Genomic DNA, 72,089 nt, shown 5'->3' with positions numbered 1-72,089 from the left:
CCCTAACCCTAACACTATCCTAGGGCTGATGCTAACCCTAACCCTAACACTATCCTAGGGCTCATGCTAACCCTAACCCTAAACCTAACACTATCCTAGGGCTGATGCTAACCCTAACGCTAAGCCTAACACTACCCTTGAACTGATGCTAACCCTAACCCTAACCCTAAAACTATCCTAGGCCTGATGATAACCCTAACCCTAACCCTAACACTATCCTAGGGTTTATGTTAACCCTAACCCTAACACTATCCTAGGGCTGATGCTAACCCTAACCCTAACCCTAACACTATCCTACGGCGGATGCTAACCCTAACCCTAACCCTAACACTATCCTAGGGCTGATGCTAACCCTAACACTAACACTATCCTAGGGCTGATTCTAACCCTAACCCTAACCCTAACACTATCCCAGGGCTGATGCTAACCCTAACCCTAACTCTAACACTATCTTATGGCTGAGGCTAACCCTAACCCAAACACTATCTTACGGCTGATGCTAACCCTAACCCTAACCCTAACACTATCCTAAGGCTGATGCTAACCCTAACCCTAACACTATCCTAGGGCGGATGCTAACCCTAACCCTAACCCTAACACTATCCTAGGGCTGATGCTAACCCTAACACTAACACTATCCTAGGGCTGATTCTAACCCTAACCCTAACCCTAACACTATCCTAGGGCTGATGCTAACCCTAACCCTAACTCTAACACTATCTTAGGGCTGAGGCTAACCCTAACCCAAACACTATCCTACGGCTGATGCTAACCCTAACCGTAACCCTAACACTATCCTAAGGCTGATGCTAACCCTAACACTAACACTATCCTGGGCCTGGTGCTAACCCTATCCCTAACCCTAACACTATCCTAGGGCTGATGCTAACGCTAACCCTAATACTATCCTAGGGCTGATGCTAACCCTAACCCTAACCCTAACACTATCCTAGGGCTGATGCTAACCCTAACCCTAACCCTAACACTATCCTAGGGCTGATGCTAACCCTAACCCTAACACTATCCTAGGCCTGATGCTAACCCTAACCCTAACACTTACACTATCCTAGGGCTGATGCTAACCCTAACCCTAACCCTAACACTATCCTAGGTCTGATGATAACCATAAACCTAAAACTATCCTAGGGCTGATGCTAACCCTAACCCTAACCCTAACACTATCCTAGGGCTGATGTTAACCCTAACCCTAACACTATCCTAGGGCTGATGCTAACCTTAACCCTAACCCTAACACTCTCCTAGGGCTGATGCTAACCCTAACCCTAACACTATCCTAGGCCTGATGCTAACCCTAACCCTAACACTATCCTAGGGCTGATGCTAACCCTAACCCTAACCCTAACACTATCCTAGAGCTGATGATAACCCTAACCCTAGCACTATCCTAGGCCTGATGATAACCCTAACCCTAACCCTAACACTATCCTAGGGCTGATGCTAACCCTAACCCTAACACTAACACTATCCTAGGGCTGATGCTAACCCTAACCCTAACACTATCCTAGGGCTGATGCTAACCCTAACTCTAACCCTAACACTATCCTAGGGCTGATGCTAACCCTAACCCTAACACTATCCTAGGGCAGATGCTAACCCTAACCCTAACACTATCCTAGGGCTGATGCTAACCATAACCCTAACCCTAACCCTAACACTATCCTAGGCGTGATGCTAACCCTAACCCTAACCCTAACACTATCCTAGGCCTGATGCTAACCCTAACCCTAACACTTACACTATCCTAGGGCTGATGCTAACCCTAACCCTAACCCTAACACTATCCTAGGTCTGATGCTAACCCTAAATCTAACACTATCCTAGGGCTGATGCTAACCCTAACCCTAACCCTAACACTATCCTAGGGCTGATGTTAACCCTAACCCTAACACTCTCCTAGGGCTGATGCTAACCCTAACCATAACACTCTCCTAGGGCTGATGCTAACCCTAACCCTAACACTATCCTAGGGCTGATGCTAACCCTAACCCTAACCCGAACACTATCCTAAGTCTGATGCTAACCCTAGCCCTCACAATATCCTAGGCCTGATGATAACCCTAACCCTAACCTTAACAGTATCCTAGGGCTGATGCTAACCCTAACCCTATCCCTAACACTATCCTAGAGCTGATGCTAACCCTAACCCTAACACCATCCTAGGCCTGATGATAACCCTAACCCTAACCCTAACACTATCCTAGGGCTGATGCTAACCCTAACCCTAACACTATCCTAGGGCTGATGCTAACCCTAACGCTAACCCTAACACTATCCTTGAACTGATGCTAACCCTAACCCTAACCCTAACACTATCCTAGGGTTTATGTTAACGCTAACCCTAACACTATCCTAGGGCTGATGCTAACCCTAACCCTAATCCTAACAGTATCCTAGGGCGGATGCTAACCCTAACCCTAACCCTAACACTATGCTAGGGCTGAAGCTAACCCTAACACTAACACTATCCTAGGGCTGATGCTAACCCTAACCCTAACCCTAACACTATCCTAGGGTTGATGCTAACCCTAACCCTAACACTATCCTAGGGCTGATGCTAACCCTAACCCTAACCCTAACACTCTCCTAGGGCTGATGCTAACCCTAACCCTAACACTGTCCTAGGCCTGATGCTAACCCTAACCCTGACAGTATCCTAGGGCTGACGCTAACCCTAACCCTAACCCTAACTCTATCCTAGGCCTGATGCTAACCCTATCCCTAAACTTAACACTCTCCTAGGGCTGAGGCTAAACCTAACCCTAACACTATCCTAGGGCTGATGCTAACCCTAACCCTAACACTATCCTAGGGCTCATGCTAACCCTAACCCTAAACCTAACACTATCCTAGGGCTGATGCTAACCCTAACGCTAAGCCTAACACTACCCTTGAACTGATGCTAACCCTAACCCTAACCCTAAAACTATCCTAGGCCTGATGATAACCCTAACCCTAACCCTAACACTATCCTAGGGTTTATGTTAACCCTAACCCTAACACTATCCTAGGGCTGATGCTAACCCTAACCCTAACCCTAACACTATCCTACGGCGGATGCTAACCCTAACCCTAACCCTAACACTATCCTAGGGCTGATGCTAACCCTAACACTAACACTATCCTAGGGCTGATTCTAACCCTAACCCTAACCCTAACACTATCCCAGGGCTGATGCTAACCCTAACCCTAACTCTAACACTATCTTAGGGCTGAGGCTAACCCTAACCCAAACACTATCCTACGGCTGATGCTAACCCTAACCCTAACCCTAACACTATCCTAAGGCTGATGCTAACCCTAACCCTAACACTATCCTAGGGCGGATGCTAACCCTAACCCTAACCCTAACACTATCCTAGGGCTGATGCTAACCCTAACACTAACACTATCCTAGGGCTGATTCTAACCCTAACCCTAACCCTAACACTATCCTAGGGCTTATGCTAACCCTAACCCTAACTCTAACACTATCTTAGGGCTGAGGCTAACCCTAACCCAAACACTATCCTACGGCTGATGCTAACCCTAACCCTAACCCTAACACTATCCTAAGGCTGATGCTAACCCTAACACTAACACTATCCTGGGCCTGGTGCTAACCCTATCCCTAACCCTAACACTATCCTAGGGCTGATGCTAACGCTAACCCTAATACTATCCTAGGGCTGATGCTAACCCTAACCCTAACCCTAACACTATCCTAGGGCTGATGCTAACCCTAACCCTAACCCTAACACTATCCTAGGGCTGATGCTAACCCTAACCCTAACTCTATCCTAGGCCTGATGCTAACCCTAACCCTAACACTTACACTATCCTAGGGCTGATGCTAACCCTAACCCTAACCCTAACACTATCCTAGGTCTGATGATAACCATAAACCTAAAACTATCCTAGGGCTGATGCTAACCCTAACCCTAACCCTAACACTATCCTAGGGCTGATGTTAACCCTAACCCTAACACTATCCTAGGGCTGATGCTAACCTTAACCCTAACGCTAACACTCTCCTAGGGCTGATGCTAACCCTAACCCTAACACTATCCTAGGCCTGATGCTAACCCTAACCCTAACACTATCCTAGGGCTGATGCTAACCCTAACCCTAACCCTAACACTATCCTAGGGCAGATGCTAACCCTAACCCTAACCCTAACACTATCCTAGGCCTGATGCTAAACCTATCCCTAACCATAACACTCTCCTAGGGCTGATGCTAACCCTAACCCTAACACTATCCTAGGGCTGATGCTAACCCTAACCCTAACCTGAACACTATCCTAAGTCTGATGCTAACCCTAGCCCTCACACTATCCTAGGCCTGATGATAACCCTAACCCTAACCTTAACAGTATCCTAGGGCTGATGCTAACCCTAACCCTATCCCTAACACTATCCTAGAGCTGATGTTAACCCTAACCCTAACACTATCCTAGGCCTGATGATAACCCTAACCCTAACCCTAACACTATCCTAGGGCTGATGCTAACCCTAACCCTAACACTATCCTAGGGCTGATGCTAACCCTAACGCTAACCCTAACACTATCCTTGAACTGATGCTAACCCTAACCCTAACCCTAACACTATCCTAGGGTTTATGTTAACGCTAACCCTAACACTATCCTAGGGCTGATGCTAACCCTAACCCTAATCCTAACAGTATCCTAGGGCGGATGCTAACCCTAACCCTAACCCTAACACTATCCTAGGGCTGAAGCTAACCCTAACACTAACACTATCCTAGGGCTGATGCTAACCCTAACCCTAACCCTAACACTATCCTAGGGTTGATGCTAACCCTAACCCTAACACTATCCTAGGGCTGATGCTAACCCTAACCCTAACCCTAACACTCTCCTAGGGCTGATGCTAACCCTAACCCTAACACTGTCCTAGGCCTGATGCTAACCCTAACCCTAACAGTATCCTAGGGCTGACGCTAACCCTAACCCTAACCCTAACTCTATCCTAGGCCTGATGCTAACCCTATCCCTAAACTTAACACTCCCCTAGGGCTGAGGCTAACCCTAACCCTAACACTATCCTAGGGCTGATGCTAATCCTAACCCTAACCCTAACAGTATCCTAAGTCTGATGCTAACCCTAGCCCTCACACTATCCTAGGCCTGATGATAACCCTAACCCTAACCTTAACACTATCCTAGGGCTGATGCTAACCCTAACCCTAACCCTAACACTATCCTAGAGCTGATGCTAACCCTAACCCTAACACTATCCTAGGCCTGATGATAACCCTAACCCTAACCCTAACACTATCCTAGGGCTGATGCTAACCCTAACCCTAACACTATCCTAGGGCTCATGCTAACCCTAACCCTAAACCTAACACTATCCTAGGGCTGATGCTAACCCTAACGCTAAGCCTAACACTACCCTTGAACTGATGCTAACCCTAACCCTAACCCTAAAACTATCCTAGGCCTGATGATAACCCTAACCCTAACCCTAACACTATCCTAGGGTTTATGTTAACCCTAACCCTAACACTATCCTAGGGCTGATGCTAACCCTAACCCTAACCCTAACACTATCCTACGGCGGATGCTAACCCTAACCCTAACCCTAACACTATCCTAGGGCTGATGCTAACCCTAACACTAACACTATCCTAGGGCTGATTCTAACCCTAACCCTAACCCTAACACTATCCCACGGCTGATGCTAACCCTAACCCTAACTCTAACACTATCTTAGGGCTGAGGCTAACCCTAACCCAAACACTATCCTACGGCTGATGCTAACCCTAACCCTAACCCTAACACTATCCTAAGGCTGATGCTAACCCTAACCCTAACACTATCCTAGGGCGGATGCTAACCCTAACCCTAACCCTAACACTATCCTAGGGCTGATGCTAACCCTAACACTAACACTATCCTAGGGCTGATTCTAACCCTAACCCTAACCCTAACACTATCCTAGGGCTGATGCTAACCCTAACCCTAACTCTAACACTATCTTAGGGCGGAGGCTAACCCTAACCCAAACACTATCCTACGGCTGATGCTAACCCTAACCCTAACCCTAACACTATCCTAAGGCTGATGCTAACCCTAACACTAACACTATCCTGGGCCTGGTGCTAACCCTATCCCTAACCCTAACACTATCCTAGGGCTGATGCTAACGCTAACCCTAATACTATCCTAGGGCTGATGCTAACCCTAACCCTAACCCTAACACTATCCTAGGGCTGATGCTAACCCTAACCCTAACCCTAACACTATCCTAGGGCTGATGCTAACCCTAACCCTAACACTATCCTAGGCCTGATGCTAACCCTAACCCTAACACTTACACTATCCTAGGGCTGATGCTAACCCTAACCCTAACCCTAACACTATCCTAGGTCTGATGATAACCATAAACCTAAAACTATCCTAGGGCTGATGCTAACCCTAACCCTAACCCTAACACTATCCTAGGGCTGATGTTAACCCTAACCCTAACACTATCCTAGGGCTGATGCTAACCTTAACCCTAACCCTAACACTCTCCTAGGGCTGATGCTAACCCTAACCCTAACACTATCCTAGGCCTGATGCTAACCCTAACCCTAACACTATCCTAGGGCTGATGCTAACCCTAACCCTAACCCTAACACTATCCTAGAGCTGATGATAACCCTAACCCTAGCACTATCCTAGGCCTGATGATAACCCTAACCCTAACCCTAACACTATCCTAGGGCTGATGCTAACCCTAACCCTAACACTAACACTATCCTAGGGCTGATGCTAACCCTAACCCTAACACTATCCTAGGGCTGATGCTAACCCTAACTCTAACCCTAACACTATCCTAGGGCTGATGCTAACCCTAACCCTAACACTATCCTAGGGCAGATGCTAACCCTAACCCTAACACTATCCTAGGGCTGATGCTAACCATAACCCTAACCCTAACCCTAACACTATCCTAGGCGTGATGCTAACCCTAACCCTAACCCTAACACTATCCTAGGCCTGATGCTAACCCTAACCCTAACACTTACACTATCCTAGGGCTGATGCTAACCCTAACCCTAACCCTAACACTATCCTAGGTCTGATGCTAACCCTAAATCTAACACTATCCTAGGGCTGATGCTAACCCTAACCCTAACCCTAACACTATCCTAGGGCTGATGTTAACCCTAACCCTAACACTCTCCTAGGGCTGATGCTAACCCTAACCCTAACACTATCCTAGGCCTGATGCTAACCCTAACCCTAACACTATCCTAGGGCTGATGCTAACCCTAACCCTAACCCTAACACTATCCTAGGCCTGATGCTAAACCTATCCCTAACCATAACACTCTCCTAGGGCTGATGCTAACCCTAACCCTAACACTATCCTAGGGCTGATGCTAACCCTAACCCTAACCCGAACACTATCCTAAGTCTGATGCTAACCCTAGCCCTCACAATATCCTAGGCCTGATGATAACCCTAACCCTAACCTTAACAGTATCCTAGGGCTGATGCTAACCCTAACCCTATCCCTAACACTATCCTAGAGCTGATGCTAACCCTAACCCTAACACCATCCTAGGCCTGATGATAACCCTAACCCTAACCCTAACACTATCCTAGGGCTGATGCTAACCCTAACCCTAACACTATCCTAGGGCTGATGCTAACCCTAACGCTAACCCTAACACTATCCTTGAACTGATGCTAACCCTAACCCTAACCCTAACACTATCCTAGGGTTTATGTTAACGCTAACCCTAACACTATCCTAGGGCTGATGCTAACCCTAACCCTAATCCTAACAGTATCCTAGGGCGGATGCTAACCCTAACCCTAACCCTAACACTATGCTAGGGCTGAAGCTAACCCTAACACTAACACTATCCTAGGGCTGATGCTAACCCTAACCCTAACCCTAACACTATCCTAGGGTTGATGCTAACCCTAACCCTAACACTATCCTAGGGCTGATGCTAACCCTAACCCTAACCCTAACACTCTCCTAGGGCTGATGCTAACCCTAACCCTAACACTGTCCTAGGCCTGATGCTAACCCTAACCCTGACAGTATCCTAGGGCTGACGCTAACCCTAACCCTAACCCTAACTCTATCCTAGGCCTGATGCTAACCCTATCCCTAAACTTAACACTCTCCTAGGGCTGAGGCTAAACCTAACCCTAACACTATCCTAGGGCTGATGCTAACCCTAACCCTAACACTATCCTAGGGCTCATGCTAACCCTAACCCTAAACCTAACACTATCCTAGGGCTGATGCTAACCCTAACGCTAAGCCTAACACTACCCTTGAACTGATGCTAACCCTAACCCTAACCCTAAAACTATCCTAGGCCTGATGATAACCCTAACCCTAACCCTAACACTATCCTAGGGTTTATGTTAACCCTAACCCTAACACTATCCTAGGGCTGATGCTAACCCTAACCCTAACCCTAACACTATCCTACGGCGGATGCTAACCCTAACCCTAACCCTAACACTATCCTAGGGCTGATGCTAACCCTAACACTAACACTATCCTAGGGCTGATTCTAACCCTAACCCTAACCCTAACACTATCCCAGGGCTGATGCTAACCCTAACCCTAACTCTAACACTATCTTAGGGCTGAGGCTAACCCTAACCCAAACACTATCCTACGGCTGATGCTAACCCTAACCCTAACCCTAACACTATCCTAAGGCTGATGCTAACCCTAACCCTAACACTATCCTAGGGCGGATGCTAACCCTAACCCTAACCCTAACACTATCCTAGGGCTGATGCTAACCCTAACACTAACACTATCCTAGGGCTGATTCTAACCCTAACCCTAACCCTAACACTATCCTAGGGCTTATGCTAACCCTAACCCTAACTCTAACACTATCTTAGGGCTGAGGCTAACCCTAACCCAAACACTATCCTACGGCTGATGCTAACCCTAACCCTAACCCTAACACTATCCTAAGGCTGATGCTAACCCTAACACTAACACTATCCTGGGCCTGGTGCTAACCCTATCCCTAACCCTAACACTATCCTAGGGCTGATGCTAACGCTAACCCTAATACTATCCTAGGGCTGATGCTAACCCTAACCCTAACCCTAACACTATCCTAGGGCTGATGCTAACCCTAACCCTAACCCTAACACTATCCTAGGGCTGATGCTAACCCTAACCCTAACTCTATCCTAGGCCTGATGCTAACCCTAACCCTAACACTTACACTATCCTAGGGCTGATGCTAACCCTAACCCTAACCCTAACACTATCCTAGGTCTGATGATAACCATAAACCTAAAACTATCCTAGGGCTGATGCTAACCCTAACCCTAACCCTAACACTATCCTAGGGCTGATGTTAACCCTAACCCTAACACTATCCTAGGGCTGATGCTAACCCTAACCCTAACACTATCCTAGGGCTGATGCTAACCCTAACGCTAACCCTAACACTATCCTTGAACTGATGCTAACCCTAACCCTAACCCTAACACTATCCTAGGGTTTATGTTAACGCTAACCCTAACACTATCCTAGGGCTGATGCTAACCCTAACCCTAATCCTAACAGTATCCTAGGGCGGATGCTAACCCTAACCCTAACCCTAACACTATCCTAGGGCTGAAGCTAACCCTAACACTAACACTATCCTAGGGCTGATGCTAACCCTAACCCTAACCCTAACACTATCCTAGGGTTGATGCTAACCCTAACCCTAACACTATCCTAGGGCTGATGCTAACCCTAACCCTAACCCTAACACTCTCCTAGGGCTGATGCTAACCCTAACCCTAACACTGTCCTAGGCCTGATGCTAACCCTAACCCTAACAGTATCCTAGGGCTGACGCTAACCCTAACCCTAACCCTAACTCTATCCTAGGCCTGATGCTAACCCTATCCCTAAACTTAACACTCCCCTAGGGCTGAGGCTAACCCTAACCCTAACACTATCCTAGGGCTGATGCTAATCCTAACCCTAACCCTAACAGTATCCTAAGTCTGATGCTAACCCTAGCCCTCACACTATCCTAGGCCTGATGATAACCCTAACCCTAACCTTAACACTATCCTAGGGCTGATGCTAACCCTAACCCTAACCCTAACACTATCCTAGAGCTGATGCTAACCCTAACCCTAACACTATCCTAGGCCTGATGATAACCCTAACCCTAACCCTAACACTATCCTAGGGCTGATGCTAACCCTAACCCTAACACTATCCTAGGGCTCATGCTAACCCTAACCCTAAACCTAACACTATCCTAGGGCTGATGCTAACCCTAACGCTAAGCCTAACACTACCCTTGAACTGATGCTAACCCTAACCCTAACCCTAAAACTATCCTAGGCCTGATGATAACCCTAACCCTAACCCTAACACTATCCTAGGGTTTATGTTAACCCTAACCCTAACACTATCCTAGGGCTGATGCTAACCCTAACCCTAACCCTAACACTATCCTACGGCGGATGCTAACCCTAACCCTAACCCTAACACTATCCTAGGGCTGATGCTAACCCTAACACTAACACTATCCTAGGGCTGATTCTAACCCTAACCCTAACCCTAACACTATCCCACGGCTGATGCTAACCCTAACCCTAACTCTAACACTATCTTAGGGCTGAGGCTAACCCTAACCCAAACACTATCCTACGGCTGATGCTAACCCTAACCCTAACCCTAACACTATCCTAAGGCTGATGCTAACCCTAACCCTAACACTATCCTAGGGCGGATGCTAACCCTAACCCTAACCCTAACACTATCCTAGGGCTGATGCTAACCCTAACACTAACACTATCCTAGGGCTGATTCTAACCCTAACCCTAACCCTAACACTATCCTAGGGCTGATGCTAACCCTAACCCTAACTCTAACACTATCTTAGGGCGGAGGCTAACCCTAACCCAAACACTATCCTACGGCTGATGCTAACCCTAACCCTAACCCTAACACTATCCTAAGGCTGATGCTAACCCTAACACTAACACTATCCTGGGCCTGGTGCTAACCCTATCCCTAACCCTAACACTATCCTAGGGCTGATGCTAACGCTAACCCTAATACTATCCTAGGGCTGATGCTAACCCTAACCCTAACCCTAACACTATCCTAGGGCTGATGCTAACCCTAACCCTAACCCTAACACTATCCTAGGGCTGATGCTAACCCTAACCCTAACACTATCCTAGGCCTGATGCTAACCCTAACCCTAACACTTACACTATCCTAGGGCTGATGCTAACCCTAACCCTAACCCTAACACTATCCTAGGTCTGATGATAACCATAAACCTAAAACTATCCTAGGGCTGATGCTAACCCTAACCCTAACCCTAACACTATCCTAGGGCTGATGTTAACCCTAACCCTAACACTATCCTAGGGCTGATGCTAACCTTAACCCTAACCCTAACACTCTCCTAGGGCTGATGCTAACCCTAACCCTAACACTATCCTAGGCCTGATGCTAACCCTAACCCTAACACTATCCTAGGGCTGATGCTAACCCTAACCCTAACCCTAACACTATCCTAGAGCTGATGATAACCCTAACCCTAGCACTATCCTAGGCCTGATGATAACCCTAACCCTAACCCTAACACTATCCTAGGGCTGATGCTAACCCTAACCCTAACACTAACACTATCCTAGGGCTGATGCTAACCCTAACCCTAACACTATCCTAGGGCTGATGCTAACCCTAACTCTAACCCTAACACTATCCTAGGGCTGATGCTAACCCTAACCCTAACACTATCCTAGGGCAGATGCTAACCCTAACCCTAACACTATCCTAGGGCTGATGCTAACCATAACCCTAACCCTAACCCTAACACTATCCTAGGCGTGATGCTAACCCTAACCCTAACCCTAACACTATCCTAGGCCTGATGCTAACCCTAACCCTAACACTTACACTATCCTAGGGCTGATGCTAACCCTAACCCTAACCCTAACACTATCCTAGGTCTGATGCTAACCCTAAATCTAACACTATCCTAGGGCTGATGCTAACCCTAACCCTAACCCTAACACTATCCTAGGGCTGATGTTAACCCTAACCCTAACACTCTCCTAGGGCTGATGCTAACCCTAACCCTAACACTATCCTAGGCCTGATGCTAACCCTAACCCTAACACTATCCTAGGGCTGATGCTAACCCTAACCCTAACCCTAACACTATCCTAGGCCTGATGCTAAACCTATCCCTAACCATAACACTCTCCTAGGGCTGATGCTAACCCTAACCCTAACACTATCCTAGGGCTGATGCTAACCCTAACCCTAACCCGAACACTATCCTAAGTCTGATGCTAACCCTAGCCCTCACAATATCCTAGGCCTGATGATAACCCTAACCCTAACCTTAACAGTATCCTAGGGCTGATGCTAACCCTAACCCTATCCCTAACACTATCCTAGAGCTGATGCTAACCCTAACCCTAACACCATCCTAGGCCTGATGATAACCCTAACCCTAACCCTAACACTATCCTAGGGCTGATGCTAACCCTAACCCTAACACTATCCTAGGGCTGATGCTAACCCTAACGCTAACCCTAACACTATCCTTGAACTGATGCTAACCCTAACCCTAACCCTAACACTATCCTAGGGTTTATGTTAACGCTAACCCTAACACTATCCTAGGGCTGATGCTAACCCTAACCCTAATCCTAACAGTATCCTAGGGCGGATGCTAACCCTAACCCTAACCCTAACACTATGCTAGGGCTGAAGCTAACCCTAACACTAACACTATCCTAGGGCTGATGCTAACCCTAACCCTAACCCTAACACTATCCTAGGGTTGATGCTAACCCTAACCCTAACACTATCCTAGGGCTGATGCTAACCCTAACCCTAACCCTAACACTCTCCTAGGGCTGATGCTAACCCTAACCCTAACACTGTCCTAGGCCTGATGCTAACCCTAACCCTGACAGTATCCTAGGGCTGACGCTAACCCTAACCCTAACCCTAACTCTATCCTAGGCCTGATGCTAACCCTATCCCTAAACTTAACACTCTCCTAGGGCTGAGGCTAAACCTAACCCTAACACTATCCTAGGGCTGATGCTAACCCTAACCCTAACACTATCCTAGGGCTCATGCTAACCCTAACCCTAAACCTAACACTATCCTAGGGCTGATGCTAACCCTAACGCTAAGCCTAACACTACCCTTGAACTGATGCTAACCCTAACCCTAACCCTAAAACTATCCTAGGCCTGATGATAACCCTAACCCTAACCCTAACACTATCCTAGGGTTTATGTTAACCCTAACCCTAACACTATCCTAGGGCTGATGCTAACCCTAACCCTAACCCTAACACTATCCTACGGCGGATGCTAACCCTAACCCTAACCCTAACACTATCCTAGGGCTGATGCTAACCCTAACACTAACACTATCCTAGGGCTGATTCTAACCCTAACCCTAACCCTAACACTATCCCAGGGCTGATGCTAACCCTAACCCTAACTCTAACACTATCTTAGGGCTGAGGCTAACCCTAACCCAAACACTATCCTACGGCTGATGCTAACCCTAACCCTAACCCTAACACTATCCTAAGGCTGATGCTAACCCTAACCCTAACACTATCCTAGGGCGGATGCTAACCCTAACCCTAACCCTAACACTATCCTAGGGCTGATGCTAACCCTAACACTAACACTATCCTAGGGCTGATTCTAACCCTAACCCTAACCCTAACACTATCCTAGGGCTTATGCTAACCCTAACCCTAACTCTAACACTATCTTAGGGCTGAGGCTAACCCTAACCCAAACACTATCCTACGGCTGATGCTAACCCTAACCCTAACCCTAACACTATCCTAAGGCTGATGCTAACCCTAACACTAACACTATCCTGGGCCTGGTGCTAACCCTATCCCTAACCCTAACACTATCCTAGGGCTGATGCTAACGCTAACCCTAATACTATCCTAGGGCTGATGCTAACCCTAACCCTAACCCTAACACTATCCTAGGGCTGATGCTAACCCTAACCCTAACCCTAACACTATCCTAGGGCTGATGCTAACCCTAACCCTAACTCTATCCTAGGCCTGATGCTAACCCTAACCCTAACACTTACACTATCCTAGGGCTGATGCTAACCCTAACCCTAACCCTAACACTATCCTAGGTCTGATGATAACCATAAACCTAAAACTATCCTAGGGCTGATGCTAACCCTAACCCTAACCCTAACACTATCCTAGGGCTGATGTTAACCCTAACCCTAACACTATCCTAGGGCTGATGCTAACCTTAACCCTAACGCTAACACTCTCCTAGGGCTGATGCTAACCCTAACCCTAACACTATCCTAGGCCTGATGCTAACCCTAACCCTAACACTATCCTAGGGCTGATGCTAACCCTAACCCTAACCCTAACACTATCCTAGGGCTGATGCTAACCCTAACCCTAACCCTAACACTATCCTAGGCCTGATGCTAAACCTATCCCTAACCATAACACTCTCCTAGGGCTGATGCTAACCCTAACCCTAACACTATCCTAGGGCTGATGCTAACCCTAACCCTAACCTGAACACTATCCTAAGTCTGATGCTAACCCTAGCCCTCACACTATCCTAGGCCTGATGATAACCCTAACCCTAACCTTAACAGTATCCTAGGGCTGATGCTAACCCTAACCCTATCCCTAACACTATCCTAGAGCTGATGTTAACCCTAACCCTAACACTATCCTAGGCCTGATGATAACCCTAACCCTAACCCTAACACTATCCTAGGGCTGATGCTAACCCTAACCCTAACACTATCCTAGGGCTGATGCTAACCCTAACGCTAACCCTAACACTATCCTTGAACTGATGCTAACCCTAACCCTAACCCTAACACTATCCTAGGGTTTATGTTAACGCTAACCCTAACACTATCCTAGGGCTGATGCTAACCCTAACCCTAATCCTAACAGTATCCTAGGGCGGATGCTAACCCTAACCCTAACCCTAACACTATCCTAGGGCTGAAGCTAACCCTAACACTAACACTATCCTAGGGCTGATGCTAACCCTAACCCTAACCCTAACACTATCCTAGGGTTGATGCTAACCCTAACCCTAACACTATCCTAGGGCTGATGCTAACCCTAACCCTAACCCTAACACTCTCCTAGGGCTGATGCTAACCCTAACCCTAACACTGTCCTAGGCCTGATGCTAACCCTAACCCTAACAGTATCCTAGGGCTGACGCTAACCCTAACCCTAACCCTAACTCTATCCTAGGCCTGATGCTAACCCTATCCCTAAACTTAACACTCTCCTAGGGCTGAGGCTAACCCTAACCCTAACACTATCCTAGGGCTGATGCTAATCCTAACCCTAACCCTAACAGTATCCTAAGTCTGATGCTAACCCTAGCCCTCACACTATCCTAGGCCTGATGATAACCCTAACCCTAACCTTAACACTATCCTAGGGCTGATGCTAACCCTAACCCTAACCCTAACACTATCCTAGAGCTGATGCTAACCCTAACCCTAACACTATCCTAGGCCTGATGATAACCCTAACCCTAACCCTAACACTATCCTAGGGCTGATGCTAACCCTAACCCTAACACTATCCTAGGGCTCATGCTAACCCTAACCCTAAACCTAACACTATCCTAGGGCTGATGCTAACCCTAACGCTAAGCCTAACACTACCCTTGAACTGATGCTAACCCTAACCCTAACCCTAAAACTATCCTAGGCCTGATGATAACCCTAACCCTAACCCTAACACTATCCTAGGGTTTATGTTAACCCTAACCCTAACACTATCCTAGGGCTGATGCTAACCCTAACCCTAACCCTAACACTATCCTACGGCGGATGCTAACCCTAACCCTAACCCTAACACTATCCTAGGGCTGATGCTAACCCTAACACTAACACTATCCTAGGGCTGATTCTAACCCTAACCCTAACCCTAACACTATCCCACGGCTGATGCTAACCCTAACCCTAACTCTAACACTATCTTAGGGCTGAGGCTAACCCTAACCCAAACACTATCCTACGGCTGATGCTAACCCTAACCCTAACCCTAACACTATCCTAAGGCTGATGCTAACCCTAACCCTAACACTATCCTAGGGCGGATGCTAACCCTAACCCTAACCCTAACACTATCCTAGGGCTGATGCTAACCCTAACACTAACACTATCCTAGGGCTGATTCTAACCCTAACCCTAACCCTAACACTATCCTAGGGCTGATGCTAACCCTAACTCTAACTCTAACACTATCTTAGGGCGGAGGCTAACCCTAACCCAAACACTATCCTACGGCTGATGCTAACCCTAACCCTAACCCTAACACTATCCTAAGGCTGATGCTAACCCTAACACTAACACTATCCTGGGCCTGGTGCTAACCCTATCCCTAACCCTAACACTATCCTAGGGCTGATGCTAACGCTAACCCTAATACTATCCTAGGGCTGATGCTAACCCTAACCCTAACCCTAACACTATCCTAGGGCTGATGCTAACCCTAACCCTAACCCTAACACTATCCTAGGGCTGATGCTAACCCTAACCCTAACACTATCCTAGGCCTGATGCTAACCCTAACCCTAACACTTACACTATCCTAGGGCTGATGCTAACCCTAACCCTAACCCTAACACTATCCTAGGTCTGATGATAACCATAAACCTAAAACTATCCTAGGGCTGATGCTAACCCTAACCCTAACCCTAACACTATCCTAGGGCTGATGTTAACCCTAACCCTAACACTATCCTAGGGCTGATGCTAACCTTAACCCTAACCCTAACACTCTCCTAGGGCTGATGCTAACCCTAACCCTAACACTATCCTAGGCCTGATGCTAACCCTAACCCTAACACTATCCTAGGGCTGATGCTAACCCTAACCCTAACCCTAACACTATCCTAGAGCTGATGATAACCCTAACCCTAGCACTATCCTAGGCCTGATGATAACCCTAACCCTAACCCTAACACTATCCTAGGGCTGATGCTAACCCTAACCCTAACACTATCCTAGGGCTGATGCTAACCCTAACGCTAACCCTAACACTATCCTTGAACTGATGCTAACCCTAACCCTAACCCTAACACTATCCTAGGACTGATGATAACCCTAACCCTAACCCTAACACTATCCTAGGGTTTATGTTAACCCTAACCCTAACACTATCCTAGGGCTGATGCTAACCCTAACTTTAACCCTAACACTATCCTAGGGCGGATGCTAACCCTAACCCTAACCCTAACACTATCCTAGGGCTGATGCTAACCCAAACACTAACACTATCGTAGGGCTGATGCTAACCCTAACCCTAACACTAACACTATCCTAGGGCTGATGCTAACCCTAACCCTAACTCTAACACTATCTTAGGGCTGAGGCTAACCCTAACCCAAACACTATCCTACGGCTGATGCTAACCCTAACCCTAACCCTAACACTATCCTAAGGCTGATGCTAACCCTAACACTAACACTATCCTAGGCCTGGTGCTAACCCAAACCCTAACCCTAACACTAACCTAGGGCTGATGCTAACCCTAACCCTAACTCTAACACTATCTTAGGGCTGAGGCTAACCCTAACCCAAACACTATCCTACGGCTGATGCTAACCCTAACCCTAACACTTACACTCTCCTAGGGCTGATGCTGAACCTAACCCTAACCCTAACACTATCCTAGGTGTGATGCTAACCCTAACCCTAACACTATCCTAGGGCTGATGCTAACCCTAACCCTAACCCTAACACTATCCTAGGGCTGATGTTAACCCTAACCCTAACACTATCCTAGGGCTGATGCTAACCCTAACCCTAACCCTACCATTCTCCTAGGGCTGATGCTAACCGTAACCCTAACACTATCCTAGGCCTGATGCTAACCCTAACCCTAACACTATCATAGGGCTGATGCTAACCCTAACCCTAACCCTAACACTATCCTAGGCCTGATGCTAACCCTATCCCTAACCCTAACACTCTCCTAGGGCTGAGGCTAACCCTAACCCTAACACTATCCTAGGGCTGATGCTAACCCTAACCCTAACCCTAACACTATCCTAGGGTTGATGCTAACCCTAACCCTAACACTATCCTAGGGCTGATGCTAACCCTAACCCTAAGCCTAACACTATCCTAGGGCTGATGCTAACCCTAACCCTAACACTATCCTAGGGCTCATGCTAACCCTAACCCTAACCCTAACACTATCCTAGGGCTGATGCTAACCCTAACAATAACACTATCCTAGGGCTGATGCTAACCCTAACCCTAACCCTAACACTATCCTAAGTCTGATGCTAACCCTAGCCCTCACACTATCCTAGGCCTGATGATAACCCTAACCCTAACCTTAACACTATCCTAGGGCTGATGCTAACCCTAACCCTATCCCTAACACTATCCTAGAGCTGATGCTAACCCTAACCCTAACACTATCCTAGGCCTGATGATAACCCTAACCCTAACCCTAACACTATCCTTGGGCTGATGCTAACCCTAACCCTAACACTATCCTAGGGCTGATGCTAACCCTAACGCTAACCCTAACACTATCCATGAACTGATGCTAACCCTAACCCTAACCGTAACACTAACACTATCCTAGGCCTGATGATAACCCAAACCCTAACCCTAACACTATCCTAGGGTTTATGTTAACCCTAACCCTAACACTATCCTAGGGCTGATGCTAACCCTAACCCTAACCCTAACACTATCCTAGGGCGGATGCTAACCCTAACCCTAACCCTAACACTATCCTAGGGCTGATGCTAACCCTAACACTAACACTATCCTAGGGCTGATGCTAACCCTAACCCTAACCCTAACACTATCCTAGGGCTGATGCTAACCCTAAACCTAACCCTAACACTATCCTAGGTCTGATGCTAACCCTAAACCTAACACTGTCGTAGGGCTAATGCTAACCCTAACCCTAACCCTAACACTATCCTAGGGCTGATGTTAACCCTAACCCTAACACTATCCTAGGGCTCATGCTAACCCTAATCCTAACCCTAACACTATCCTAGGGCTGATGCTAACCCTAACCCTAACACTATCCTAGGGCTGATGCTAAACCTAACCCTAACCCTAACACTATCCTAAGTCTGATGCTAACCCTAGCCCTCACACTATCCTTGGCCTGATGATAACCCTAACCCTAACCTTAACACTATCCTAGGCCTGATGCTAACCCTAACCCTAACCCTAACACTATCCTAGAGCTGATGATAACCCTAACCCTAACACTCTCCTAGGCCTGATGATAACCCTAAACCTAACCCTAACACTATCCTAGGGTTTATGTTAACCCTAAACCTAACACTATCCTAGGGCTGATGCTAACCCTAACCCTAACCCTAACACTATCCTAGGGCGGATGCTAACCCTAACCCTAACCCTAACACTATCCTAGGGCTGATGCTAACCCTAACCCTAACACTATCCTAGGGCTGATGGTAACCCTAACCCTAACCCTAACACTATCCTAGGGCTGATGCTATCCCTAACCCTAACTCTAACACTATCTTAGGGCTGAGGCTAACCCTAACCCAAACACTATCCTACGGCTGATGCTAACCCTAACCCTAACCCTAACACTATCCTAAGGCTGATGCTAACCCTAACACTAACACTATCCTGGGCCTGGTGTTAACCCTAACCCTAAACCTAACACTATCCTAGGGCTGATGCTAACCCTAACCCTAATAATATCCTAGGGCTGATGCTAACCCTAACCCTAACCCTAACACTATCCTAGGGCTGATGCAAACCCTAACCCTAACCCTAACACTATCCTAGGGCTAATGCTAACCCTAACCCTAACACTATCCTAGGCCTGATGCTAACCCTAACCCTAACACTTACACTATCCTAGGGCTGATGCTAACCCTAACCATAACCCTAACACTATCCTAGGTCTGATGCTAACCCTAACCCTAACACTATCCTAGGGTTGATGCTAACCCTAACCCTAACACTATCCTAGGGCTGATGTTAACCCTAACCCTAACACTCTCCTAGGGCTGATGCTAACCCTAACCCTAACACTATCCTAGGCCTGATGCTAACGCTAACCCTAACACTATCCTAGGGCTGATGCTAACCCTAACCCTAACCCTAACACTATCCTAGGCCTGATGCTAAACCTATCCCTAACCATAACACTCTCCTAGGGCTGATGCTAACCCTAACCCTAACACTATCCTAGGGCTGATGCTAACCCTAACCCTAACCCTAACACTATCCTAAGTCTGATGCTAACCCTAGCCATCACACTATCCTAGGCCTGATGATAACCATAACCCTAACCTTAACAGTATCCTAGGGCTGATGCTAACCCTAACCCTATCCCTAACACTATCCTAGAGCTGATGCTAACCCTAACCCTAACACTATCCTAGGCATGATGATAACCCTAACCCTAACCCTAACACTATCCTAGGGCTGATGCTAACCCTAACCCTAACACTATCCTAGGGCTGATGCTAACCCTAACGCTAACCCTAACACTATCCTTGAACTGATGCTAACCCTAACCCTAACCCTAATCCTAACAGTATCCTAGGGCGGATGCTAACCCTAACCCTAACCCTAACACTATCCTAGGGTTTATGTTAACGCTAACCCTAACACTATCCTAGGGCTGATGCTAACCCTAACCCTAATCCTAACAGTATGCTAGGGCGGATGCTAACCCTATCCCTAACCCTAACACTATCCTAGGGCTGAAGCTAACCCTAACACTAACACTATCCTAGGGCTGATGCTAACCCTAACCCTAACCCTAACACTATCCTAGGGTTGATGCTAACCCTAACCCTAACACTATCCTAGGGCTGATGCTAACCCTAACCCTAACCCTAACACTCTCCTAGGGCTGATGCTAACCCTAACCCTAACACTGTCCTAGGCCTGATGCTAACCCTAACCCTAACAGTATCCTAGGGCTGACGCTAACCCTAACCCTAACCCTAACTCTATCCTAGGCCTGATGCTAACCCTATCCCTAAACTTAACACTCTCCTAGGGCTGAGGCTAACCCTAACCCTAACACTATCCTAGGGCTGATGCTAATCCTAACCCTAACCCTAACAGTATCCTAAGTCTGATGCTAACCCTAGCCCTCACACTATCCTAGGCCTGATGATAACCCTAACCCTAACCTTAACACTATCCTAGGGCTGATTCTAACCCTAACCCTAACCCTAACACTATCCTAGAGCTGATGATAACCCTAACCCTAACACTATCCTAGGCCTGATGATAACCCTAACCATAACCCTAACACTATCCTAGGGCTGATGCGAACCCTAACCCTAACACTATCCTAGGGCTCATGCTAACCCTAACCCTAAACCTAACACTATCATAGGGCTGATGCTAACCCTAACGCTAAGCCTAACACTACCCTTGAACTGATGCTAACCCTAACCCTAACCCTAAAACTATCCTAGGCCTGATGATAACCCTAACCCTAACCCTAACACTATCCTAGGGTTTATGTTAACCCTAACCCTAACACTATCCTAGGGCTGATGCTAACCCTAACCCTAACCCTAACACTATCCTACGGCGTATGCTAACCCTAACCCTAACCCTAACACTATCCTAGGGCTGATGCTAACCCTAACACTAACACTATCCTAGGGCTGATTCTAACCCTAACCCTAACCCTAACACTATCCTAGGGCTGATGCTAACCCTAACCCTAACTCTAACACTATCTTAGGGCTGAGGCTAACCCTAACCCAAACACTATCCTACGGCTGATGCTAACCCTAACCCTAACCCTAACACTATCCTAAGGGTGATGCTAACCCTAACACTAACACTATCCTGGGCCTGGTGCTAACCCTATCCCTAACCCTAACACTATCCTAGGGCTGATGCTTACCCTAACCCTAATACTATCCTAGGGCTGATGCTAACCCTAACCCTAACCCTAACACTATCCTAGGGCTGATGCTAACCCTAACACTAACCCTAAAACTATCCTAGGGCTGATGCTAACCCTAACCCTAACACTATCCTAGGGCTGATGCTAACCCTAACCCTAACCCTAACACTATCCTAGGTCTGATGCTAACCCTAAACCTAACACTGTCCTAGGGCTAATGCTAACCCTAACCCTAACCCTAACACTATCCTAGGGCTGATGTTAACCCTAACCCTATCACTATCCTAGGGCTGATGCTAACCCTAACCCTAACCCTAACACTCTCCTAGGGCTGATGCTAACCCTAACCCTAACACTATCCTAGGCCTGATGCTACCCCTAACCCTAACATTACCCTAGGGCTGATGCTAACCCTAACCCTAACACTAACAATATCCTAGGCCTGAAGCTAACCCTATCCCTAACCCTAACACTCTCCTAGGGCTGAGGCTAACCCTCACCCTAACACTATCCTAGGGCTGATGCTAACCCTAACCCTAACCCTAACACTATCCTACGGTTGATGCTAACCCTAACCCTAACACTATCCTAGGGTTGATGCTAACCCTAACCCTAACCCTAACACTATCCTAGGCCTGATGCTAACCCTAACCCTAACACTTACACTATCCTAGGGCTGATGCTAACCCTAACCCTAACCCTAACACTATCCTAGGTCTGATGCTAACCCTAAACCTAACACTACCCTAGGGCTGATGCTAACCCTAACCCTAACCCTAACACTATCCTAGGGCTGATGTTAACCCTAACCCTAACACTCTCCTAGGGCTGATGCTAACCCTAACCCTAACACTATCCTAGGCCTGATGCTAACCCTAACCCTAACACTATCCTAGGGCGGATGCTAACCCTAACCCTAACCCTAACACTATCCTAGGCCTGATGCTAAACCTATCCCTAACCATAACACTCTCCTAGGGCTGATGCTAACCCTAACGCTAACACTATCCTAGGGCTGATGATAACCCTAACCCTAACCCTAACACTATCCTAAGTCTGATGCTAACCCTAGCCCTCACACTATCCTAGGCCTGATGATAACCCTAACCCTAACCTTAACACTATCCTAGGGCTGATGCTAACCCTAAACATATCCCTAACACTATCCTAGAGCTGATGCTAACCCTAACCCTAACACTATCCTAGGCCTGATGATAACCCTAACCCTAACCCTAACACTATCCTAAGGCTGATGCTAACCCTAACACTAACACTATCCTAGGCCTGGTGCTAACCCTAACCCTAACCCTAACACTATCCTAGGGTTTATGTTAACGCTAACCCTAACACTATCCTAGGGCTGATGCTAACCCTAACCCTAATCCTAACAGTATGCTAGGGCGGATGCTAACACTAACCCTAACCCTAACACTATCCTAGGGCTGAAGCTAACCCTAACACTAACACTATCCTAGGGCTGATGCTAACCCTAACCCTAACCCTAACACTATCCTAGGGTTGATGCTAACCCTAACCCTAACACTATCCTAGGGCTGATGCTAACCCTAACCCTAACCCTAACACTCTCCTAGGGCTGATGCTAACCCTAACCCTAACACTGTCCTAGGCCTGATGCTAACCCTAACCCTAACAGTATCCTAGGGCTGACGCTAACCCTAACCCTAACCCTAACTCTATCCTAGGCCTGATGCTAACCCTATCCCTAAACTTAACACTCTCCTAGGGCTGAGGCTAACCCTAACCCTAACACTATCTTAGGGCTGATGCTAATCCTAACCCTAACCCTAACAGTATCCTAAGTCTGATGCTAACCCTAGCCCTCACACTATCCTAGGCCTGATGATAACCCTAACCCTAACCTTAACACTATCCTAGGGCTGATGCTAACCCTAAGCCTAACATTACACTATCCTAGAGCTGATGCTAACCCTAACCCTAACACTATCCTAGGCCTGATGATAACCCTAACCATAACCCTAACACTATCCTAGGGCTGATGCTAACCCTAACCCTAACACTATCCTAGGGCTCATGCTAACCCTAACCCTAAACCTAACACTATCCTAGGGCTGATGCTAACCCTAACGCTAAGCCTAACACTACCCTTGAACTGATGCTAACCCTAACCCTAACCCTAAAACTATCCTAGGCCTGATGATAACCCTAACCCTAACCCTAACACTATCCTAGGGTTTATGTTAACCCTAACGCTAACACTATCCTAGGGCTGATGCTAACCCTAACCCTAACCCTAACACTATCCTACGGCGGATGCTAACCCTAACCCTAACCCTAACACTATCCTAGGGCTGATGCTAACCCTAACACTAACACTATCCTAGGGCTGATTCTAACCCTAACCCTAACCCTAACACTATCCTAGGGCTGATCCTAACCCTAACCCTAACTCTAACACTATCTTAGGGCTGAGGCTAACCCTAACCCAAACACTATCCTACGGCTGATGCTAACCCTAACCCTAACCCTAACACTATCCTAAGGCTGATGCTAACCCTAACACTAACACTATCCTGGGCCTGGTGCTAACCCTATCCTTAACCCTAACACTATCCTAGGGCTGATGCTTACCCTAACCCTAATACTATCCTAGGGCTGATGCTAACCCTAACCCTAACCCTAACACTATCCTAGGGCTGATGCTAACCCTAACACTAACCCTAAAACTATCCTAGGGCTGATGCTAACCCTAACCCTAACACTATCCTAGGCCTGATGCTAACCCTAACCCTAACACTTACACTATCCTAGGGCTGATGCTAACCCTAACCCTAACCCTAACACTATCCTAGGTCTGATGCTAACCCTAAACCTAACACTGTCCTAGGGCTAATGCTAACCCTAACCCTAACCCTAACACTATCCTAGGGCTGATGTTAACCCTAACCCTATCACTATCCTAGGGCTGATGCTAACCCTAACCCTAACCCTAACACTCTCCTAGGGCTGATGCTAACCCTAACCCTAACACTATCCTAGGCCTGATGCTACCCCTAACCCTAACACTACCCTAGGGCTGATGCTAACCCTAACCCTAACACTAACAATATCCTAGGCCTGATGCTAACCCTATCCCTAACCCTAACACTCTCCTAGGGCTGAGGCTAACCCTCACCCTAACACTATCCTAGGGCTGATGCTAACCCTAACCCTAACCCTAACACTATCCTACGGTTGATGCTAACCCTAACCCTAACACTATCCTAGGGTTGATGCTAACACTAACCCTAACCCTAACACTGTCCTAGGCCTGATGCTAACCCTAACCCTAACACTTACACTATCCTAGGGCTGATGCTAACCCTAACCCTAACCCTAACACTATCCTAGGTCTGATGCTAACCCTAAACCTAACACTACCCTAGGGCTGATGCTAACCCTAACCCTAACCCTAACACTATCCTAGGGCTGATGTTAACCCTAACCCTAACACTCTCCTAGGGCTGATGCTAACCCTAACCCTAACACTATCCTAGGCCTGATGCTAACCCTAACCCTAACACTATCCTAGGGCGGATGCTAACCCTAACCCTAACCCTAACACTATCCTAGGCCTGATGCTAAACCTATCGCTAACCATAACACTCTCCTAGGGCTGATGCTAACCCTAACCCTAACACTATCCTAGGGCTGATGCTAACCCTAACCCTAACCCTAACACTATCCTAAGTCTGATGCTAACCCTAGCCCTCACACTATCCTAGGCCTGATGATAACCCTAACCCTAACCTTAACACTATCCTAGGGCTGATGCTAACCCTAAACATATCCCTAACACTATCCTAGAGCTGATGCTAACCCTAACCCTAACACTATCCTAGGCCTGATGATAACCCTAACCCTAACCCTAACACTATCCTAAGGCTGATGCTAACACTAACCCTAACCCTAACAGTATCCTAGGCCTGGTGCTAACCCTAACCCTAACCCTAACACTATCCTAGGGCTGATGCTAACCCTAACCCTAATACTATCCTAGGGCTGATGCTAACCCTATCCCTAACCCTAACACTATCCTAGGGCTGATGCTAACCCTAACCCTAACACTATCCTAGGCCTGATGCTAACCCTAACCCTAACACTTACACTATCCTAGGGCTGATGCTAAACCTAACCCTAACCTTAACACTATCCTAGGTCTGATGCTAACCCTAACCATAACACTATCCTAGGGCTGATGCTAACCCTAACCCTAACTCTAACACTATCTTAGGGCTGAGGCTAACCCTAACCCAAACACTATCCTACTTCTGATGCTAACCCTAACCGTAACCCTAACACTATCCTAAGGCTGATGATAACCCTAACACTAACACTATCCTAGGCCTGGTGCTAACCCTAACCCTAACCCTAACACTATCCTAGGGCTGATGCTAACCCTAACCCTAATCCTAACAGTATGCTAGGGCGGATGCTAACCCTAACCCTAACCCTAACACTATCCTAGGGCTGAAGCTAACCCTAACACTAACACTATCCTAGGGCTGATGCTAACCCTAACCCTAACCCTAACACTATCCTAGGGGTGATGCTAACCCTAACCCTAACACTATCCTAGGGCTGATGCTAACCCTAACCCTAACCCTAACACTCTCCTAGGGCTGATGCTAACCCTAACCCTAACACTGTCCTAGGCCTGATGCTAACCCTAACCCTAACAGTATCCTAGGGCTGACGCTAACCCTAACCCTAACCCTAACTCTATCTTAGGCCTGATGCTAACCCTTTCCCTAAACTTAACACTCTCCTAGGGCTGAGGCTAACCCTAACCCTAACACTATCCTAGGGCTGATGCTAATCCTAACCCTAACCCTAACAGTATCCTAAGTCAGATGCTAACCCTAGCCCTCACACTATCCTAGGCCTGATGATAACCCTAACCCTAACCTTAACACTATCCTAGGGCTGATGCTAACCCTAACCCTAACCCTAACACTATCCTAGAGCTGATGCTAACCCTAACCCTAACACTATCCTAGGCCTGATGATAACCCTAACCATAACCCTAACACTATCCTAGGGCTGATGCTAACCCTAACCCTAACACTATCCTAGGGCTCATGCTAACCCTAACCCTAAACCTAACACTATCCTAGGGCTGATGCTAACCCTAACGCTAAGCCTAACACTACCCTTGAACTGATGCTAACCCTAACCCTAACCCTAAAACTATCCTAGGCCTGATGATAACCCTAACCCTAACCCTAACACTATCCTAGGGTTTATGTTAACCCTAACCCTAACACTATCCTAGGGCTGATGCTAACCCTAACCCTAACCCTAACACTATCCTACGGCGGATGCTAACCCTAACCCTAACCCTAACACTATCCTAGGGCTGATGCTAACCCGAACCCTAACTCTAACACTATCTTAGGGCTGAGGCTAACCCTAACCCAAACACTATCCTACGGCTGATGCTAACCCTAACCCTAACCCTAACACTATCCTAAGGCTGATGCTAACCCTAACACTAACACTATCCTGGGCCTGGTGCTAACCCTATCCCTAACCCTAACACTATCCTAGGGCTGATGCTTACCCTAACCCTAATACTATCCTAGGGCTGATGCTAACCCTAACCCTAACCCTAACACTATCCTAGGGCTGATGCTAACCCTAACACTAACCCTAAAACTATCCTAGGGCTGATGCTAACCCTAACCCTAACACTATCCTAGGCCTGATGCTAACCCTAACCCTAACACTTACACTATCCTAGGGCTGATGCTAACCCTAACCCTAACCCTAACACTATCCTAGGTCTGATGCTAACCCTAAACCTAACACTGTCCTAGGGCTAATGCTAACCCTAACCCTAACCCTAACACTATCCTAGGGCTGATGTTAACCCTAACCCTATCACTATCCTAGGGCTGATGCTAACCCTAACCCTAACCCTAACACTCTCCTAGGGCTGATGCTAACCCTAACCCTAACACTATCCTAGGCCTGATGCTACCCTAACCCTAACACTACCCTAGGGCTGATGCTAACCCTAACCCTAACACTAACAATATCCTAGGCCTGATGCTAACCCTATCCCTAACCCTAACACTCTCCTATGGCTGAAGCTAACCCTCACCCTAACACTATCCTAGGGCTGATGCTAACCCTAACCCTAACCCTAACACTATCCTACGGTTGATGCTAACCCTAACCCTAACACTATCCTAGGGTTGATGCTAACCCTAACCCTAACCCTAACACTATCCTAGGCCTGATGCTAACCCTAACCCTAACACTTACACTATCCTAGGGCTGATGCTAACCCTAACCCTAACCCTAACACTATCCTAGGTCTGATGCTAACCCTAAACCTAACACTACCCTAGGGCTGATGCTAACCCTAACCCTAACCCTAACACTATCCTAGGGCTGATGTTAAACCTAACCCTAACACTCTCCTAGGGCTGATGCTAACCCTAACCCTAACACTATCCTAGGCCTGATGCTAACCCTAACCCTAACACTATCCTAGGGCTGATGCTAACCCTAACCGTAACCCTAACACTATCCTAGGCCTGATGCTAAACCTATCCCTAACCATAACACTCTCCTAGGGCTGATGCTAACCCTAACCCTAACACTATCCTAGGGCTGATGCTAACCCTAACCCTAACCCTAACACTATCCTAAGTCTGATGCTAACCCTAGCCCTCACACTATCCTAGGCCTGATGATAACCCTAACCCTAACCTTAACACTATCCTAGGGCTGATGCTAACCCTAAACATATCCCTAACACTATCCTAGAGCTGATGCTAACCCTAACCCTAACACTATCCTAGGCCTGATGATAACCCTAACCCTAACCCTAACACTATCCTAGGGCTAATGCTAACCCTAACCCTAACACTATCCTAGGGCTGATGCTAACCCTAACGCTAACCCTAACACTATCCTTGAACTGATGCTAACCCTAACCCTAACCCTAACACTAACACTATCCTAGGCCTGATGATAACCCTAACCCTAACCCTAACACTATCCTAAGGCTGATGCTAACCCTAACACTAACACTATCCTAGGCCTGGTGCTAACCCTAACCCTAACCCTAACACTATCCTAGGGCTGATGCTAACCCTAACCCTAATACAATCCTAGGGCTGATGCTAACCCTAACCCTAACCCTAACACTATCCTAGGGCTGATGCTAACCCTAACCCTAACTCTAACACTATCTTAGGGCTGAGGCTAACCCTAACCCAAACACTATCCTACGGCTGATGCTAACACTAACCCTAACCCTAACAGTATCCTAGGCCTGGTGCTAACCCTAACCCTAACCCTAACACTATCCTAGGGCTGATGCTAACCCTAACCCTAATACTATCCTAGGGCTGATGCTAACCCTATCCCTAACCCTAACACTATCCTAGGGCTGATGCTAACCCTAACCCTAACACTATCCTAGGCCTGATGCTAACCCTAACCCTAACACTTACACTATCCTAGGGCTGATGCTAAACCTAACCCTAACCTTAACACTATCCTAGGTCTGATGCTAACCCTAACCCTAACACTATCCTAGGGCTGATGCTAACCCTAACCCTAACTCTAACACTATCTTAGGGATGAGGCTAACCCTAACCCAAACACTATCCTACTTCTGATGCTAACCCTAACCGTAACCCTAACACTATCCTAAGGCTGATGATAACCCTAACACTAACACTATCCTAGGCCTGGTGCTAACCCTAACCCTAACCCTAACACTATCCTGGGGCTGATGCTAACCCTAACCCTAATACTATCCTAGGGCTGATGCTAACCCTATTCCTAACCCTAACACTATCCTAGGGCTGATGCTAACCCTAACCCTAACACTATCCTAGGCCTGATGCTAACCCTAACCCTAACACTTACACTATCCTAGGGCTGATGCTAAACCTAACCCTAACCTTAACACTATCCTAGGTCTGATGCTAACCCTAAACCTAACACTATCCTAGGGCTGATGCTAACCCTAACCCTAACCCTAACACTATCCTAGGGCTGATGCTAACCCTAACGCTAACCCTAACACTATCCTTGAACTGATGCTAACCCTAACCCTAACCCTAACACTAACACTATCCTAGGCCTGATGATAACCCTAACCCTAACCCTAACACTATCCTAGGGTTTATGTTAACGCTAACCCTAACACTATCCTAGGGCTGATGCTAACCCTAACCCTAATCCTAACAGTATCCTAGGGCGGATGCTAACCCTAACCCTAACCCTAACACTATCCTAGGGCTGAAGCTAACCCTAACACTAACACTATCCTAGGGCTGATGCTAACCCTAACCCTAACCCTAACACTATCCTAGGGTTGATGCTAACCCTAACCCTAACACTATCCTAGGGCTGATGCTAACCCTAACCCTAACCCTAACACTCTCCTAGGGCTGATGCTAACCCTAACCCTAACACTGTCCTAGGCCTGATGCTAACCCTAACCCTAACAGTATCCTAGGGCTGACGCTAACCCTAACCCTAACCCTAACTCTATCCTAGGCCTGATGCTAACCCTATCCCTAAACTTAACACTCTCCTAGGGCTGAGGCTAACCCTAACCCTAACACTATCCTAGGGCTGATGCTAATCCTAACCCTAACCCTAACAGTATCCTAAGTCTGATGCTAACCCTAGCCCTCACACTATCCTAGGCCTGATGATAACCCTAACCCTAACCTTAACACTATCCTAGGGCTGATGCTAACCCTAACCCTAACCCTAACACTATCCTAGAGCTGATGCTAACCCTAACCCTAACACTATCCTAGGCCTGATGATAACCCTAACCCTAACCCTAACACTATCCTAGGGCTGATGCTAACCCTAACCCTAACACTATCCTAGGGCTCATGCTAACCCTAACCCTAAACCTAACACTATCCTAGGGCTGATGCTAACCCTAACGCTAAGCCTAACACTACCCTTGAACTGATGCTAACCCTAACCCTAACCCTAAAACTATCCTAGGCCTGATGATAACCCTAACCCTAACCCTAACACTATCCTAGGGTTTATGTTAACTCTAACCCTAACACTATCCTAGGGCTGATGCTAACCCTAACCCTAACCCTAACACTATCCTACGGCGGATGCTAACCCTAACCCTAACCCTAACACTATCCTAGGGCTGATGCTAACCCTAACACTAACACTATCCTAGGGCTGATTCTAACCCTAACCCTAACCCTAACACTATCCTAGGGCTGATGCTAACCCTAACCCTAACTCTAACACTATCTTAGGGCTGAGGCTAACCCTAACCCAAACACTATCCTACGGCTGATGCTAAACCTAACCCTAACCCTAACACTATCCTAAGGCTGATGCTAACCCTAACACTAACACTATCCTGGGCCTGGTGCTAACCCTATCCCTAACCCTAACACTATCCTAGGGCTGATGCTTACCCTAACCCTAACACTCTCCTAGGGCTGAGGCTAACCCTAACCCTAACACTATCCTAGGGCTGATGCTAACCCTAACCCTAACCCTAACACTATCCTAGGGTTGATGCTAACCCTAACCCTAACACTATCCTAGGGCTCATGCTAACCCTAACCCTAACCCTAACACTCTCCTAGGGCTGATGCTAACCGTAAGCCTAACACTATCTTAGGCCTGATGCTAACCCTAACCCTAACACTATCATAGGGCTGATGCTAACCCTATCCCTAACCCTAACACTATCCTAGGCCTGATGCTAACCCTATCCCTAACCCTAACACTCTCCTAGGGCTGAGGCTAACCCTAACCCTAACACTATCCTAGGACTGATGCTAACCCTAACCCTAACCCTAACACTATCCTAGGGTTGATGCTAACCCTAACCCTAACACTATCCTTGGGCTGATGCTAACCCTAACCCTAACCCTAACACTATCATAGGGCTGATGCTAACCCTAACCCTAACACTATCCTAGGGCTCATGCTAACCCTAACCCTAACCCTAACACTATCCTAGGGCTGATGCTAACCCTAAACCTAACACTATCCTAGGGCTGATGCTAACCCTAACCCTAACCCTAACACTATCCTAAGTCTGATGCTAACCCTAGCCCTCACACTATCCTAGGCCTGATGATAACCCTAACCCTAACCTTAACACTATCCTAGGGCTGATGCTAACCCTAACCCTAACCATAACACTATCCTAGAGCTGATGCTAACCCTAACCCTAACACTATCCTAGGCCTGATGATAACCCTAACCCTAACCCTAACACTATCCTAGGGCTGATGCTAACCCTAACCCTAACACTATCCTAGGGCTGATGCTAACCCTAACGCTAAGCCTAACACTATCCTTGAACTGATGCTAACCCTAACCCTAACCCTAACACTATCCTAGGCGTGATGATAACCCTAACCCTAACCCTAACACTATCCTAGGTTTTATGTTAACCCTAACCCTAACACTATCCTAGGGCTGATGCTAACCCTAACCCTAACCCTAACACTATCCTAGGGCGGATGCTAACCCTAACCCTAACCCTAACACTATCGTAGGGCTGATGCTAACCCTAACACTAACACTATCCTAGGGCTGATGGTAACCCTAACCCTAACCCTAACACTATCCTAGGGCTGATGCTATCCCTAACCCTAACTCTAACACTATCTTAGGGCAGAGGCTAACCCTAACCCAAACACTATCCTACGGCTGATGCTAACCCTAACCCTAACCCTAACACTATCCTAAGGCTGATGCTAACCCTAACACTAACACTATCCTGGGCCTGGTGCTAACCCTAATCCTAAGACTAACACTATCCTAGGGCTGATGCTAACCCTAACCCTAATACTATCCTAGGGCTGATGCTAACCCTAACCCTAACCCTAACACTATTCTAGGGCTGATGCTAACCCTAACCCTAACCCTAACACTATCCAAGGGCTGATGCTAACCCTAACCCTAACACTATCCTAGGCCTGATGCTAACCCTAACCCTAACACTTACACTATCCTAGGGCTGATGCTAACCCTAACCCTAACCCTAACACTATCCTAGGTCTGATGCTAACCCAAAACCTAACAGTATCCTAGGGCTGATGCTAACCCTAACCCTAACCCTAACACTATCCTAGAGCTGATGTTAACCCTAACCCTAACACTATCCTAGGGCTGATGCTAACCCTAACCCTAACCCTAACACTCTCCTAGGGCTGATGCTAACCCTAACCCTAACACTATCCTAGGCCTGATGCTAACCCTAACCCTAACACTATCCTAGGGCTGATGCTAACCGTAACCCTAACCCTAACATTATCCTAGGCCTGATGCTAACCCTATCTCTAACCCTAACACTCTCCTAGGGATGAGGCTAACCCTAACACTAACACTATCCTAGGGCTGATGCTAACCCTAACCCTAACCCTAACACTATCCTAGGGTTGATGCTAACCCTAACCCTAACCCTAACACTATCCTAGGGCTGATGCTAACCCTAACCCTAACACTATCCTAGGTCTGATGCTAACCCTAACCCTAACCCTAACACTATCCTAGGGCTGATGCTAACCCTAACCCTAACACTATCCTAGGGCTGATGCTAACCCTAACCCTAACCCTAACACTCTCCTAGGGCTGATGCTAACCGTAAGCCTAACACTATCTTAGGCCTGATGCTAACCCTAACCCTAACACTATCATAGGGCTGATGCTAACCCTATCCCTAACCCTAACACTCTCCTAGGCCTGATGCTAACCCTATCCCTAACCCTAACACTCTCCTAGGGCTGAGGCTAACCCTAACCCTAACACTATCCTAGGACTGATGCTAACCCTAACCCTAACCCTAACACTATCCTAGGGTTGATGCTAACCCTAACCCTAACACTATCCTTGGGCTGATGCTAACCCTAACCCTAACCCTAACACTATCATAGGGCTGATGCTAACCCTAACCCTAACACTATCCTAGGGCTCATGCTAACCCTAACCCTAACCCTAACACTATCCTAGGGCTGATGCTAACCCTAAACCTAACACTATCCTAGGGCTGATGCTAACCCTAACCCTAACCCTAACACTATCCTAAGTCTGATGCTAACCCTAGCCCTCACACTATCCTAGGCCTGATGATAACCCTAACCCTAACCTTAACACTATCCTAGGGCTGATGCTAACCCTAACCCTAACCATAACACTATCCTAGAGCTGATGCTAACCCTAACCCTAACACTATCCTAGGCCTGATGATAACCCTAACCCTAACCCTAACACTATCCTAGGGCTGATGCTAACCCTAACCCTAACACTATCCTAGGGCTGATGCTAACCCTAACGCTAAGCCTAACACTATCCTTGAACTGATGCTAACCCTAACCCTAACCCTAACACTATCCTAGGCGTGATGATAACCCTAACCCTAACCCTAACACTATCCTAGGTTTTATGTTAACCCTAACCCTAACACTATCCTAGGGCTGATGCTAACCCTAACCCTAACCCTAACACTATCCTAGGGCGGATGCTAACCCTAACCCTAACCCTAACACTATCGTAGGGCTGATGCTAACCCTAACACTAACACTATCCTAGGGCTGATGGTAACCCTAACCCTAACCCTAACACTATCCTAGGGCTGATGCTATCCCTAACCCTAACTCTAACACTATCTTAGGGCAGAGGCTAACCCTAACCCAAACACTATCCTACGGCTGATGTTAACCCTAACCCTAACCCTAACACTATCCTAAGGCTGATGCTAACCCTAACACTAACACTATCCTGGGCCTGGTGCTAACCCTAATCCTAAGCCTAACACTATCCTAGGGCTGATGCTAACCCTAACCCTAATACTATCCTAGGGCTGATGCTAACCCTAACCCTAACCCTAACACTATTCTAGGGCTGATGCTAACCCTAACCCTAACCCTAACACTATCCAAGGGCTGATGCTAACCCTAACCCTAACACTATCCTAGGCCTGATGCTAACCCTAACCCTAACACTTACACTATCCTAGGGCTGATGCTAACCCTAACCCTAACCCTAACACTATCCTAGGTCTGATGCTAACCCTAAACCTAACAGTATCCTAGGGCTGATGCTAACCCTAACCCTAACCCTAACACTATCCTAGAGCTGATGTTAACCCTAACCCTAACACTATCCTAGGGCTGATGCTAACCCTAACCCTAACCCTAACACTCTCCTAGGGCTGATGCTAACCCTAACCCTAACACTATCCTAGGCCTGATGCTAACCCTAACCCTAACACTATCCTAGGGCTGATGCTAACCGTAACCCTAACCCTAACATTATCCTAGGCCTGATGCTAACCCTATCTCTAACCCTAACACTCTCCTAGGGCTGAGGCTAACCCTAACACTAACACTATCCTAGGGCTGATGCTAACCCTAACCCTAACCCTAACACTATCCTAGGGTTGATGCTAACCCTAACCCTAACCCTAACACTATCCTAGGGCTGATGCTAACCCTAACCCTAACACTATCCTAGGTCTGATGCTAACCCTAACCCTAACCGTAACACTATCCTAGGGCTGATGCTAACCCTAACCCTAACACTATCCTAGGGCTGATGCTAACCCTAACCCTAACCCTAACACTATCCTAGGGCTGATGCTACCCCTAACCCTAACACTATCCTAGGGCTGATGCTAACCATAACCCTAACACTATCCTAGGGCTGATGCTAACCCTAACCTTAACCCTAACACTATCCTAGGGCTGATGCTAACCCTAACCCTAACACTATCCTAGGCCTGATGCTAACCCTAACCCTAACCCTAACACTATCCTAGGCCTGATGCTAACCCTAACCCTAACACTTACACTATCCTAGGGCTGATGATAACCCTAACCCTAACCCTAACACTATCCTAGGTCTGATGCTAACCCTAAACCTAACACTATCCTAGGGCTGAAGCTAACCCTAACACTAACACTATCCTAGGGCTGATGCTAACCCTAACCCTAAACCTAACACTATCCTAGGGCTGATGCTAACCCTAACCCTAACTCTAACACTATCTTAGGGCTGAGGCTAACCCTAACCCAAACACTATCCTACGGCTGATGCTAACCATAACCCTAACCCTAACACTATCCTAAGGCTGATGCTAACCTTAACACTAACACTATCCTAGGCCTGGTGCTAACCCTAACCCTAACCCTAACACTATCCTAGGGCTGATGCTAACCCTAACCCTAATACTATCCTAGGGCTGATGCTAACCCTAACCCTAACCCTTACACTATCCTAGGGCTGATGCTAACCCTATCCCTAACCCTAACACTATCCTAGGGCTGATGCTAACCCTAACCCTAACACTATCCTAGGCCTGATGCTAACCCTAACCCTAACACTTACACTATCCTAGGGCTGATGCTAACCCTAACCCTAACCCTAACACTATCCTAGGTCTGATGATAACCGTAACCCTAACACTATCCTAGGCCTGATGCTAACCCTAACCCTAACACTATCATAGGGCTGATGCTAACCCTAACACTAACCCTAACACTATCCTAGGCCTGATGCTAACCCTATCCCTAACCCTAACACTCTCCTAGGGCTGAGGCTAACCCTAACCCTAACACTATCCTAGGGCTGATGCTAACCCTAACCCTAACCCTAACACTATCCTAGGGTTGATGCTAACCCTAAACCTAACACTATCCTAGGGCTGATGCTAACCCTAACCCTAACCCTAACAGTATCCTAGGTCTGATGCTAACCCTAACACTAACACTATCCTAGGGCTGATGCTAACCCTAACCCTAACCCTAACACTATCCTAGGGCTGATGCTAACCCTAACCCTAACACTATCCTAGGGCTGATGCCAACCCTAACCCTAACCCTAACACTATCCTAAGTCTGATGCTAACCCTAGCCCTCACACTATCCTAGGCCTGATGATAACCCTAACCCTAACCTTAACACTATCCTAGGGCTGATGCTAACCCTAACCCTAACCTTAACACTATCCTAGAGCTGATGCTAACCCTAACCCTAGCACTATCCTAGGCCTGATGATAACCCTAACCCTAACCCTAACACTATCCTACGGCTGATGCTAACCCTAACCCTAACCCTCACACTATCCTAGGGCTGATGCTAACCCTAACGCTAAGCCTAACACTATCCTTGAACTGATGCTAACCCTATCCCTAACCCTAACACTATCCTAGGCCTGATGATAACCCTAACCCTAACCCTAACACTATCCTAGGGTTTATGTTAACCCTAACCCTAACACTATCCTAGGGCTGATGCTAACCCTAACCCTAACCCTAAGACTATCCTAGGGCGGATGCTAACCCTAACCCTAACACTAACACTGTCCTAGGGCTGATGCTAACCCTAACACTAACACTATCCTAGGGCTGATGCTAACCCTAACCCTAACTCTAACACTATCTTAGGGCTGAGGCTAACCCTAACCCAAACACTATCCTACGGCTGATGCTAACCCTAACCCTAACCCTAACACTATCCTAGTCCTGATGCTAACCCTAACCCTAACACTTACACTATCCTAGGGCTGATGCTAACCCTATCCTTAACCCTAACACTATCCTAGGTCTGATGCTAACCCTGAACCTAACACTATCCTAGGGCTGATGCTAAGCCTAACCCTAACCCTAACACTATCCTAGGGCTGATGTTAACCCTAACCCTAACACTATCCTAGGGCTGATGCTAACTCTAACCCTAACCCTAACACTCTCCTAGGGCTGATGCTAACCGTAACCCTAACACTGTCCTAGGCCTGATGCTAACCCTAACCCTAACACTATCCTAGGGCTGATGCTAACCCTAACCCTAACCCTAACACTATCCTAGGCCTGATGCTAACCCTATCCCTAACCTTAACACTCTCCTAGGGCTGAGGCTAACCCTAACCCTAACACTATCCTAGGGCTGATGCTAACCCTAACCCTAACCCTAACAGTATCCTAAGTCTGATGCTAACCCTAGCCCTCACACTATCCTAGGCCTGATGATAACCCTAACCCTAACCTTAACACTATCCTAGGGCTGATGCTAACCCTAACCCTAACCCTAACACTAACCTAGAGCTGATGCTAACCCTAACCCTAACACTATCCTAGGCCTGATGATAACCCTAACCCCAACCCTGACACTATCCTAGGGCTGATGCTAACCCTAACCCTAACACTATCCTAGGGCTGATGCTAACCCTAACCCTAACCCTAACACTATCCTAGGCCTGATGCTAACCCTAACGCTAAGCCTAACACTACCCTTGAACTGATGCTAACCCGAACCCTAACCCTAACACTATCCTAGGGCTGATGTTAACCCTAACCCTAACACTATCCGAGGGCTGATGCTAACCCTAACCCTAACCCTAACACTATACTAGAGCTGATGATAACCCTAACCCTAGCACTATCCTATGCCTGATGATAACCCTAACCCTAACCCTAACACTATCCTGGGGTTTATGTTAACCCTAACCCTAACACTATCCTAGGGCTGGTGCTAACACTAACCCTAACCCTAACACTATCCTAAGGCGGATGCTAACCCTAACCCTAACCCTAACACTATCCTAGGCCTGATGCTAACCCTATCCCTAACCTTAACACTCTCCTAGGGCTGAGGCTAACCGTAACACTAACACTATCCTAGGGCTGATGCTAACCCTAACACTAACACTATCCTAGGGCTGATGCTAACCCTAACCCTAACCCTAACACTATCCTAGGGCTGATGCTTACCCTAACCCTAACTCTAACACTATCTTAGGGCTGAGGCTAACCCTAACCTAAACACTATCCTACGGCTGATGCTAACCCTAACCCTAACCCTAACACTATCCTAAGGCTGATGATAACCCTAACACTAACACTATCCTAGGCCTGGTGCTAACCCTAACCCTAACCCTAACACTATCCTAGGGCTGATGCTAACCCTAACCCTAATACTATCCTAGGGCTGATGCTAACCCTAACCCTAACCCTAACACTATCCTAGGACTGATGCTAACCCTATCCCTAACCCTAACACTATCCTAGGGGTGATGCTAACCCTAACCCTAACACTATCCTAGGCCTGATGCTAACCCTAACCCTAACACTTACACTATCCTAGGGCTGATGCTAAACCTAACCCTAACCCTAACACTATCCTAGGTCTGATGCTAACCCTAAACCTAACACTATCCTAGGGCTGATGCTAACCCTAACCCTAACCCTAACACTATCCTAGGGCTGATGTTAACCCTAACCCTAACACTATCCTAGGGCTGATGATAACCCTAACCCTAACCCTAACACTCTCCTAGGGCTGATGCTAACCGTAACCCTAACACTATCTTAGGCCTGAGGCTAACCCTAACCCTAACACTATCATAGGGCTGATGCTAACCCTATCCCTAACCCTAACACTATCCTAGGCCTGATGCTAACCCTATCCCTAACCCTAACACTCTCCTAGGGCTGAGGCTAACCCTAACCCTAACACTATCCTAGGACTGATGCTAACCCTAACCCTAACCCTAACACTATCCTAGGGTTGATGCTAACCCTAACCCTAACACTATCCTTGGGCTGATGCTAACCCTAACCCTAACCCTAACACTATCATAGGGCTGATGCTAACCCTAACCCTAACACTATCCTAGGGCTCATGCTAACCCTAACCCTAACCCTAACACTATCCTAGGGCTGATGCTAACCCTAACCCTAACACTATCCTAGGGCTGATGCTAACCCTAACCCTAACCCTAACACTATCCTAAGTCTGATGCTAACCCTAGCCCTCACACTATCCTAGGCCTGATGATAACAGTAACCCTAACCTTAACACTATCCTAGGGCTGATGCTAACCCTAACCCTAACCATAACACTATCCTAGAGCTGATGCTAACCCTAACCCTAACACTATCCTAGGCCTGATGATAACCCTAACCCTAACCCTAACACTATCCTATTGCTGATGCTAACCCTAACCCTAACACTATCCTAGGGCTGATGCTAACCCTAACGCTAAGCCTAACACTATCCTTGAACTGATGCTAACCCTAACCCTAACCCTAACACTATCCTAGGCGTGATGATAACCCTAACCCTAACCCTAACACTATCCTAGGTTTTATGTTAACCCTAACCCTAACACTATCCTAGGGCTGATGCTAACCCTAACCCTAACGCTAACACTATCCTAGGGCGGATGCTAACCCTAACCCTAACCCTAACACTATCGTAGGGCTGATGCTAACCCTAACACTAACACTATCCTAGGGCTGATGGTAACCCTAACCCTAACCCTAACACTATCCTAGGGCTGATGCTATCCCTAACCCTAACTCTAACACTATCTTAGGGCAGAGGCTAACCCTAACCCAAACACTATCCTACGGCTGATGCTAACCCTAACCCTAACCCTAACACTATCCTAAGGCTGATGCTAACCCTAACACTAACACTATCCTGGGCCTGGTGCTAACCCTAATCCTAAGCCTAACGCTATCCTAGGGCTGATGCTAACCCTAACCCTAATACTATCCTAGGGCTGATGCTAACCCTAACCCTAACCCTAACACTATTCTAGGGCTGATGCTAACCCTAACCCTAACCCTAACACTATCCAAGGGCTGATGCTAACCCTAACCCTAACACTATCCTAGGCCTGATGCTAACCCTAACCCTAACACTTACACTATCCTAGGGCTGATGCTAACCCTAACCCTAACCCTAACACTATCCTAGGTCTGATGCTAACCCTAAACCTAACAGTATCCTAGGGCTGATGCTAACCCTAACCCTAACCCTAACACTATCCTAGAGCTGATGTTAACCCTAACCCTAACACTATCCTAGGGCTGATGCTAACCCTAACCCTAACCCTAACACTCTCCTAGGGCTGATGCTAACCCTAACCCTAACACTATCCTAGGCCTGATGCTAACCCTAACCCTAACACTATCCTAGGGCTGATGCTAACCGTAACCCTAACCCTAACATTATCCTAGGCCTGATGCTAACCCTATCTCTAACCCTAACACTCACCTAGGGCTGAGGCTAACCCTAACACTAACACTATCCTAGGGCTGATGCTAACCCTAACCCTAACCCTAACACTATCCTAGGGTTGATGCGAACCCTAACCCTAACCCTAACACTATCCTAGGGCTGATGCTAACCCTAACCCTAACACTATCCTAGGTCTGATGCTAACCCTAACCCTAACCCTAACACTATCCTAGGGCTGATGCTAACCCTAACCCTAACACTATCCTAGGGCTGATGCTAACCCTAACCCTAACCCTAACACTATCCTAGGGCTGATGCTACCCCTAACCCTAACACTATCCTAGGGCTGATGCTAACCATAACCCTAACACTATCCTAGGGCTGATGCTAACCCTAACCTTAACCCTAACACTATCCTAGGGCTGATGCTAACCCTAACCCTAACACTATCCTAGGCCTGATGCTAACCCTAACCCTAACCCTAACACTATCCTAGGCCTGATGCTAACCCTAACCCTAACACTTACACTATCCTAGGGCTGATGATAACCCTAACCCTAACCCTAACACTATCCTAGGTCTGATGCTAACCCTAAACCTAACACTATCCTAGGGCTGAAGCTAACCCTAACACTAACACTATCCTAGGGCTGATGCTAACCCTAACACTAAACCTAACACTATCCTAGGGCTGATGCTAACCCTAACCCTAACTCTAACACTATCTTAGGGCTGAGGGTAACCCTAACCCAAACAGTATCCTACGGCTGATGCTAACCATAACCCTAACCCTAACACTATCCTAAGGCTGATGCTAACCTTAAGACTAACACTATCCTAGGCCTGGTGCTAACCCTAACCCTAACCCTAACACTATCCTAGGGCTGATGCTAACCCTAACCCTAATACTATCCTAGGGCTGATGCTAACCCTAACCCTAACCCTTACACTATCCTAGGGCTGATGCTAACCCTATCCCTAACCCTAACACTATCCTAGGGCTGATGCTAACCCTAACCCTAACACTATCCTAGGCCTGATGCTAACCCTAACCCTAACACTTACACTATCCTAGGGCTGATGCTAACCCTAACCCTAACCCTAACACTATCCTAGGTCTGATGATAACCCTAACCCTAACACTATCCTAGGGCTGATGTTAACCCTAACCCTAACACTATCCTAGGGCTGATGCTAACCCTAACACTAACCCTAACACTCTCCTAGGGCTGATGCTAACCGTAACCCTAACACTATCCTAGGCCTGATGCTAACCCTAACACTAACACTATCATAGGGCGGATGCTAACCCTAACCCTAACCCTAACACTATCCTAGGCCTGATGCTAACCCTATCCCTAACCCTAACACTCTCCTAGGGCTGATGCTAACCCTAACCCTAACCCTAACACTATCCTAGGGTTGATGCTAACCCTAAACCTAACACTATCCTAGGGCTGTTGCTAACCCTAACCCTAACCCTAACAGTATCCTAGGTCTGATGCTAACCCTAACACTAACACTATCCTAGGGCTGATGCTAACCCTAACCCTAACCCTAACACTATCCTAGGGCTGATGCTAACCCTAACCCTAACACTATCCTAGGGCTGATGCTAACCCTAACCCTAACCCTAACACTATCCTAAGTCTGATGCTAACCCTAGGCCTCACACTATCCTAGGCCTGATGATAACCCTAAACCTAACCTTAACACTATCCTAGGGCTGATGCTAACCCTAACCCTAACCTTAACACTATCCTAGAGCTGATGCTAACCCTAACCCTAGCACTATCCTAGGCCTGATGATAACCCTAACCCTAACCCTAACACTATCCTACGGCTGATGCTAACCCTAACCCTAACCCTAACACTATCCTAGGGCTGATGCTAACCCTAACGCTAAGCCTAACACTATCCTTGAACTGATGCTAACCCTATCCCTAACCCTAACACTATCCTAGGCCTGATGATAACCCTAACCCTAACCCTAACACTATCCTAGGGTTTATGTTAACCCTAACCCTAACACTATCCTAGGGCTGATGCTAACCCTAACCCTAACCCTAACACTATCCTAGGGCGGATGCTAACCCTAACCCTAACACTAACACTATCCTAGGGCTGATGCAAACCCTAACACTAACACTATCCTAGGGCTGATGCTAACCCTAACCCTAACCCTAACACTATCCTAGGGCTGATGCTAACCCTAACCCTAACTCTAACACTATCTTAGGGCTGAGGCTAACCCTAAACCAAACACTATCCTACGGCTGATGCTAACCCTAACCCTAACCCTAACACTATCCTAGTCCTGATGTTAACCCTAACCCTAACACTTACACTATCCTAGGGCTGATGCTAACCCTGTCCTTAACCCTAACACTATCCTAGGGCTGATGCTAAGCCTAACCCTAACCCTAACACTATTCTAGGGCTTATGTTAACCCTAACCCTAACACTATCCTAGGGCTGATGCTAACTCTAACCCTAACCCTAACACTCTCCTAGGGCTGATGCTAACCGTAACCCTAACACTGTCCTAGGCCTGATGCTAACCCTAACCCTAACACTATCCTAGGGCTGATGCTAACCCTAACCCTAACCCTAACACTATCCTAGGCCTGATGCTAACCCTATCCCTAACCTTAACCCTCTCCTAGGGCTGAGGCTAACCCTAACCCTAACACTATCCTAGGGCTGATGCTAACCCTAACCCTAACCCTAACAGTATCCTAAGTCTGATGCTAACCCTAGCCCTCACACTATCCTAGGCCTGATGATAACCCTAACCCTAACCTTAACACTATCCTAGGGCTGATGCTAACCCTAACCCTAACCCTAACACTATCCTAGAGCTGATGCTAACCCTAACCCTAACACTATCCTAGGCCTGATGATAACCCTAACCCCAACCCTGACACTATCCTAGGGCTGATGCTAACCCTAACCCTAACACTATCCTAGGGCTGATGCTAACCCTAACCCTAACCCTAACACTATCCTAGGGCTGATGCTAACCCTAACGCTAAGCCTAACACTACCCTTGAACTGATGCTAACCCGAACCCTAACCCTAACACTATCCTAGGGCTGATGTTAACCCTAACCCTAACACTATCCGAGGGCTGATGCTAACCCTAACCCTAACCCTAACACTATACTAGAGCTGATGATAACCCTAACCCTAGCACTATCCTATGCCTGATGACAACCCTAACCCTAACCCTAACACTATCCTGGGGTTTATGTTAACCCTAACCCTAACACTATCCTAGGGCTGGTGCTAACACTAACCCTAACCCTAACACTATCCTAGGGCGGATGCTAACCCTAACCCTAACCCTAACACTATCCTAGGGTTGATGCTAACCCTAACCCTAACACTATCCTAGGGCTGATGCTAACCCTAACCCTAACCCTAACACTATCCTAGGGCTGATGCTAACCCTAACCCTAACACTATCCTAGGGCTCTTGCTAACCCTAACCCTAACCCTAACACTATCCTAGGGCTGATGCTAACCCTAACCCTAACACTATCATAGGGCTGATGCTAACCCTAACCCTAACCCTAACACTATCCTAAGTCTGATGCTAACCCTAGCCCTCACACTTTCCTAGGCCTGATGATAACCCTAACCCTAACCTTAACACAATCCTAGGGCTGATGCTAACCCTAACACTAACACTATCCTAGGCCTGATGATAACCCTAAACCTAACCCTAACACTATCCTAGGGCCGATGCTAACCCTAACCCTAACACTATCCTAGGGCTGATGCTAACCCTAACGCTAAGCCTAATACTAACCTTGAACTGATGCTAACCCTAACCCTAACCCTAACACTATCCTAGGCCTGATGATAACCCTAACCCTAACCCTAACACTATCCTAGGGTTTAAGTTAACCCTAACTCTAACACTATCCTAGGGCTGATGCTAACCCTAACACTAACACTATCCTAGGGCTGATGGTAACCCTAACCCTAACCCTAACACTATCCTAGGGCTGATGCTATCCCTAACCCTAACTCTAACACTATCTTAGGGCTGAGGCTAACCCTAACCCAAACACTATCCTACGGCTGATGCTAACCCTAACCCTAACCCTAACACTATCCTAAGGCTGATGCTAACCCTAACACTAACACTATCCTGGGCCTGGTGCTAAACCTAACACTAACCCTAACACTATCCTAGGGCTGATGCTAACCCTAACCCTAACCCTAACATTATCCTAGGCCTGATGCTAACCCTATCTCTAACCCTAACACTCTCCTAGGGCTGAGGCTAACCCTAACACAAACACTATCCTAGGGCTGCTGCTAACCCTAACCCTAACCCTAACACTATCCTAGGGTTGATGATATCCCTAACCCTAACACTATCCTAGGGCTGATGCTAACCCTAACCCTAACCCTAACACTATCCTAGGGCTGATGCTAATCCTAACCCTAACACTATCCTAGGTCTGATGCTAACCCTAACCCTAACCCTAACACTATCCTAGGGCTGATGCTAACCCTAACCCTAACACTATCCTAGGGCTGATGCTAACCCTAACCCTAACCCTAACACTATCCTAGGGCTGATGCTAACCCTAACCCTAACACTATCCTAGGGCTGATGCTAACACTAACCCTAACACTATCCTAGGGCTGATGCTAACCCTAACCCTAACACTATCCTAGGCCTGATGCTAACCCTAACCCTAACCCTAACACTATCCTAGGCCTGATGCTAACCCTAACCCTAACACTTACACTATCCTAGGGCTGATGCTAACCCTAACCCTAACCCTAACACTATCCTAGGTCTGATGCTAACCCTAAACCTAACACTATCCTAGGGCTGATGCTAACCCTAACCCTAACCCTAACACTATCCTAGGGCTGATGTTAACCCTAACCCTAACACTATCCTAGGGCTGATGCTAACCCTAACCCTAACCCTAACACTCTCCTAGGACTGATGCTAACCCTAACCCTAACAGTATCCTAGGCCTGATGCTAACCCTAACCCTATCACTATCCTAGGGCTGATGCTAACCCTAACCCTAACCCTAACACTATCCTAGGCCTGATGCTAAACCTATCCCTAACCATAACACTCTCCTACGGCTGATGCTAACCCTAACCCTAACACTATCCTAGGGCTGATGCTAACCCTAACCCTAACCCTAACACTATCCTAAGTCTGATGCTAACCCTAGCCCTCACACTATCCTAGGCCTGATGATAACCCTAACCCTAACCTTAACACTATCCTAGGGCTGATGCTAACCCTAACCCTATACCTAGCACTATCCTAGAGCTGATGCTAACCCTAACGCTAACACTATCCTAGGCCTGATTCTAACCCTAACACTATCCCTAACACTATCCCAGGGCTGATGCTAACCCTAACCCTAATACTATCCTAGGGCTCATGCTAACCCTAACCCTAACCCTAACACTATCCTAGGGCTGATGCTAACCCTATCCCTAACCCTAACACTATCCTAGGGCTGATGCTAACCCTAACCCTAACACTATCCTAGGCCTGATGCTAACCCTAACCCTAACACTTACACTATCCTAGGGCTGATGCTAAACCTAACCCTAACCCAAACACTATCCTAGGTCTGATGCTAACCCTAAACCTAACAGTATCCTAGGGCTGATGCTAACCCTAACCCTAACCCTAACACTATCCTAGGGCTGATGCTAACCCTAACCCTAACCCTAACACTCTCCTAGGGCTGATGCTAACCGTAACCCTAACACTGTCCTAGGCCTGATGCTAACCCTAACCCTAATACTATCCTTGGGCTGATGCTAACCCTAACCCTAACCCTAACACTATCCTAGGCCTGATGCTAACCCTATACCTAACCCTAACACTCTCCTAGGGCTGAGGCTAACCCTAACCCTAACACTATCCTAGGGCTGATGCTAACCCTAACCCTAACCCTAACACTATCCTAGGGTTGATGCTAACCCTAACCCTAACACTATCCTAGGGCTGATGCTAACCCTAACCCTAACCCTAACACTATGCTAGGGCTGATGCTAACCCTAACCCTAACACTATCCTAGGGCTCTTGCTAACCCTAACCGTAACCCTAACACTATCCTAGGGCTGATGCTAACCCTAACCCTAACACTATCCTAGGGCTGATGCTAACCCTAACGCTAACCCTAACACTATCCTAAGTCTGATGCTAACCCTAGCCCTCACACTATCCTAGGCCTGATGATAACACTAACCCTAACCTTAACACTATCCTAGGGCTGATGCTAACCCTAACCCTAACACTAACACTATCCTAGAGCTTATGCTAACCCTAACCCTAACACTATCCTAGGCCTGATGATAACCCTAAACCTAACCCTAACACTATCCTAGGGCTGATGCTAACCCTAACCCTAACACTATCCTAGGGCTGATGCTAACCCTAACGCTAAGCCTAACACTATCCTTGAACTGATGCTAACCCTAACCCTAACCCTAACACTATCCTAGGCCTGATGATAACCCTAACCCTAACCCTAACACTATCCTAGGGTTTATGTTAACCCTAACCCTAACACTATCCTAGGGCTGATGCTAACCCTAACCCAAACCCTAACACTATCCTAGGGCGGATGCTAACCCTAACCCTAACCCTAACACTATCCTAGGGCTGATGCTAACCCTAACACTAACACTATCCTAGGGCTGATGGTAACCCTAACCCTAACCCTAACACTATCCTAGGGCTGATGCTATCCCTAACCCTAACTCTAACACTATCTTAGGGCTGAGGCTAACCCTAACCCAAACACTATCCTACGGCTGATGCTAACCCTAACCCTAACCCTAACACTATCCTAAGGCTGATGCTAACCCTAACACTAACACTATCCTGGGCCTGGTGCTAACCCTAACCCTAAACCTAACACTATCCTAGGGCTGATGCTAACCCTAACCCTAATACTCTCCTAGGGCTGATGCTAACCCTAACCCTAACCCTAACACTATCCTAGGGCTTATGCTAACCCTAACCCTAACCCTAACACTATCCTAGGGCTGATGCTAACCCTAATCCTAACTCTAACACTATCTTAGGGCTGAGGCTAACCCTAACCCAAACACTATCCTACGGCTGATGGTAACCCTAACCCTAACCCTAACGCTATCCTAAGGCTGATGCTAACCCTAACACTAACACTATCCTAGGCCTGGTGCTAACCCTAACCCTAACCCTAACACTATCTCAGGGCTGATGCTAACCCTAACCCTAATACTATCCTAGGGCTCATGCTAACCCTAACCCTAACCCTAACACTATCCTAGGGCTGATGCTAACCCTATCCCTAACCCTAACACTATCCTAGGGCTGATGCTAACCCTAACCCTAACACTATCCTAGGCCTGATGCTAACCCTAACCCTAACACTTACACTATCCTAGGTCTGATGCTAAACCTAACCCTAACCCTAACTCTATCCTAAGTCTGATGCTAACCCTAAACCTAACACTATCCTAGGGCTGATGCTAACCCTAACCCTAACCCTAACACTATCCTAGGGCTGATGTTAACCCTAACCCTAACACTATCCTAGTGCTGATGCTAACCCTAACCCTAACCCTAACACTCTCCTAGGGCTGATGCTAACCGTAACCCTAACACTATCCTAGGCCTGATGCTAACCCTAACCCTAACACTATCCTAGGGCTGATGCTAACCCTAACCCTAACCCTACCACTATCCTAGGCCTGATGCTAACCGTATCCCTAACCCTAACACTCTCCTAGGGCTGAGGCTAACCCTAACCCTAACACTATCCTAGGGCTGATGCTAACCCTAACCCTAACCCTAACACTATCCTAGGGTTGATGCTAACCCTAACCCTAACACTATCCTAGGGCTGATGCTAACCCTAACCCTAACCCTAACACTATCCTAGGGCTGATGCTAACCCTAACCCTAACACTATCCTAGGGCTCTTGCTAACCCTAACCGTAACCCTAACACTATAATAGGGCTGATGCTAACCCTAACCCTAACACTATCCTAGGGCTGATGCTAACCCTAACCCTACCCCTAACACTATCCTAGAGCTGATGCTAACCCTAGCCCTCACACTATCCTAGGCCTGATGATAACCCTAACCCTAACCTTAACACTATCCTAGGGCTGATGCTAACCCTAACCCTAACCCTAACACTATCCTAGAGCTGATGCTAACCCTAACCCTAACACTATCCTAGGCCTGATGATAACCCTAAACCTAACCCTAACACTATCCTAGGGCTGATGCTAACCCTAACCCTAACCCTAACACTATCCTTGAACTGATGCTAACCCTAACCCTAACCCTAACACTATCCTAGGCCTGATGATAACCCTAACCCTAACCCTAACACTATCCTAGGGTTTATGTTAACCCTAACCCTAACACTATCCTAGGGCTGATGCTAACCCTAACCCTAACTCTAACACTATCCTAGGGCGGATGCTAACCCTAACCCTAACACTATCCTAGGGCTGATGCTATCCCTAACCCTAACTCTAACACTATCTTAGGGCTGAGGCTAACCCTAACCCAAACAATATCCTACGGCTGATGCTAACCCTAACCCTAACCCTAACACTATACTAAGGCTGATGCTAACCCTAACACTAACAGTATCCTGGGCCTGGTGCTAACCCTAACCCTAACCCTAACACTATCCTAGGGCTGATGCTAACCCTAACACTAATACTATCCTAGGGCTGATGCTAACCCTAACCCTAACCCTAACACTATCCTAGGGCTGATGCTAACCCTAACCCTAACCCTAACACTATCCTAGGGCTGATGCTACCCCTAACGCTAACTCTAACACTATTTTAGGGCTGAGGCTAACCCTAACCCAAACACTATCATACGGTTGATCCTAACCCTAACCCTAACCCTAACACTATCCTAAGGCTGATGCTAACCCTAACCCTAACACTATCCTAGGGCTGATGCTAACCCTAACCCTAACCCTAACACTATCCTAGGGCTGATGCTAACCCTAACCCTAACACTATCCTAGGCCTGATGCTAACCCTAACCCTAACCCTAACACTATCCTAGGCCTGATGCTAACCCTAACCGTAACACTTACACTATCCTAGGGCTGATGCTAACCCTAAACCTAACCCTAACACTATCCTAGGTCTGATGCTAACCCTAAACCTAACACTATCCTAGGGCTGATGCTAACCCTAACCCTAACCCTAACACTATCCTAGGGCTGATGTTAACCCTAACCCTAACACTATCCTAGGGCTGATGCTAACCCTAACCCTAATACTATCCTACGGCTCATGGTAACCCTAACCCTAACCCTAACACTATCCTACGGCTGATGCTAACCCTATCACTAACCCGAACACTATCCTAGGGCTGATGCTAACCCTAACCCTAACACTATCCTAGGCCTGATGCTAACCCTAACCCTAACACTTACACTATCCTAGGGCTGATGCTAAACCTAACCCTAACCCTAACACTATCCTAAGTCTGATGCTAACCCTAAACCTAACACTATCCTAGGGCTGATGCTAACCCTAACGCTAACCCTAACACTATCCTAGGGCTGATGTTAACCCTAACCCTAACACTATCCTAGGGCTGATGCTAACCCTAACCCTAACCCTAACACTCTCCTAGGGCTGATGCTAACCGTAACCCTAACATTATCCTAGGCCTGATGCTAACCCTAACCCTAACACTATCCTAGGGCTGATGCTAACCCTAACCCTAACCCTAACACTATCCTAGGCCTGATGCTAACCCTATTCCTAACCCTAACACTCTCCTAGGGCTGAGGCTAACCCTAACCCTAACACTATCCTAGGGTTGATGCTAACCCTAACCCTAACCCTAACACTATCCTAGGGTTGATGCTAACCCTAACCCTAACACTATCCTAGGGCTGATGCTAACCCTAACCCTAACCCTAACACTATCCTAGGGCTGATGCTAACCCTAACCCTAACACTATGCTAGGGCTCTTGCTAACCCTAACCGTAACCCTAACACTATAATAGGGCTGATGCTAACCCTAACCCTAACACTATCCTAGGGCTGATGCTAACCCTAACCCTACCCCTAACACTATCCTAGAGCTGATGCTAACCCTAGCCCTCACACTATCCTAGGCCTGATGATAACCCTAACCCTAACCTTAACACTATCCTAGGGCTGATGCTAACCCTAACCCTGACCCTAACACTATCCTAGAGCTGATGCTAACCCTAACCCTAACACTATCCTAGGCCTGATGATAACCCTAAACCTAACCCTAACACTATCCTAGGGCTGATGCTAACCCTAACCCTAACCCTAACACTATCCTTGAACTGATGCTAACCCTAACCCTAACCCTAACACTATCCTAGGCCTGATGATAACCCTAACCCTAACCCTAACACTATCCTAGGGTTTATGTTAACCCTAACCCTAACACTATCCTAGGGCTGATGCTAGCCCTAACCCTAACTCTAACACTATCCTAGGGTGGATGCTAACCCTAACCCTAACACTATCCTAGGGCTGATGCTATCCCTAACCCTAACTCTAACACTATCTTAGGGCTGAGGCTAACCCTAACCCAAACACTATCCTACGGCTGATGCTAACCCTAACCCTAACCCTAACACTATACTAAGGCTGATGCTAACCCTAACACTAACAGTATCCTGGGCCTGGTGCTAACCCTAACCCTAACCCTAACACTATCCTAGGGCTGATGCTAACCCTAACACTAATACTATCCTAGGGCTGATGCTAACCCTAACCCTAACACTATCCTAGGCCTGATGCTAACCCTAACCCTAACCCTAACACTATCCTAGGCCTGATGCTAACCCTAACCCTAACACTTACACTATCCTAGGGCTGATGCTAACCCTAAACCTAACCCTAACACTATCCTAGGTCTGATGCTAACCCTAACCCTAACACTATCCTAGGGCTGATGTTAACCCTAACCCTAACACTATCCTAGGGCTGATGATAACCCTAACCCTAACCCTAACATTATCCTAGGCCTGATGCTAACCCTATCTCTAACCCTAACAGTCTCCTAGGGCTGAGGCTAACCCTAACACTAACACTATCCTAGGGCTGATGGTAACCCTAACCCTAACCCTAACACTATCCTAGGCCTGATGGTAAACCTATCCCTAACCATAACACTCTCCTACGGCTGATGCTAACCCTAACCCTAACACTATCCTAGGGCTGATGGTAACCCTAACCCTAACCCTAACACTATCCTAGGCCTGATGCTAAACCTATCCCTAACCTTTATACTCTCCTACGGCTGATGATAACCCTAACCCTAACACTATCCTAGGGCTGATGGTAACCCTAACCCTAACCCTAACACTATCCTAAGTCTGATGCTAACCCTAGCCCTCAAACTATCCTAGGCCTGATGATAACCCTAACCCTAACCGTAACACTATCCTAGGGCTGATGCTAACCCTAACCCTATCCCTAACACTATCCTAGGGCTGATGGTAACCCTAACCCTAACTCTAACACTATCTTAGGGCTGAGGCTAACCCTAACCCAAACACTATCCTACGGCTGATGCTAACCCTAACCCTAACCCTAACACTATCCTAAGGCTGATGCTAACCCTAACACTAACACAATCCTAGGCCTGGTTCTAACCCTAACCCTAACCCTAACACTATCCCAGGGCTGATGCTAACCCTAACCCTAATACTATCCTAGGGCTCATGCTAACCCTAACCCTAACCCTAACACTATCCTAGGGCTGATGCTAACCCTATCCCTAACCCTAACACTATCCTAGGGCTGATGCTAACCCTAACCCTAACACTATCCTAGGCCTGATGCTAACCCTAACCCTAACACCTACACTGTCCTAGGGCTGATGCTAAACCTAACCCTAACCCTAACACTATCCTAGGTCTAATGCTAACCCTAAACCTAACACTATACTAGGGCTGATGCTAACCCTAACCCTAACCCTAACACTATCCTAGGGCTGATGTTAACCCTAACCCTAACACTATCCTAGGGCTGATGCTAACCCTAACCCTAACCCTAACACTCTCCTAGGGCTGATGCTAACCGTAACCCTAACACTATCCTAGGCCTGATGCTAACCCTAACCCTAACACTATCCTAGGGCTGATGCTAACCCTAACCCTAACCCTAACACTATCCTAGGCCTGATGCTAACCCTATCCCTAACCCTAACACTCTCCTAGGGCTGAGGCTAACCCTAACCCTAACACTATCCTAGGGCTGATGCTAACCCTAACCCTAACCCTAACACTATCCTAGGGTTGATGCTAACCCTAACCCTAACACTATCCTAGGGCTGATGCTAACCATAACCCTAACCCTAACACTATCCTAGGGCTGATGCTAACCCTAACCCTAACACTATCCTAGGGCTCTTGCTAACCCTAACCGTAACCCTAACACTATCCTAGGGCTGATGCTAACCCTAACCCTAACACTATCATAGGGCTGATGCTAACCCTGACCCTAACCCTAACACTATCCTAAGTCTGATGCTAACCCTAGCGCTCACACTATCCTAGGCCTGATGATAACCCTAACCCTAACCTTAACACTATCCTAGGGCTGATGCTAACCCTAACCCTAACCCTAACACTATCCTAGAGCTGATGCTAACCCTAACCCTAACACTATCCTAGGCCTGATGATAACCCTAAACCTAACCCTAACACTATCCTAGGGCTGATGCTAACCCTAACCCTAACACTATCCTAGGGCTGATGCTAACCCTAACGCTAAGCCTAACAATATCCTTGAACTAATGCTAACCCTAACCCTAACCATAACACTATCCTAGGCCTGATGATAACCCTAACCATAACCCTAACACTATCCTAGGGTTTATGTTAACCCTAACCCTAACACTATCCTAGGGCTGATGCTAACACTAACCCTAACACTAACACTATCCTGGGCCTGGTGCTAACCCTAACCCTAACCCTAACACTATCCTAGGGCTGATGCTAACCCTAACCCTAATACTATCCTAGGGCTGATGCTAACCCTAACCCTAACCCTAACACTATCCTAGGGCTGATGCTAACCCTAACCCTAACCCTAACACTATCCTAGGGCTGATGCTAACCCTAACCCTAACACTATCCTAGGCCTGATGCTAACCCTAACCCTAACACTTACACTATCCTAGGGCTGATGCTAACCCTAACCCTAACCCGAACTCTATCCTAGGTCTGATGCTAACCCTAAACCTAACACTATCCAGGGCTGATGCTAACCCTAACCCTAACCCTAACACTATCCTAGGCCTGATGCTAACCCTAACCCTAACACTATCCTATTGCTGATGCTAACCCTAACCCTAACCCTAACATTATCCTAGGCCTGATGCTAACCCTATCTCTAACCCTAACACTCTCCTAGGGCTGAGGCTAACCCTAACACTAACACTATCCTAGGGCTGATGCTAACCCTAACCCTACCCCTAACACTATCCTAGGGTTGATGCTAACCCTAACCCTAACACTATCCTAGGGCTGGTGCTAACCCTAACCCTAACCCTAACACTATCCTAGGGCTGATGCTAACCCTAACACTAACACTATCCTAGGGCTGATGCTAACCCTAACCCTAACCCTAACACTATCCTAGGGCTCATGCTAACCCTAACCCTAACACTATCCTAGGGCTGATGCTAACCCTAACCCTAACCATAACACTATCCTAGGGCTGATGCTAACCCTAACCCTAACACTATCCTAGGGCTGATGCTAACCATAACCCTAACCCTAACACTATCCTAGGGCTGATGCTAACCCTAAACCTAACCCTAACACTATCCTAAGTCTGATGCTAACCCTAGCCCTCACACTATCCTAGGCCTGATGATAACCCTAACCCTAACCTTAACACTATCCTAGGGCTGATGCTAACCCTAACCCTAACCCTAACACTATCCTAGGGCTGATGCTAACCCTAACCCTATCCCTAACACTATCCTAGGGCTGATGCTAACCCTAACCCTAACCCTAACACTATCCTAGGGCTGATGTTAACCCTAACCCTAACACTATCCTAGGGCTGATGCTAACCCTAACCCTAACCCTAACGCTCTCCTAGGGCTGATGCTAACCCTAACCCTAACACTATCCTAGGCCTGATGCTAACCCTAACCCTAACACTACCCTAGGGCTGATGCTAACCCTAACACTAACCCTAACACTATCCTAGGCCTGATGCTAACCCTATCTCTAACCCTAACACTCTCCTAGGGCTGAGGCTAACCCTAACCCTAACACTATCCTAGGGCTGATGCTAACCCTAACCCTAACCCTAACACTATCCTAGGGTTGATGCTAACCCTAACCCTAACACTATCCTAGGGCTGATGCTAACCCTAACCCTAACCCTAACACTATCGTAGGGCTCATGCTAACCCTAACCCTAACACTATCCTAGGGCTGATGCTAACACTAACCCTAACCCTAACACTATCGTAGGGCTGATACTAACCCTAACCCTAACACTATCCTAATGCTGATGCTAACCCTAACCCTAACCCTAACATTATCCTAGGGCTGATGCTAACCCTAACCCTAACCCTAACACTATCCTAGAGCTGATGCTAACGCTAAACCTAACCCTAAACCTAACCCTAATACTATCCTAGGGCTGATGCTAACCCTAACCCTACCCCTAACACTATCCTAGGGCTGATGCTAACCCTAAAACTAACACTATCCTAGGGCTGATGCTAACCCTACCCCTAACCCTAACACTATCCTAGTGCTGATGCTAACCCTAACCCTAACTCTAACACTATCCTAGGGCTAAGGCTAACCCTAACCCTAACACTATCCTACGGCTGATGCTAACCCCAACCCTAACCCTAACACTATCCTAAGGCTGATGCTAACCCTAACACTAACACTATCCTAGGCCTTGTTCTAACCCTAAACCTAACCCTAACCCTATCCTAGGGCTGATGCTAACCCTATCCCTAACACTATCCTAGGGCTGATGCTAACCCTAACCCTAACCCTAACACTATCCTAGGGCTGATGCTAACCCTAACCGTAACCCTAACACTATCCTAGAGCTGATCCTAACCCTAACCCTAACACTAACCCTAACCCTAATACTATCCTAGGGCTGATGCTAACCCTAACCCTAACCCTAACAGTATCCTATTGCTGATGCTAACCCTAACCCTAACACTCTCCTAGGGCTGATGCTAACCCTAACCCTAACACTATCCTAGGCCTGATGCTAACCCTAACCCTAACACTATCCTAGGGCTAATGCTAACCCTAACACTAACCCTAACACTGTCCTAGGCCTGATGCTAACCCTATCTCTAACCCTAACACTCTCCTTGGGCTGAGCCTAACCCTAACCCTAACACTATCCTAGGGCTGATGCTAACCCTAACCCTAACCCTAACACTATCCTAGGGTTGATGCTAACCCTAACCCTAACACTATCCTAATGCTGATGCTAACCCTAACCCTAACCCTAACACTATCCTAGGGCTGATGCTAACCCTAACCCTAACCCTAACACTATCCTAGAGCTGATGCTAACGCTAACCCTAACCCTAACCCTAACCCTAATACTATCCAAGGGCTGATGCTAACCCTAACCCTACCCCTAACACTATCCTAGGGCTGATGCTAACCCTAACCCTAACCCTAACACTATCGTAGGGCTGATGCTAACCCTACCCCTAACCCTAACACTATCCTAATGCTGATGCTAACCCTAACCCTAACCCTAACACTATCCTAGGGCTGATGCTAACCCTAACCCTAACCCTAACACTATCCTAGAGCTGATGCTAACGCTAACCCTAACCCTAACCCTAACCCTAATACTATCCTAGGGCTGATGCTAACCCTAACGCTACCCCTAACACTATCCTAGGGCTGATGCTAACCCTAAAACTAACACTATCCTAGGGCTGATGCTAACCCTACCCCTAACCCTAACACTATCCTAGTGCTGATGCTAACCCTAACCCTAACTCTAACACTATCCTAGGGCTGAGGCTAACCCTAACCCTAACACTATCCTACGGCTGATGCTAACCCCAACCCTAACCCTAACACTATCCTAAGGCTGATGCTAACACTAACACTAACACTATCCTAGGCCTGGTTCTAACCCTAACCCTAACCCTAACACTATCCTCGGGCTGATGCTAACCCTATCCCTAACACTATCCTATGGCTGATGCTAAACCTAACCCTAACCCTAACACTATCCTAGGGCTGATGCTAACCCTAACCGTAACCCTAACACTATCCTAGAGCTGATCCTAACCCTAACCCTAACACTAACCCTAACCCTAATACTATCCTAGGGCTGATGCTAACCCTAACCCTAACCTTAACACTATCCTATTGCTGATGCTAACCCTAACCCTAACACTATCCTAGGGCTGATGCTAACCCTAACCCTAACACTATCCTAGGCCTGATGCTAACCCTAACCCTAACACTATCCTAGGGCTGATGCTAACCCTAACACTAACCCTAACACTATCCTAGGCCTGATGCTAACCCTATCTCTAACCCTAACACTCTCCTAGGGCTGAGGCTAACCCTAACCCTAACACTATCCTAAGGCTGATGCTAACCCTAACCCTAACCCTAACACTATCCTAGGGCTGATGCTAACCCTAACCCTAACCCTAACACTATCCTAGGGCTCATGCTAAGCCTAACCCTAACACTATCCTAGGGCTGATGCTAACCCTAACCCTAACCCTAACACTATCCTAGGGCTGATGCTAACCCTAACCCTAACACTATCCTAGAGCTGATTCTAACCCTAACCCTAACCATAACACTATCCTAGGGCTGATACTAACCCTAACCCTAACCCTAACACTATCCTAGGGCTGATGCTAACCCTAACCCTAACCCTAACACTATCCTAGGGCTGATGCTAACCCTAAGCCTAACCCTAACACTATCCTAGGGCTGATGTTAACCCTAACCCTAACACTATCCTAGGGCTGATGCTAACCCTAACCCTAACCCTAACACTCTCCTAGGGATGATGCTAACCCTAACCCTAACACTATCCTAGGCCTGATGCTAACCCTAACCCTAACACTATCCTAGGGCTGATGCTAACCCTAACACTAACCCTAACACTATCCTAGGCCTGATGCTAACCCTATCTCTAACCCTAACACTCTCCTAGGGCTGAGGCTAACCCTAACCCTAACACTATCCTAGGGCTGATGCTAACCCTAGCCCTAACCCTAACACTATCCTAGGGTTGATGCTAACCCTAACCATAACACTATCCTACGGCTGATGCTAACCCTAACCCTAACCCTAACACTATCGTAGGGCTGATGCTAACCCTAACCCTAACACTATCCTAATGCTGATGCTAACCCTAACCCTAACCCTAACACTATCCTAGGGCTGATGCTAACCCTAACCCTAACCCTAACACTATCCTAGAGCTGATGCTAACGCTAACCCTAACCCTAACCCTAACCCTAATACTATCCTAGGGCTGATGCTAACCCTAACCCTACCCCTAACACTATCCTAGGGCTGATGCTAACCCTAAAACTAACACTATCCTAGGGCTGATGCTAACCCTACCCCTAACCCTAACACTATCCTAGTGCTGATGCTAACCCTAACCCTAACTCTAACACTATCCTAGGGCTGAGGCTAACCCTAACCCTAACACTATCCTACGGCTGATGCTAACCCCAACCCTAACCCTAACACTATCCTAAGGCTGATGCTAACCCTAACGCTAACACTATCCTAGGCCTGGTTCTAACCCTAACCCTAACCCTAACACTATCCTAGGGCTGATGCTAACCCTAACCCTAATAATATCCTAGGGCTGATGCTAACCCTAACCCTAACCCTAACACTATCCTAAGGCTGATGCTAACCCTAACCCTAACCCTAACACTATCCTAGGGCTGATGCTAACCCTAACCCTAACCCTAACACTATCCTAGGGCTGATGCTAACCCTAACACTAACACTATCCTAGGGCTGATGCTAACCCTAACCCTAACCCTAACACTATCCTAGGGCTGATGCTAACGCTAACCCTAACACTATCCTAGGGCTGATGCTAACCCTAACCCTAACCCTAACACTATCCTAGGCCTGATGCTAACCCTAACCCTAACACTTACACTATCCTAGGGCTGATGCTAACCCTAACCCTAACCCTAACACTATCCTAGGTCTGATGCTAACCCTAAACCTAACACTATCCTAGGGCTGATTCTAACCCTAACCCTAACCGTAACACTATCCTAGGGCTGATGTTAACCCTAACCCTAACACTATCCTAGGGCTGATGCTAACCCTAACCCTAACCCTAACACTCTCCTTGGGCTGATGCTAACCCTAACCATAAAACTATCCTAGGCCTGATGCTAACCCTAACCCTAACACTAACACTATCCTAGGCCTGATGCTAAACCTATCCCTAACCATAACACCCTCCTAGGGCTGATGCTAACCCTAACCCTAACACTATCCTAGGGCTGATGCTAACCCTAACCCTAACCTTAACACTATCCTAAGTCTGATGCAAACCCTAGCCCTCACACTATCCTAGGCCTGATGATAACCCTAACCCTAACCTTAACACTATCCTAGGGCTGATGCTAACCCTAACCCTATCCCTAACACTATCCTAGAGCTGATGCTAACCCTAACCCTAACACTATCCTAGACCTGATGATTACCCTACCCCTAACCCTAACACTATCCTAGGGCTGATGCTAACCCTAACGCTAACACTATCCTAGGGCTGATGCTAACACTAACGCTAACCCTAACACTACCCTTGAACTGATGCTAACCCTAACCCTAACCCTAACACTATCCTAGGCCTGATGATAACCCTAACCCTAACCCTAACACTATCCTAGGGCGGATGCTAACCCTAACCCTAACCCTAACACTATCCTAGGGCTGATGCTAACCCTAACACTAACACTATCCTAGGGCTGATGCTAACCCTAACCCTAACCCTAACACTATCCTAGGGCTGATGCTAACCCTAACCCTAACCCTAACACTGTCCTAAGGCTGATGCTAACCCTAACACTAACACTATCCTGGGCCTGGTGCTAACCCTAACCCTAACCCTAACACTATCCTAGGGCTGATGCTAACCCTAACCCTAATACTATCCTAGGGCTGATGCTAACCCTAACCCTAAGCCTAACACTATCCTAGGGCTGATGATAACCCTAACCCTAACCCTAACACTATCCTAGGGCTGATGCTAACCCTAACCCTAACACTATCCTAGGCCTGATGCTAACCCTAACCCTAACACTTACACTGTCCTAGGGCTGATGCTAACCCTAACTCTAACCCTAACACTATCCTAGGTCTGATGCTAAAACTAAACCTAACAGTATCCTAGGGCTGATGCTAACCCTAACCCTAACCCTAACACTATCCTAGGGCTGATGTTAACCCTAAACCTAACACTATCCTAGGGCTGATGCTAACCCTAACCCTAACCCTAACACTCTCCTAGGGCTGATGCTAACCCTAACCCTAACACTATCCTAGGCCTGATGCTAACCCTACCCTAACACTATCCTAGGGCTGATGCTAACTCTAACCCTAACCCTAACACTATCCTAGGCCTGACGCTAACCCTATCTCTAACCCTAACACTATCCTAGGGCTGAGGCTATCCCTAACACTAACACTATCATAAGGCTAATGCTAACCCTAACCCTAACCCTAACACTATCCTAGGGTTGATGCTAACCCTAACCCTAACACTATCCTAGGGCTGATGATAACCCTAACCCTAACCCTAACACTATCCTAGGGCTGATGCTATCCCTAACGCTAACACTATCCTAGGTCTGATGCTAACCCTAACCTTAACCCTAACACTATCCTAGGGCTGATGCTAACCCTAACCCTAACACTATCCTAGGGCTGATGCTAACCCTAACCCTAACCCTAACACTATCCTAGGGCTGATGCTAACCCTAACCCTAACACTATCCTAGGGCTGATGCTAACCCTAACCCTAACACTATCCTAGGGCTGATGCTAACCCTAACCCTAACCCTAACACTATCCTAGGGCTGATGCTAACCCTAACCCTAACAATATCCTAGGCCTGATGCTAACCCTAACCCTAACCCTAACACTATCCTAGGCCTGATGCTAACCCTAACCCTAACACTTACACTATCCTAGGGCTGATGCTAACCCTAACCCTAACCCTAACACTATCCTAGGTCTGATGCTAACCCTAAACCTAACACTATCCTGGGGCTGATGCTAACCCTAACCCTAACCCTAACACTATCCTAGGGCTGATGTTAACCCTAACCCTAACACTATCCTAGGGCTGATGCTAACCCTAACCCTAACCCTAACACTCTCCTAGGGCTGATGCTAACCCTAACCCTAACACTATCCTAGGCATGATGCTAACCCTAACCCTAACACTATCCTAGGGCTGATGCTAACCCTAACCCTAACCCTAACACTATCCTAGGCCTGATGCTAAACCTATCCCTAACCATAACACTCTCCTAGGGCTGATGCTAACCCTAACCCTAACACTATCCTAGGGCTGATGCTAACCCTAACCCTAACCCTAACACTATCCTAAGTCTGATGCTAACCCTAGCCCTCACACTATCCTAGGCCTGATGTTAACCCTAACCCTAACCTTAACACTATCCTAGGGCTGATGCTAACCCTAACCCTATCCCTAACACTATCCTAGAGCTGATGCTAACCCTAACCCTAACACTATCCTAGGCCTGATGATAACCCTAACCCTAACCCTAACACTATCCTAGGGCTGATGCTAACCCTAAACCTAACACTATCCTAGGGCTGATGCTAACCCTAACGCTTACCCTAACACTATCCTTGAACTGATGCTAACCCTAACCCTAACCCTAACACTAACACTATCCTAGGCCTGATGATAACCCTAACCCTAACCCTAACACTATCCTAGGGCTGATTCTAACCCTAACCCTAACCATAACACTATCCTAGGGCTGATGCTAACCCTAACCCTAACCCTAACACTATCCTAGAGCTGATGCTAACGCTAACCCTAACCCTAACCCTAACCCTAATACTATCCTAGGGCTGATGCTAACCCTAACCCTACCCCTAACACTATCCTAGAGCTGATGCTAACCCTAAAACTAACACTATCCTAGGGCTGATGCTAACCCTACCCCTAACCCTAACACTATCCTAGTGCTGATGCTAACCCTAACCCTAACTCTAACACTATCCTAGGGCTGAGGCTAACCCTAACCCTAACACTATCCTACGGCTGATGCTAACCCCAACCCTAACCCTAACACTATCCTAAGGCTGATGCTAACCCTAACACTAACACTATCCTAGGCCTGGTTCTAACCCTAACCCTAACCCTAACACTATCCTAGGGCTGATGCTAACCCTAACCCTAATAATATCCTAGGGCTGATGCTAACCCTAACCCTAACCCTAACACTATCCTAGGGCTGATGCTAACCGTAACCCTAACCCTAACACTATCCTAGGGCTGATGCTAACCCTAACCCTAACCCTAACACTATCCTAGGGCTGATGTTAACCCTAACCCTAACACTATCCTAGGGCTGATGCTAACCCTAACCCTAACCCTAACACTCTCCTAGGGCTGATGCTAACCCTAACCCTAACACTATCCTAGGCCTGATGCTAACCCTAACCCTAACACTATCCTAGGGCTGATGCTAACCCTAACACTAACCCTAACACTATCCTAGGCCTGATGCTAACCCTATCTCTAACCCTAACACTCTCCTAGGGCTGAGGCTAACCCTAACCCTAACACTATCCTAGGGCTGATGCAAACCCTAACCCTAACCCTAACACTATCCTAGGGTTGATGCTAACCCTAACCATAACACTATCCTAGGGCTGATGCTAACCCTAACCCTAACCCTAACACTATCGTAGGGCTGATGCTAACCCTAACCCTAACCCTAACACTATCCTAGAGCTGATGCTAACGCTAACCCTAACCCTAACCCTAACCCTAATACTATCCTAGGGCTGATGCTAACCCTAACCCTACCCCTAACACTATCCTAGGGCTGATGCTAACCCTAAAACTAACACTATCCTAGGGCTGATGCTAACCCTACCCCTAACCCTAACACTATCCTAGTGCTGATGCTAACCCTAACCCTAACTCTAACACTATCCTAGGGCTGAGGCTAACCCTAACCCTAACACTATCCTACGGCTGATGCTAACCCCAACCCTAACCCTAACACTATCCTAAGGCTGATGCTAACCCTAACACTAACACTATCCTAGGCCTGGTTCTAACCCTAACCCTAACCCTAACACTATCCTAGGTCTGATGCTAACCCTAACCCTAATAATATCCTAGGGCTGATGCTAAGCCTAACCCTAACCCTAACACTATCCTAGGCCTGATGCTAACCCTAACCCTAACACTTACACTGTCCTAGGGCTGATGCTAACCCTAACCCTAACCCTAACACTATCCTAGGTCTGATGCTAAAACTAAACCTAACAGTATCCTAGGGCTGATGCTAACCCTAACCCTAACCCTAACACTATACTAGGGCTGATGTTAACCCTAACCCTAACACTATCCTAGGGCTGATGCTAACCCTAACCCTAACCCTAACACTCTCCTAGGGCTGATGCTAACCCTAACCCTAACACTATCCTAGGCCTGATGCTAACCCTACCCTAACACTATCCTAGGGCTGATGCTAACTCTAACCCTAACCCTAACACTATCCTAGGCCTGACGCTAACCCTATCTCTAACCCTAACACTATCCTAGGGCTGAGGCTATCCCTAACACTAACACTATCATAAGGCTAATGCTAACCCTAACCCTAACCCTAACACTATCCTAGGGTTGATGCTAACCCTAACCCTAACACTATCCTAGGGCTGATGCTAACCCTAACCCTAACCCTAACACTATCCTAGGGCTGATGCTATCCCTAACGCTAACACTATCCTAGGTCTGATGCTAACCCTAACCTTAACCCTAACACTATCCTAGGGCTGATGCTAACCCTAACCCTAACACTATCCTAGGGCTGATGCTAACCCTAACCCTAACCCTAACACTATCCTAGGGCTGATGCTAACCCTAACCCTAACACTATCCTAGGGCTGATGCTAACCCTAACCCTAACACTATCCTAGGGCTGATGCTAACCCTAACCCTAACCCTAACACTATCCTAGGGCTGATGCTAACCCTAACCCTAACAATATCCTAGGCCTGAAGATAACCCTAACCCTAACCCTAACACTATCCTAGGGCTGATGCTAACCCTAACCCTAACACTATCCTAGGCCTGATGCTAACCCTAACTCTAACACTTACACTATCCTAGGGCTGATGCTAAACCTAACCCTAACCTTAACACTATCCTAGGTCTGATGCTAACCCTAAACCTAACACTATCCTAGGGCTGATGCTAACCCTAACCCTAACCCTAACACTATCGTAGGGCTGATGTTAACCCTAACCCTAACACTATCCTAGGGCTGATGCTAACCCTAACCCTAACCCTAACACTCTCCTAGGGCTGATGCTAACCGTAACCCTAACACTATCCTAGGCCTGATGCTAACCCTAACCCTAACACTATCATAGGGCTGATGCTAACACTAACCCTAACCCTAACACTATCCTAGGCCTGATGCTAACCCTATCCCTAACCCTAACACTCTCCTAGGGTTGAGGCTAACCCTAACCCTAACACTATCCTAGGGCTGATGCTAACCCTAACCCTAACCCTAACACTATCCTAGGGTTGATGCTAACCCTAACCCTAACACTATCCTAGGGCTGATGCTAACCCTAACCCTAACCCTAACACTATCCTAGGGCTGATGCTAACCCTAACCCTATCACTATCCTAGGGCTCATGCTAACCCTAACCCTAACCCTAACACTATCCTAGGGCTGATGCTAACCCTAACCCTAACACTATCCTAGGGCTGATGCTAACCCTAACCCTAACCCTAACACTATCCTAAGTCTGATGCTAACCCTAGCCCTCACACTATCCTAGGCCTGATGATAACCCTAACCCTAACCTTAACACTATCCTAGGGCTGATGCTAACCCTAACCCTAACCCTAACACTATCCTAGAGCTGATGCTAACCCTAACCCTAACACTCTCCTAGGCCTGAAGATAACCCTAAACCTAACCCTAACACTATCCTAGGGCTGATGCTAACCCTAACCCTAACACTATCCTAGGGCTGATGCTAACCCTAACGCTAAGCCTACCACTATCCTTGAACTGATGCTAACCCTAACCGTAACCCTAACACTATCCTAGGCCTGATGATAACCCTAACCCTAACCCTAACACTATCCTAGGGTTTATGTTAACCCTAACCCTAACACTATCCTAGGGCTGATGCTAACCCTAACCCTAACCCTAACACTATCCTAGGGCTGATGCTAACCCTAACCCTAACACTATCCTAGAGCTGATTCTAACCCTAACCCTAACCATAACACTATCCTAGGGCTGATACTAACCCTAACCCTAACCCTAACACTATCCTAGAGCTGATGCTAACGCTAACCCTAACCCTAACCCTAACCCTAACCCTAATACTATCCTAGGGCTGATGCTAACCCTAACCCTACCCCTAACACTATCCTAGGGCTGATGCTAACCCTAAAACTAACACTATCCTAGGGCTGATGCTAACCCTACCCCTAACCCTAACACTATCCTAGTGCTGATGCTAACCCTAACCCTAACTCTAACACTATCCTAGGGCTGAGGCTAACCCTAACCCTAACACTATCCTACGGCTGATGCTAACCCCAACGCTAACCCTAACACTATCCTAAGGCTGATGCTAACCCTAACACTAACACTATCCTAGGCCTGGTTCTAACCCTAACCCTAACCCTAACACTATCCTAGGTCTGATGCTAACCCTAACCCTAATAATATCCTAGGGCTGATGCTAACCCTAACCCTAACCCTAACACTATCCTAGGGCTGATGCTAACCCTAACCCTAACCCTAACACTATCCTAGGGCTGATGCTAACCCTAAGCCTAACCCTAACACTATCCTAGGGCTGATGTTAACCCTAACCCTAACACTATCCTAGGGCTGATGCTAACCCTAACCCTAACCCTAACACTCTCCTAGGGATGATGCTAACCCTAACCCTAACACTATCCTAGGCCTGATGCTAACCCTAACCCTAACACTATCCTAGGGCTGATGCTAACCCTAACACTAACCCTAACACTATCCTAGGCCTGATGCTAACCCTATCTCTAACCCTAACACTCTCCTAGGGCTGAGGCTAACCCTAACCCTAACACTATCCTAGGGCTGATGCTAACCCTAGCCCTAACCCTAACACTATCCTAGGGTTGATGCTAACCCTAACCATAACACTATCCTACGGCTGATGCTAACCCTAACCCTAACCCTAACACTATCGTAGGGCTGATGCTAACCCTAACCCTAACACTATCCTAATGCTGATGCTAACCCTAACCCTAACCCTAACACTATCCTAGGGCTGATGCTAACCCTAACCCTAACCCTAACACTATCCTAGAGCTGATGCTAACGCTAACCCTAACCCTAACCCTAACCCTAATACTATCCTAGGGCTGATGCTAACCCTAACCCTACCCCTAACACTATCCTAGGGCTGATGCTAACCCTAAAACTAACACTATCCTAGGGCTGATGCTAACCCTACCCCTAACCCTAACACTATCCTAGTGCTGATGCTAACCCTAACCCTAACTCTAACACTATCCTAGGGCTGAGGCTAACCCTAACCCTAACACTATCCTACGGCTGATGCTAACCCCAACCCTAACCCTAACACTATCCTAAGGCTGATGCTAACCCTAACGCTAACACTATCCTAGGCCTGGTTCTAACCCTAACCCTAACCCTAACACTATCCTAGGGCTGATGCTAACCCTAACCCTAATAATATCCTAGGGCTGATGCTAACCCTAACCCTAACCCTAACACTATCCTAGGGCTGATGCTAACCCTAACCCTAACCCTAACACTATCCTAGGGCTGATGCTAACCCTAACCCTAACCCTAACACTATCCTAGGGCTGATGTTAACCCTAACCCTAACACTATCCTAGGGCTGATGCTAACCCTAACCCTAACCCTAACACTCTCCTAGGGCTGATGCTAACCCTAACCCTAACACTATCCTAGGCCTGATGCTAACCCTAACCCTAACACTATCCTAGGGCTGATGCTAACCCTAACACTAACCCTAACACTATCCTAGGCCTGATGCTAACCCTATCTCTAACCCTAACACTCTCCTAGGGCTGAGCCTAACCCTAACCCTAACACTATCCTAGGGCTGATGCTAACCCTAACCCTAACACTATCCTAGGGCTGATGCTAACCCTAACGCTAACCCTAACACTATCCTAGGGCTGATGCTGACCCTAACCCTAACACTATCCTAGGTCTGATGCTAACCCTCACCCTAACCATAACACTATCCTAGGGCTGATGCTAACCCTAACCCTAACACTATCCTAGGGCTGATGCTAACCCTAACCCTTACCCTAACACTATCCTAGGGCTGATGCTAACCCTAACCCTAACCCTAACACTATCCTAGGGCTGATGCTAACCCTAACCCTAACCCTAACACTATCCTAGGGCTGATGCTAACCCTAACACTAACACTATCCTAGGGCTGATGCTAACCCTAACCCTAACCCTAACACTATCCTAGGGCTGATGCTAACGCTAACCCTAACACTATCCTAGGGCTGATGCTAACCCTAACCCTAACCCTAACACTATCCTAGGCCTGATGCTAACCCTAACCCTAACACTTACACTATCCTAGGGCTGATGCTAACCCTAACCCTAACCCTAACACTATCCTAGGTCTGATGCTAACCCTAAACCTAACACTATCCTAGGGCTGATTCTAACCCTAACCCTAACCGTAACACTATCCTAGGGCTGATGTTAACCCTAACCCTAACACTATCCTAGGGCTGATGCTAACCCTAACCCTAACCCTAACACTCTCCTTGGGCTGATGCTAACCCTAACCATAAAACTATCCTAGGCCTGATGCTAACCCTAACCCTAACACTAACACTATCCTAGGCCTGATGCTAAACCTATCCCTAACCATAACACCCTCCTAGGGCTGATGCTAACCCTAACCCTAACACTATCCTAGGGCTGATGCTAACCCTAACCCTAACCTTAACACTATCCTAAGTCTGATGCAAACCCTAGCCCTCACACTATCCTAGGCCTGATGATAACCCTAACCCTAACCTTAACACTATCCTAGGGCTGATGCTAACCCTAACCCTATCCCTAACACTATCCTAGAGCTGATGCTAACCCTAACCCTAACACTATCCTAGACCTGATGATTACCCTACCCCTAACCCTAACACTATCCTAGGGCTGATGCTAACCCTAACGCTAACACTATCCTAGGGCTGATGCTAACACTAACGCTAACCCTAACACTACCCTTGAACTGATGCTAACCCTAACCCTAACCCTAACACTATCCTAGGCCTGATGATAACCCTAACCCTAACCCTAACACTATCCTAGGGCGGATGCTAACCCTAACCCTAACCCTAACACTATCCTAGGGCTGATGCTAACCCTAACACTAACACTATCCTAGGGCTGATGCTAACCCTAACCCTAACCCTAACACTATCCTAGGGCTGATGCTAACCCTAACCCTAACCCTAACACTGTCCTAAGGCTGATGCTAACCCTAACACTAACACTATCCTGGGCCTGGTGCTAACCCTAACCCTAACCCTAACACTATCCTAGGGCTGATGCTAACCCTAACCCTAATACTATCCTAGGGCTGATGCTAACCCTAACCCTAAGCCTAACACTATCCTAGGGCTGATGATAACCCTAACCCTAACCCTAACACTATCCTAGGGCTGATGCTAACCCTAACCCTAACACTATCCTAGGCCTGATGCTAACCCTAACCCTAACACTTACACTGTCCTAGGGCTGATGCTAACCCTAACTCTAACCCTAACACTATCCTAGGTCTGATGCTAAAACTAAACCTAACAGTATCCTAGGGCTGATGCTAACCCTAACCCTAACCCTAACACTATCCTAGGGCTGATGTTAACCCTAAACCTAACACTATCCTAGGGCTGATGCTAACCCTAACCCTAACCCTAACACTCTCCTAGGGCTGATGCTAACCCTAACCCTAACACTATCCTAGGCCTGATGCTAACCCTACCCTAACACTATCCTAGGGCTGATGCTAACTCTAACCCTAACCCTAACACTATCCTAGGCCTGACGCTAACCCTATCTCTAACCCTAACACTATCCTAGGGCTGAGGCTATCCCTAACACTAACACTATCATAAGGCTAATGCTAACCCTAACCCTAACCCTAACACTATCCTAGGGTTGATGCTAACCCTAACCCTAACACTATCCTAGGGCTGATGATAACCCTAACCCTAACCCTAACACTATCCTAGGGCTGATGCTATCCCTAACGCTAACACTATCCTAGGTCTGATGCTAACCCTAACCTTAACCCTAACACTATCCTAGGGCTGATGCTAACCCTAACCCTAACACTATCCTAGGGCTGATGCTAACCCTAACCCTAACCCTAACACTATCCTAGGGCTGATGCTAACCCTAACCCTAACACTATCCTAGGGCTGATGCTAACCCTAACCCTAACACTATCCTAGGGCTGATGCTAACCCTAACCCTAACCCTAACACTATCCTAGGGCTGATGCTAACCCTAACCCTAACAATATCCTAGGCCTGATGCTAACCCTAACCCTAACCCTAACACTATCCTAGGCCTGATGCTAACCCTAACCCTAACACTTACACTATCCTAGGGCTGATGCTAACCCTAACCCTAACCCTAACACTATCCTAGGTCTGATGCTAACCCTAAACCTAACACTATCCTGGGGCTGATGCTAACCCTAACCCTAACCCTAACACTATCCTAGGGCTGATGTTAACCCTAACCCTAACACTATCCTAGGGCTGATGCTAACCCTAACCCTAACCCTAACACTCTCCTAGGGCTGATGCTAACCCTAACCCTAACACTATCCTAGGCATGATGCTAACCCTAACCCTAACACTATCCTAGGGCTGATGCTAACCCTAACCCTAACCCTAACACTATCCTAGGCCTGATGCTAAACCTATCCCTAACCATAACACTCTCCTAGGGCTGATGCTAACCCTAACCCTAACACTATCCTAGGGCTGATGCTAACCCTAACCCTAACCCTAACACTATCCTAAGTCTGATGCTAACCCTAGCCCTCACACTATCCTAGGCCTGATGTTAACCCTAACCCTAACCTTAACACTATCCTAGGGCTGATGCTAACCCTAACCCTATCCCTAACACTATCCTAGAGCTGATGCTAACCCTAACCCTAACACTATCCTAGGCCTGATGATAACCCTAACCCTAACCCTAACACTATCCTAGGGCTGATGCTAACCCTAAACCTAACACTATCCTAGGGCTGATGCTAACCCTAACGCTTACCCTAACACTATCCTTGAACTGATGCTAACCCTAACCCTAACCCTAACACTAACACTATCCTAGGCCTGATGATAACCCTAACCCTAACCCTAACACTATCCTAGGGCTGATTCTAACCCTAACCCTAACCATAACACTATCCTAGGGCTGATGCTAACCCTAACCCTAACCCTAACACTATCCTAGAGCTGATGCTAACGCTAACCCTAACCCTAACCCTAACCCTAATACTATCCTAGGGCTGATGCTAACCCTAACCCTACCCCTAACACTATCCTAGAGCTGATGCTAACCCTAAAACTAACACTATCCTAGGGCTGATGCTAACCCTACCCCTAACCCTAACACTATCCTAGTGCTGATGCTAACCCTAACCCTAACTCTAACACTATCCTAGGGCTGAGGCTAACCCTAACCCTAACACTATCCTACGGCTGATGCTAACCCCAACCCTAACCCTAACACTATCCTAAGGCTGATGCTAACCCTAACACTAACACTATCCTAGGCCTGGTTCTAACCCTAACCCTAACCCTAACACTATCCTAGGGCTGATGCTAACCCTAACCCTAATAATATCCTAGGGCTGATGCTAACCCTAACCCTAACCCTAACACTATCCTAGGGCTGATGCTAACCGTAACCCTAACCCTAACACTATCCTAGGGCTGATGCTAACCCTAACCCTAACCCTAACACTATCCTAGGGCTGATGTTAACCCTAACCCTAACACTATCCTAGGGCTGATGCTAACCCTAACCCTAACCCTAACACTCTCCTAGGGCTGATGCTAACCCTAACCCTAACACTATCCTAGGCCTGATGCTAACCCTAACCCTAACACTATCCTAGGGCTGATGCTAACCCTAACACTAACCCTAACACTATCCTAGGCCTGATGCTAACCCTATCTCTAACCCTAACACTCTCCTAGGGCTGAGGCTAACCCTAACCCTAACACTATCCTAGGGCTGATGCAAACCCTAACCCTAACCCTAACACTATCCTAGGGTTGATGCTAACCCTAACCATAACACTATCCTAGGGCTGATGCTAACCCTAACCCTAACCCTAACACTATCGTAGGGCTGATGCTAACCCTAACCCTAACCCTAACACTATCCTAGAGCTGATGCTAACGCTAACCCTAACCCTAACCCTAACCCTAATACTATCCTAGGGCTGATGCTAACCCTAACCCTACCCCTAACACTATCCTAGGGCTGATGCTAACCCTAAAACTAACACTATCCTAGGGCTGATGCTAACCCTACCCCTAACCCTAACACTATCCTAGTGCTGATGCTAACCCTAACCCTAACTCTAACACTATCCTAGGGCTGAGGCTAACCCTAACCCTAACACTATCCTACGGCTGATGCTAACCCCAACCCTAACCCTAACACTATCCTAAGGCTGATGCTAACCCTAACACTAACACTATCCTAGGCCT

Source organism: Lemur catta, chromosome 12 (genome assembly GCF_020740605.2).
Source record: "Lemur catta isolate mLemCat1 chromosome 12, mLemCat1.pri, whole genome shotgun sequence".
Lineage (NCBI taxonomy): Eukaryota > Metazoa > Chordata > Mammalia > Primates > Lemuridae > Lemur > Lemur catta.
This window is presented reverse-complemented; position numbering follows the sequence as displayed.